The sequence below is a fragment of the Ostrea edulis genome, chromosome 1, assembly GCF_947568905.1.
Source record: "Ostrea edulis chromosome 1, xbOstEdul1.1, whole genome shotgun sequence".
Lineage (NCBI taxonomy): Eukaryota > Metazoa > Mollusca > Bivalvia > Ostreida > Ostreidae > Ostrea > Ostrea edulis.
The window spans coordinates 100,682,932-100,755,020 of record NC_079164.1 but is presented as its reverse complement, the minus strand read 5'-3'; the positions used below and the strand labels follow the sequence as shown (position 1 = coordinate 100,755,020).

Here is a 72,089-nt window from a genome sequence, read left to right as displayed (position 1 = left end):
CACAGTAATAAATTTTATAAACACCAAAGTGACCAAACAAACAAGTCTGTTTGTCATGTTGTAAATTAAACTGTTATCGCTGGGAACTAAAAGCATTTTTGACCAAAAACTTTCACTTTCAAGTCACCAGATTTTGTGTCTTTCTACAGCATTTTTAACTCACCTGAGCAAGTGAGCTTTTCTGATCACCCGTTGTCCGTCTGTCTGTAAACTTTCTTATTTTTAATTCTTCTCCAGAACCACTGGGCCAATTTCAACCAAACTTGGCACAAAGCATCCTTGGGGCAAGGAAATTCAAGTTTGTTTAAATTAAGGGTCACGCCCTTCTCCAAGGGGAGAAAATAGTAAAAATACATTAACAAGTTTTTAAAATCTTCTTCCCCAGAACCTCTGGGCCAATTTCAACCAAACTTGGCACAAAGCATCCTTGGGTGAAGGGGAATCAAGTTTGTTCAAATGAAGGGCCACACCATTTTTAAGGGGAGATAATAACAAAATAGTAAAAATACATTAACAACTTTTTAAAATCTTTTTCTCCAGAACCACAGTGCCAATTTCAACCAAACTTGGCACAAAGCATCCTTGGATGAAGAGGATTCAAGTTTTTTTTTCAATGAAGGGCCACACCCCTTTCCAAAGGGAGATAATAGCAAAATAGTGAATATACATTAACAAATTTTAAAAATCTTCTTCTCCAGACTTTTACATTTACATGAAAGGTTCCTAACATGGTGCAGATTTTAGTTTGTAAAAATCATGGCCCCGGAAGTAGGTTGGGGCCACAATAGGGATCAAAGTTTATACTTGCGAATATATAAGGAAAATCTTGAAATATGGGCCAAGGTAATTCAGGTGAGCAATGTGGCCCTTGGGCCTCTTGTTATTTTAAAGTTAGACGAACCTTGTTCAGCCCATATATATTGTTTGCACTTTGCTTTCACTGTAAAATTTTACTTTGTACTGGTTAACCAAAGATTAATTTTTGTCCTGCATAGAAAGATCATATTTGCAATAAGAAGTTGATAAATAAATGAATGACTCACCTTTTTGCAATACTTTGAATACACAATGAGATATTGTCACAGAAGTGGCCTTTCAGTTACTTTAAGTTACGGAAGAAGTATCATTTTTCTCTTGACATTTTTGGGATTTGGGCACCAACTTTGCATGATTATAATTCCCCCCCTTTTCATGTAGAAAATCCCTATGAAGAACAAGCAGCAGAGACGGGTGTCCAGACAGGCTTACGCCGGACTTCTGTGGAGTAAACAGTTCTATTATTACGTCATTGAGGAGTGGCTGAAGGGAGACAGCAACCAACCCAAGCCACCAGCTGAACGACAGCGAGGCCGAAACTTTGAGTGGATGCACCTGTTCAATATGGACATCATCTCCATGCCGGACAAGTGGGAATATCCCTGGGTAAATGAGTAGAATTTGTGAGTAGGTCAAATGATTACTTGATACCTTGAATAGAAGATAAAGGTCTGAAATGTAAACAAGACATGAAAAATTTATCATATTTATACTGTGTAAGCAAGACATTCAGTTTACATTACAATTCAATGTTACATTACAGTATTGATACATTACAGTATTGTTACATTACAGTATTGATACATTACAGTATTGTTACATTACAGTATTGATACATTACAGTATTGATACATTACAGTATTGTTACATTACAGTATTGTTACATTACAGTATTATTACATTACAGTATTGATACATTACAGTATTGATACATTACAGTATTGTTACATTACAGTATTGATACATTACAGTATTGATACATTACAGTATTTGATACATTACAGTATTGTTACATTACAGTATTGTTACATTACAATTCAATGTTACATTACAGTATTGTTACATTACATTATTGATACATTACAGTATTGATACATTACAGTATTGTTACATTATAGTATTGATACATTACAGTATTTGATACATTACAGTATTGTTACATTACAGTATTGTTACATTACAATTCAATGTTACATTACAGTATTGTTACATAACAGTATTGATACATTACAGTATTGGTACATTACAGTATCGTTACATTACAGTATTGATACATTACAGTATTGTTACATTACAGTATTGATACATTACAGTATTGATACATTACAGTATTGATACATTACAGTATTGATACATTACAGTATTTGATACATTACAGTATTGATACATTACAGTATTGATACATTACAATTCAATGTTACATTACAGTATTGTTACATAACAGTATTGATACATTACAGTATTGTTACATTACAGTATTGTTACATTACAATTCAATGTTACATTACAGTATTGTTACATTACAGTATTGATACATTACAGTATTGTTACATTACAGTAGTGATACATTACAGTATTGATACATTACAGTATTGATACATTACAGTATTTGATACATTACAGTATTGATACATTACAATTCAATGTTACATTACAGTATTGGTACATTACAGTATTGATACATTACAGTATTGATACATTACAGTATTGTTACATTACAGTATTGTTACATTACAGTATTGTTACATTACAGTATTGTTACATTACAGTATTGTTACATTACAGTATTGATACATTACAGTATTGATACATTACAGTATTGATACATTACAGTATTGTTACATTACAGTATTGATATATTACAGTATTGTTACATTACAGTATTGTTACATTACAGTATTGATACATTACAATTCAATGTTACATTACAGTATTGATACATTACAATTCAATGTTACATTACAGTATTGATACATTACAGTATTGTTACATTACAGTATTGTTACATTACAGTATTGATACATTACAGTATTGATACATTACAGTATTGTTACATTACAGTATTGATACATTACAGTATTGTTACATTATAGTATTGATACATTACAGTATTGTTACATTACAGTATTGTTACATTACAGTATTGTTACATTACAGTATTGATACATTACAGTATTGATACATTACAGTATTGTTACATTACAGTATTGTTACATTACAATTCAATGTTACATTACAGTATGCTTCCTGGGATCTGGCGTTTCACATGATTCCGATGGCAGACATTGATGTTCAATTTGCCAAAGATCAACTTCTGCTATTTCTCAGGGAGTGGTACATGCACCCAAATGGACAGGTGAATAATTTATAGAGATAAAAAGTACGGTTGAATACGGGTGTTTATATAGATAAAAAGTACAGGTGAATACTGGTGTTTATATAGATAAAAAGTACGGGTGAATACGGGTGTTTATATAAATAAAAAGAACACGTGAATATGAGTGTTTATATTCAAATAAAAAGAACACGTGAATATGGGTGTTTATATTCAAATAAAAAGGAGACTGAGGTGAATATGGATGTTTATATAGATATCATGTATACATCTTATGTACATGTATATATTTTCATTAAGTATTATCTCTTTTCTATTCCTCATATTATATTTCTGTGAGTATGTTTTATACAGAACCACATTGTGCTAACCCATCTAAATAAAAGAATTTACTTACCATTACAAATTCTATAAATAGTATAATTTGTATTGCCAATGAACACGAGAGTTCAGAATCCATGAGGGCAGTTTCTCGCGATTGTAAGCGAATATTCTTTCTTTTAATTAGGAATCTATAGTAAACATTTAATGCTGAATAATGGGTGTATTTCAAGTATTGGGAAAAGTTTAAAACTCCTGTTTCTATTCATTTCCAGATACCTGCGTACGAGTTCAGTTTTCAGGACGTAAATCCACCTGTTCATGCGTATGCTGTTCTAAGAGTATACAAATCCTCCGGACCGAAAAACAAGCGAGACCTGGCATTTCTGGCCAGGTGTTTCCACAAACTGATACTCAATTTTACATGGTAAATTGCGAGCTTTGGTTCAAGACCAATTTGGGCATTAAAGCGGGGATGGCAATATAACAAATTCACCATTACCGTATATACTCGCCTATAAGTCGGATTTTTGGGAGTCAGTTTTTGGTCCAAAACTATATGTCCGACTTATAGGCGCGTCCTAAGATTGGTATTTTTCTGGGCGGCGTAATGTAGTGTTTTTTAAACAACTCTGACGATTATCATGGACTACCACACAAATTATTATTGTTCACAAATATCTAGACATATTGTATTGTTTATGTATTTTAAAATTATATATAAAGTACAAGTATTTACATATTTTTATTTAGTTAAAAATTATTTACATACCGATACATGTAACTAATACTTTCAATTCAACTAATCTATTGTTTATCGGTAAAATTGAATTACGAACCCGATTTAATATTGAAATATTCATATGTATACCGGCTGAAATATATTTCATAAAAGATTGGATATTGTTAACAGATAATTTAGATCATCATTCTTGATTCTTAAAAACTCTATTGTTGATACAATGAATTATTATACCGGAATCCCACTATAACAGTTTTCGCGAGGCGCGTGCCACTAAGTAAACATGGTGTCCATAATAGATCAAGGGTTGCGTTTAAACCCCAAAGAGAGATATATGGCTTGGATATTGAGCACCTCATAATTATTAATTTCTCAAAATATTTTTTGAAACATAGGTACAAACACTAGAGCATTGACTTGAAATTGTCAACCGATTTTGACAAAACTTTGCACCGACTTATATGCGGGTCAATGGCAAATCCTACAAAATAACCTTAAAAAATACAACCGACTTAAAGGCAATGTATTGAGGGAGCACTGCAGTTACAGGTGACTGATTAAAAACAGGTAGGTGTATCCACAGGTGACTGTTATTGATAACAGGTAAATATATCTACAGGTAACTTGTTACGGACAATAGGTAAAGAGAAATACATGTATATATTGTTGAAATATAGGGTTCCTACCTAAAATACATTTACAAGTAGTTCTATGCAGATAGATATGTCAGTATGTGAGTACCTGTTGTTTTCATTAACATAGGTCACGTGTATTTTTTTTTCTAATTTCAGGTGGATAAATAGAAAAGATTTGGAAGGTCGAAACATTTTCACAGGAGGTTTTCTGGGTTTGGATAATATTGGTATTTTTGACCGCTCAAAACCACTGCCAACAGGTACGTACATCACAAATGATGATCTCCTTTGTAAAGGCAACTTTAGTGTTGTCCGGAACAATGTATTTAGTTCTTAGTTCATATAACTAGGTTGGAAATATTTCTCTTCATCTAGAAATCAGTGAATTAATGACAGTACAATTATTGTAGGTGGATATCTGGTTCAGGCATCAGTGAATGAATGTCTGCGTTCACGAGTGAACTAATGATTACAATTATTGTAGGTGGATATCTGGTTCAGGCGGATGCCACGGCGTGGATGGCGTTCTTCTGCTCCATCATGCTGGAGATTGCTCTCACCCTGGCCAGAAGGGACTGTATTTATGAAGACATGGCCAGCAAGTTCTTTGAACATTTTGTGGCTATTGCTGATGCCATTAACCAGAAGGACGGCATCGGTGAGATTTTGTTCTTGGTCTACCACTCAAGTTTTGTGTCAATGTTTGATCCATTTAAAAAAAATGCCAGGGAAATCTTTTGGTTGTTGTCTTTATTTGATGAACTAGATGTAGATGAAACCCTGCACAAGCATGGGAAATCACAATTAAATAATATTATATAGAGGAAGGACTTTTTAATTTATATTTGTTTATTCATATAAACGGAGTAACTCTTCTGTTAAAGATGTTTATGTAAAACTTTCAGAAGTTTCTAATAAAATTTTAGGTATTTTTTGATCAAATAATTATTGAACACATGCTCATTTATGTGCATTAGTGTTTAAAAATGAGAGTATAAATTTAATAGTAAGTACATGTAATGTGAAGCTGTTTCTAATAAAAATAAAAATTCCATTGCTTAGCCTTATTCTATATAAACATGTACATAAGAATGAAAAGGTAACTCATTCTACAGTCAACATAAAAAGGAAAGATAACTCATGCTACAGCCAAGTTAAAAATTATGCCTGCTTCATCAACATTTTTAATTTTCACTGTAAGTGTAAAGTTTGCTGTAACTGTGTTTTACTATAAATGTGAATTCATTATAAGTATGTTAGCTGTAACCATGTTTTACTGTAAGTGTGAATTCATTATAAGTATGTTATCTGTAACTGTGGTTCACTGTAAGTGTGAATTCATTATAAGTGTGTGTGCTGTAACTATGTTTTACTGTAAGTGTGAATTCATTATAAGTATGTTATCTGTAACTGTGGTTCACTGTAAGTGTGAATTCATTATAAGTGTGTGTGCTGTAACTATGTTTTACTGTAAGTGTGAATTCACTATAAGTATGTTATCTGTAACTGTGGTTCACTGTAAGTGTGAATTCATTATAAGTGTGTTTGCTATAGTCGTGTTTTACTGTATTCTGTTCCAGGATTGTGGAATGAGGAGGACGGGTTTTTCTACGATCACATCCGAGTGAATGGTAAGAGTACAATGCCCCTGAAAATCCTCTCCATGGTGGGTCTGGTGCCACTCTTCTGCTGTCTGGTACTCAAACAAGACGTGTTGAGGAGGCATCCCGGATTTTACAAAAGAACCAGATGGTTTCTAGATAACCGTAAAGATCTATCTCAACATGTAAGGAGGCTTAGTATGCACTGTTGCTTTATTACTACATGACTGTATACTATTCTGAGACTCATACACATCTCCAGAATAGAAAAATTCTCCTTGAGTGTGTTGCACTCCCAGACAATTATTTTCCTTTCTGGGAGTACCAAACCGTACTAGGGGGACTGTCACTTCAAAATTTTGCATCTGAAGCTGCACCTAGATAAGCGGAAATATGTTTTGGCCATCCTTTGGGAGCAGGGCTAGGGTTGTTGTTAAACCTCCACCTGCTGATTTTTTTCGTCACGTCTAATCCGTCTCGTCATGTCTAATCCGTCTCGTCATGTATAATGTAAAGTCACTCAGTGAGAGAACTAAGACAATCCTTGCTTTATCAGAGTTTTCTTATACTGGAATCAGGTTGTTCATCCATCTTCCCATCCATAATCCAGAGATCCATGAATATTGTTATAGATATCATTTATAAGTATGATAATCCAGATATCAATAAATCGCATTGTAGATATTGTTTATAAGTGTAAATATCCAGATATCCATGAATATTGTTAAAGATATCATTTATAAGTATGATAATCCAGATATCAATGAATCGCATTGTAAATATTGTTTATAAGTGTGATAATCCAGATATTAATAAACCTTGTTATAGATATCCTGTATAAGTGTAATAATGCAAATATCAGTTAATCTTGTTGTAGATGTCCTTTTTAAGTGTGATAATCCAGATATCTGTGAATCTTGTCGATATCCTTATAAGTGTGAATATCCAGATATCAATGAATCTTGTTATAGATATCCTTCATGGATGTGATAATCCAGATATCAACAAACCTTGTTACATCATTTACAGTGTGATAATCCAGCTCTCATTGAATCTCGTTGTAGATATCCTTCATGTGTGATAATCCAGACACCGATGAACCTGCCTTGCTTTTGTCTCTAGTTAAGAAAGAGCAGCTCCAGAGAGTTCTGACTCATCTGCTGGACGAGAACAAATTTCTATCGCCATACGGCATCAGATCTCTGTCTAAGGTACCATGCATATTTATTCACAGTTACTTTCTTTGTTTGAAAATGTCAGTCAAAACATCTAGATTATTGAATGTACTTAAATCTATTTTGTTTGTAACAGCACCATAGAAAAGAACCGTTCATTCTGCAGAGTGGGGGGAATGCCTACAGTGTAAAGTACGAACCCGGGGAATCGGAGAGTAACATGTTTGGTGGAAACAGCAACTGGAGAGGGCCTATCTGGTTACCAAGTACGTTCTCCTAAGTTTTATTGTTACCAAGTACATTCTCCTAAATTCTAAGGTTACCAAGTATGTTCTCCTAAGTTTCATTGTTAACAAGTACATTCTCCCAAATTCTATTGTTACCAAATACGTTCTCCTAAATTCTATTGTTACCAAGAATGTTTTCCTAAGTTTTATTGTTACCAAGTACATTCTCCCAAATTCTATTGTTACCAAATACGTTCTCCTAAATTCTATTGTTACCAAGAATGTTTTCCTAAGTTCTATTGTTACCAAGTACGTTCTCCTAAATTCTAGGGTTACCAAGTACGTTCTCCTAAATTCAAAGTTACCAAGTCCATTCTCATAAATTCTAAGTTACCAAGTACGTTTTCCTAAATCCTATTGTTACCAAGTACATTCTCCTAATTTCTATTGTTACCAAGTATGTTCTCCTAAATTCTAAGGTTACCAAGTACGTTCTCCTAAATTCTAAGGTTACCAAATAGCAGGTTTTTCCTGAGGGTCTAAAATTTGGGGATTTGCTGGCTCAAAGGTATGCTAATAATTTTAGTGAAATAAAATTTGGCAGACGAGGAAGAGGTGTCTTGCAAATACTGAAATCACAATTGGTTGCATATTTGGCAAATGAAATTTTGGCGGAAAGCTATCTAACCGCTAAATTAAGCAAAAGTTGTCACCCCGCAGAATAAATCTGCTGTATGATACGTTCTTCTAAATTCTAAGGTTACCAAGTACATTCTTCTAAATTCTAACTGCTAGAATTTAACTAGAATAGACTGTTTAGACGAGTGTGATGTTTTCCTAAATTCTATTAGAACTTAACTAGAATAGAGTGTTTAATTAGTCGAGTGTGATGTTTTCCTAAATTCTACTAGAATAGACTGTTTAGACGAGTGTGATGTTTTCCTAAATTCTACTAGAACTTAACTAGAATAGACTGTTTAGACGAGTGTGATGTTTTCCTAAATTCTATTAGAACTTAACTAGGATAGACTGTTTAGACGAGTGTGATGTTTTCCTAAATTCTATGAGAACTTAACTAGGATAGACTGTCATGGAGAGGGTGATGTTTTCCTAAATTCTATTAGAACTTAACTAGGATAGACTGTCATGGTGAGGGTGATGCTACTAGAACTTAACTAGGATAGACTGTCATGGAGAGGGTGATGCTACTAGAACTTAACTAGGATAGACTGTCATGGAGAGGGTGATGAAGTACATGTAGCTGTCTACGGTGATGGTGCTTTCCTAGCATTAAACGTCTGTGGCATGGAGGCCTGTGTATTGTATTGTCAGGGAATGTTCTGCTCTCTTGTGTTCACAATTGAACACAAGTTTGTTCCCTTATACTATAAAGCCTTGTGAGAGATGCTATGTTTTACACTGTACAGTCCCATGAGAGATGCTATGTTTTTACGCTGTACAGTCTTGTGAGAGATATGTTTTACACTGTACACTGCTGTGAGAGATGATATGTTTTATACTGTACAGTCCTGTGAGAGATGATATGTTTTTTTATTATATACCCATCAATGTATCGTTCTTTGATACTGTGGATTTCACAGCATGTGATCTGGTTTTCCGGATCACCACACTGTGGTTTTCTGATTCCGTATCAGTATCCTCTGAAACTGATGCCGCCACAATGCATCAACGCAACATTATTTGTGGAAAATATTGACCGCGTCACAAACAAAACTGTGTACACAAAACATAATTTCATGGTATGTATGTGTTTTTGATAATTTGGATTACATTTATTATCTTATAAATGTGGATTTAAAATGCATAAGGGGGTATATAATAAATTTATCATTACTACAGTAACTTGATCCGAAGAGTTGGATCACGTCTCGTTGACAGGTGCGGATCATCAGATTAAACTCGATGCTTTGCGTCTCGTGTGATCTGATGATCCGCGCCTGTCAACTCGACGTGATCTGACTCTTCGGATCAAGTTACTGTAGTAATAATATATATACACTGTATAGTCCTGTGAGAGATGATATGTTTTATACTGTACAGTCCTGTGAGAGATATGTTTTACACTGTACAGTCCTGTGACAGATGATGTTATTACAGTGTACATTATATGAATGTTTAAACATACTACATTACGAACCTTTATTTCAGTGAACTATCTTCTCATAGAGAACCTAAGGAGATATGATTACTTCTTTGGAGATTCCTTCAAGGTTGAGTGCCCCACCGGGTCAGGGAAATGGATGAGACTAACTGACGTGGCACATGAACTCTCGATTAGGTTGTCCAAACTGTTCTACCCGGACCCTAGAGGTGTGAGGCCTTGTCATGGTCAGTATCTCACAATACTGTTACTTCTCGAAAGCAAGTTTGGTTCCGCATCAGTAGTTCTGCATCTGCAGTTAATGAATCGAATAGCCATGTTTTGAGTTTGTCCAGAAAACTGTTCTGAAGGGGGTCCCATGATCCAAAAATTAAGAAGGAAATAGAAATTGTTATCACTTGTTCCTTCAAGATATGATCGTAGTACTGTTTTTTCAGGTGATGAGGAGAAATATGCCAGTGATCCTGATTTCAAAGATTTAGTGTTGTTTTATGAATATTTCCATGGCGACACAGGAAGAGGATGTGGTGCAAGGTAAAGATTGATATGAAATGAAAACAAATGTTTCTGTTAAAATGTTCAATTTCTTGAGACGTAATAAATTGTTCTTGATTTCAGTCATCAAACAGGATGGACAGCCCTTGTTGCAAATCTTCAGAAATACGTAGCAATCCGTGAAAAGTGGATCAGCTCAATACAGATGATGAAGCTACGAAAAGTCTCCAATACTGGCATTCCATTGGACATTGATGTGATGTTAGACTTCAGTTCAGAGGGCGAACTATCCTCATAACTGCTGGACCTCGGCTCATAGGGCAAGCTATTCTCATACCTTGGACCTCAGCTCATAGGGCAAGCTATTCTCATACCTTGGACCTCAGCTTAGAGGGCAAGATATTATCATAACCACTGGACCTCTGCTTCAAGGGCAACTTATTCTCATAACTGCTGGAACTCAGCTTAGAGGGCAAACTATTCTCATAACCTCTGGACCTCAACTTAGAGGGCAAGCTATTCTCATAGCCTCTGGACCTCAACTTAGAGGGCAAGCTATTCTCATAACCTCTGGACCTCAATTTAGAGGGCAAGCTATTCTCATACATGTAGCCTCTGGACCTCAACTTAGAGGGCAAACTATTCTCATAACCGCTGGACCTTGACTGCAAGGGCAACTTATTTTCATAATCGCTAGACCTCAGCTGAGAGGGCAGGCTATTTTCATACCTTGAACCTCGGTTTCTCCTCTAGATTCTGCCTATCCATCTGATGGCAGTAAACTACCCTCATAACATATTGATCATGACTCAAAACACCCCTAGATAACTCCAAGGATGATGTGTTTTCATTATCATAGTTGTGATTGGTAGAGGCAAAAGTCACCTCAAAGTCACACCAACATTGAAATGCTCTCCCAACATTATTCATGAAGATGAAGTGTCTGTGATGCCTCATTTCTTCTGGCTGTCCCAGGTTATATTTCAAACAATCATATTAAACCACATGCATTATAATGTTAACTCATGACTAAACCTGGGACTTATCAGAATTAAATTTATCAGCCACTTGTAATTGAATAATGGAGAATCATCTGGTTAATTGTGGATTATGTTTGATGATAACAGAAATCAAAATAGCACTACGTAAATACCAGATTTTGATTCACAGCACTGGGTATTATTCATTGTATTATCAGCAATAGAATACAGTCTTACAGCCACTAGTATAGGGCAATAGGATGCTCCATTTCTGTAACACTTCCTCATGTTAATGGAGGCTATGAAGTAACTCTTCCTCGTGTTAATGGAGGCTGTGAAGTAACTCTTCCTCGTGTTAATGGAGGCTGTGAAGTAACTCTTCCTCGTGTTAATGGAGACTGAAGTAACTCTTCCTCGTGTTAATGGAGGCTGTGAAGTAACTCTTCCTCGTGTTAATGGAGACTGTGAAGTAACTCTTCTTCCTCATGTTAATGGAGGCTGTCAAGTAACTCTTCCTCGTGTTAATGGAGACTGTGAAGTAACTCTTCTTCCTCATGTTAATGGAGGCTGTCAAGTAACTCTTCCTCGTGTTAATGGAGGCTATGAAGTAACTCTTCCTCGTGTTAATGGAGGCTGTGAAGTAACTCTTCCTCGTGTTAATGGAGGCTGTGAAGTAACTCTTCCTCGTGTTAATGGAGGCTGTGAAGTAACTCTTCCTCGTGTTAATGGAGACTGTGAAGTAACTCGAGGACGGACATACAGACAGACAGACAGACAGGAGTACCGTGTGCTAATCTTCTTTACGTTCTTTAGGTACAGTGTTCATGGTTTTGAAATATTTTTGTATTTTGAATATTTATTCATCTATGCAAGTCTAAAAGTATTATATTTTTTCAATTATCAGTATGACTTGATATGAAATACATGTTTATACATGTAGAACCGTATTGAACCTCCTGCCCAGTACCACCGTTACTGCCAGTGTGTATAATCCCTACATTTTATACTTCTATATACTCCTCTAATCTCACCTAATTTGTCCAGATACTTTTCCAGTGCTGTTGTTGGTTTTTGTATTATTTGTTTTACATCTGTATGTTTACATCTCTTTATCTATCTTTTTGTACAAGGTTAAAATCTTTTTCTCCAAACTTACTTGTAAGATACTTGCATGAAGATCTTGGTTACTATCAGTTTCAAGGTAAAATACAGAAATTCAAAGTCATTAGAAGGGGAATTCTGAAATTCCTTTTGTACAAGATTCAACCTCTGGTTCCTGTCTTATTTTTATAAAAATTTTGAGAGTTTTTAACGTGAAGATATACAGTCTGAACGATATTAGGTTTATATAACTACAAACTGACAGCTATAAGTGCTTGTGTAGTTATGTTTTGATAAAACTGTCATAAATTTTATCTTGCACAAAGACCTTGGTTCCAAGGTCAAATGCAAAAGGTTAAGAACAATGGAGAAGGAAATTTCTTGATATCTTTAAGTGCAAGACTGATTTTATTTGGTCTCCGATTTTATTGTTGCTTCCTTGGATGTAAAGTTAGTCAAAGATCTATGGTTCCATTAGGTTTTTAGGGTTAACTGTTAAAAGTCATTGGAAGAGAATGACTAAAGTTGATGTGTTTGTGCGATGTGAAATTTGTGTGACAGTTACAGGTATACATTGCTGTCTTACTCTTAAGATCTGAAAACTCATTGATATTGTAGGTCAAAAGTAAGGTTACTAGAATCACTTCTGAGAATTTTTCTTTTTCAATACAGCTATATTAAGGTTTAGATACAGTTGAACCTTTCATGGGTCTATGAAGTAGCATTAAAACCTATGACTTTTCAACACTATACACGACCATTCCTCACGATAAATTAAAGACTAGACTTTTTGACATCATAGACAGTTGCTTCTTCAACAAAAACGGAAATATTCATATCTAGTGATCAGTCATTCAAAAACTTACTTTGTTAAACACCACTCTGATTCCACGCACAAGTACTCTGAAGTTGAAATAAAAAATATGCTAGAGTTCCTCATTGACAATATCTTCGTGGTCTTTGGTGATCAGGTCTTCCAACAGTCTGTTGGAATTCCCATGGGCACGAATTGTGCTCCTTTGTTAGCTGACCTGTTTTTATATTCATATGAAGCAGAATTTATTCAAAAACTTCTACATGAGAAGAAAAAATCTCTCGCTGTGACCTTCAATTCGACTTTTAGATATATCGATGACGTTTTGTCTATTAACAATGATAGCTTTCATTCATATGTCGATTTGATATACCCCTGTGAGCTCGAAATAAAGGACACCACAGAGTCGTCCACTTCTGCTTCATACTTAGATATTTTATTGAAAGTAGACATTAACGGCAAACTAACAACTCAACTGTATGACAAACGGGATGATTTCAGCTTCTCCATCGTCAACTTCCCACATTTATGTAGCAATATTCCATTATCACTTGCATATGGTGTTTATATATCTCAACTGATTCGATATGCAAGAGCTTGTTCTGCGTATTGTCAGTTTTTAAATCGAGGTAAGCTACTGACAAACAAGTTGACGGTACAGGGATTTCAACAGTCTCGATTGAAGTCAGCTTTTCGCAAATTCTATGGTCGTTATAACATACAGTTCGTCAATACAACCTCGCATTGGGTCAAATGCTGTCTGACGTGTTTCATACCGATTGTTAAGCCGTTCTTGTCACACTGATTTTGACTGCGGATAACTCCGTTTACCTGATCAGGATATGGGGCTCACGGCGGGTGTGACCGGTCAACAGGGGATGCTTACTCCTCCTAGGCACCTGATCCCACCTCTGGTGTGTCCAGGGGTCCGTGTTTGCCCAACTATCTATTTTGTATTGCCTGTATGAGTTATGAGATTGATCACTGTTCGTTATCTTCACCTTGCATTAGTGTAAATACTGTATAATGAATTGGGTTTATTAGAACAAATATGATATAGTGTATTAGGTTTAGGAGGACAAATGTGGTATTTGGCTTATTAGGACAAATAATATATAAGATTTATTAGGACAAATGTGGTATATTATATCAGATTTATTAGGACAAATATGGTATTATCTGTCAGTATAGAAGTATTTATGTTATTCACTCCGAGTTGATATATGCATATATGTTAATGTATTGGATTATCTACAGATTGTACAAAGTTTTACGAATTCATGTTTTTGATATTTTATTGTTGTGAAAAGTTCAACATTTGAGACATTTTGATTATCTGTTTTTATTTGATTGTGCTACGTTGTATCACCATACTCTTAACTGGTTGATTATGTACTCAATACTCATTTAATGCTCATACTTTGATTTTTAGATGTATGTTTTTTGCACTTTGTTTTTGTGTTCATTATTCTATACTCGTTGTCAGTAAATTACAAAGGTTACATTGCATTACAGGAAGTTGTTCGTAACCTCTCCAAAAACTGAGTTATGTAACTGAATGTAACATTTACGTACTGCTCCCATGATTGGAGATTGAGTGTGAACAAGAAAGAATGCATATGTTTTACTATATTAATTCATCACAATAAAGATTAACCAGCAAAGTCAGTGGCAGTTCATTTGATTTGTGCTTTTGAATCTGAGAAACATTTATTGAGACTCTTTGTAAAGTTTCAATACAAATTTCCACGTCTGTGAGTTGGTGATCTTTATCTTTTGACATCAGGAACTTGTTGTGATAAAACATCTTGCACATCAAAACAAAAGTGGCTATCACCTATCCTTCTGTGTTTAGTAAACCAGAAGTGATAAAAGAGAATTAGATAGGTTACATGAGGAATATGTTTGGTTCCAGCTGACATCGTCTGTAACAACACTGTCTTTGTAAGACTCCTTATTATAACTGTATTTTCAACCACTTTGCACAAATTCCACATTTTGTAATCATACTTATACTCAAAGTTCCCTTTGAAAAGATGAAATTCTTTAAAATGAAGCTTCAGTTTTTAACACGGTTATTATATCCCAGTTGATGGGATGCATGTATGAATTACTCTACCTATACAGGATTCCTAAACCACATAAAAACCCTTACAAACAAAAATACACTGCTGGATCCAATAAGTGTTCTAACAAGCCCCTATCTTTGCTCCTAGCGAAACTATTAACAGCTGTGAAGGAGAAAATTCAAACGTATTGTGCCACTACATATACCATAAGTGATGTAAATCGAATGTGGATTCTAAAAACTTCTAAAGAAATTTAATTAAATTGAAAGTAACAAAACTTGTTTCAAATCAACATCAAAACGTATAACTTTTCATTACTTTACACAACCACTCCTCAGGATAAATTAAAGACTAGACTTTTTGACATCATAGACAGTTGCTTCTTCAATTAAAATGGAAAAAGAAAATATTTATATCTTGTGATGACAGCCATTCAAACTAGATCGCCCCTAATAAGCGCATGCGCTTAAGCTCTTTTAAATTACTTTGATAAACACAATTCTGATTATGCGCACAGGTATGCTGAAGTTGATATTTTAAAAATGCTGGTGTTTCTCATGGACGATATCTTCATAGTCTTTGGTGATCAAGTCTTCCAACTTGTTCAGATTCTTTATTTCCTTAAGCTACACAGTTCGTCGGTTATAAATACAAAATATTTACAAATATATGCCAATACAGGTGCCACTTAAGAAATAATTTCAACAAAAATGGATATCATCATATTACGATAACAAAATGTATAATAATGACATGGAAAACTTTTTATATACAAACTTTGGCTAGGACTGCTTAAAACAAGTTTGGTCTTCACAACAGTCCGTTGGAATTCTCATGGACACGAATTGTGCTCCTTTATTAGATTACCTGTTTTGATATTCTTACGAAGCAGAATTTAATCAAAAGCTTCTACATGAGAAGATAAAATATCTTGCTGTGGCCTTCAACTCGACATTTCGATGAATGGTGAAGATAACGAACAGTGATCAATCTCACAACTCCTATAAGTAATACAAAATAGAGAGTTGGGCAAACACGGACCCTTGGAAACACCAGAGGTGGGATCAGGTGCTTAGGAGTAAGCATCTCCTGTCGACCGGTCACAGCCCTATATCTTTATCAGGTAAACGGAGTTATCTGTAGTCAAAATCAGTGTGCCAAGCGTGCCTAACAATCGGTATAAAACACGCCGGACAGCATTTGACCCAATGATAGGTTGTATTGGCAAACTAGATCACTATAACGATCATAGAATTTGCGAAATGCTGACTTTAAACGAGTTAAAACCCCTCTATCATCAACTTCTTTGTCAGTAGACTGCCTCGATTTATTGATTGATTGTATATTGTTTAACGTCCCTCTCCAGAATATTTCATTCAAATGGAGACGTCACCACTGCCAGTGAAGGGCTGCAAAATTTAGGCATATGCTTGGCGCTTACGGCCTTTGAGCAGGGAGGGATCTTTATCGTGCCACACCTGTTTTGACACAGGGCATCGGTTTTTGCGGTCTCATCCGAAGGACCGCCCCACTTAGTCGCCTCTTACGACAAGCAAGGGGTACTGAGGACCTATTCCCCAAGGGATTGCCTCGATTTAAAAACTGACCATACACAGAACAAGCTCTTGCGTAACGAATCAGTTGACAGATATAAACACCATATGCAGGTGATAATGGAATATTGCTACATAAATATGGAAAGAAGTTGACGATGGAGAAGCTGCAATCATCCCGTTTGTCATAAAGTTGAGTTGTTAGTTAGACATTAATATCTATTTTTAATAAAATATCCAAGTATGAAGCAGAAGTGGACGACTCTGTGTTGTCTTTTATTTCGAGTTCACTGGGATACATCGAATCGACATATGAATGAAAGTTATTATTGTTGATAGATAATACGTCGTCGATATACATATATCTATAAATGTCGAATTGAAGGCCACAGCAAGAGATTTTTTTCTTCTCACGTAGAAGTTTTTGAATAAATTCTACTTCATAGGGATATAAAAACAGGTCAGCTAACAAAAGAGCACACTTCGAGCCCATTGGAATACCAACGGACTGTTGGAAGACCTGATCACCAACGACTACGAAGATATTGCCAATGAGGAACTTCAGCATATTTTTTTTTATTTCAACTTCGGAGTACTTGTGCGTGGAATCAAAGTTGTTTAACAAAGTAATTCTTTGGATGACTGATCACTAGATATGAATATTTCTGTTTTCCATTTTTGTTGAAGAAGCAACTGTCTATGATGTCTAAAAGTCTAGTATTTAATTTATTGTGAGGAATAGTCATGTAAAGTGTTGAAAAACCATACGTTTTGATGTTGATTAGAGAAAAGTTTTGCAACTTCAAAATTACGAAAAGTTTTCTAGAATTATTTGAATCCACATTTGATTTTCACCACTTCTGGTATATGTAGTGGCACAGTACGTTTGAAATTTCTCCTTCACAGCTGTTAATATTTTCGTGAGGAACAAAGATAGGGGCTTGGTAGAACACTTACTAGATTCAGCAATGTATCTTTGTAAGGTTTTTTACGAGGTCTAAGAGTCCAATATGGGTACAGTAACTCATATTCATTCGACCCATTCACTGGGATATTAAATGTGTGTACGGTAGTACGATTACCAAATGTGGAATTAATGCAAAGTTCGTTGAAAATACAATTATGATAATAATTATAATAATGAACTTTACAAACAAATACAATGTTGTTACAAACTTCCTCATGAATCCTATATAATTCTTTTATCACTTCTGGTTTACTAAACACGGGATATATGGTACGTACTTTTATTTTAATGTGTCTAATGCAGGATTTTAATATTCCTCTTATCCTTTTTATCTATTCTGACAATGTATCAAGTTATCCTTTTTCATATTTAGCCCATCGTCTGGCATAATCTTAGACATGATTCATAATAGAGATAAAGTTCTGTCGCCAATTGAAAGACCGAGGTTCTCTGTATTTGGGACCTTTTAGAATATATCGACGCCGCTTAATTTATTAACAATCAATAATTATTTTCATTCATATGTCAAATCTATATATTCTAGTGAACTCAAAATAAAAGACACCACAGTTTTTCACATCTGCTTTATACTTAGATATTTTATTGAAAGTAGACATTAACGGCAAACTGTCAACTCAACTCAACTCAGCTTCTCCATTGTCAACTTCCCATATTTATGTAGCAATGTTTCATTATCACCTGCATATGGTGTTTATATATCTCAACTGATTCGATATGCAAGAGCTTGTTCTGCGTATAGTCAGTTTTTGAATCAAGGCAAGCTACTGACAAACAAGCTGATGGTACAGGAGTTTCAACAGTCTCGATTGAAGTCAGCATTTCGCAAATTCTATGGTCGTAATAACGATCTAGTTCGTCAATACAACCTATCATTGGGTCAAATAGTGTCTGGAGTGTTTCATACCGATTGTTAGGCCGTTTTTGGCACACTGATTTTGACTACGGATTACTCCGTTTACCTTATCAGGATATAGGGCTCGCGGCAGGTGTGACCGGTCGATAGGGGATGCTTACTCCTCCTAGGCACCTGATCCCAACTCTGGTGTGTCCAGGGATCCGTGTTTGCCCAACTATCTATTTTGTATTGCTTATAGGAGTTATGAGATTGATCACTGTTCGTTATCTTCATCTTTATAGGAGTTATGAGATTGATCACTGTTCGTTATCTTCACCTTTATAAGAGTTATGAGATTGATCACTGTTCGTTATCTTCACCTTTATAGGAGTTATGAGATTGATCGCTGTTCGCTATCTTCACCTTTATAGGAGTAATGAGATGATCACTGTTCGTTATCTTCACCTTTATAGGAGTAATGAGATGATCACTGTTCGTTATCTTCACCTTTATAGGAGTAATGAGATGATCACTGTTCGTTATCTTCACCTTTATAGGAGTTATGAGATTGATCGCTGTTCGTTATCTTCACCTTTATAGGAGTTATGAGATTGATCGCTGTTCGTTATCTTCACCTTTATAGGAGTTACGAGATTGATCGCTGTTCGTTATCTTCACCTTTATAGGAGTTATGATATTGATCACTGTTCGTTATCTTCACCTTTATAGGAGTTTTGAGATTGATCACTGTTCGTTATCTTTACCTTTATAAGAGTTATGAGATTGATCACTGTTCGTTATCTTTACCTTTATAAGAGTTTTGAGATTGATCACTGTTCGTTATCTTTACCTTTATAGGAGTTATGAGATTGATCACTGTTCGTTATCTTTACCTTTATAAGAGTTATGAGATTGATCACTGTTCGTTATCTTTACCTTTATAGGAGTTATGAGATTGATCACTGTTCGCTATCTTCACCTTTATAGGAGTTATGAGATTGATCACTGTTCGTTATCTTTACCTTTATAGGAGTTATGAGATTGATCACTGTTCGCTATCTTCACCTTTATAGGAGTTATGAGATTGATCACTGTTCGCTATCTTCACCTTTATAGGAGTTATGAGATTGATCACTGTTCGATATCTTCACCTTTTATAATATACATGTAGTGACCACAGATGTTAAACTCCAAACTAACATCTCAACTTTATGACAAATAGGACGACCTCAACTTCTCTATCGTCAACTTCCTATATTTATGCAGCATTTATTCCCTTATCAACTGCATATATGTCTCTCAACTCATTCGATAAATAATAACTTCTGCATATGGTCAGTTTTTAAATCAAGGCAGGCTGCTGACAAGCTGATGTTACAGGGGTTTCAACAGTTTCGTTTAAAGTCGGCATTTTGAAATTTTATGGTCGTTATAACGATCTAATTTACCAATACAACCTGTCGTTGAGTAAAATGCTATCTGACATGTTCAATAGAGGCCGTGTTTTGCACACTGATTTTGACTACGGATTACTCCCTTTGTCTGATCGAGATTTAGGGTTCACGGCGGGTGTGACCGGTCGACAGGGGATGCTTACACCCCTTAGACACCTGATCCCACCTCTGGTATGTTCAGGGATCCGTTTTTGCCTTATTATTAATTGTGTGTTCTTTATAGGAGTAATGAGATTTATCACTGTTCGTTATCTCACCTTTTCATGTAAAAGTTCATTGCCGAACCTTAAATAGTATTTGAAATATGATCTAGAAACCATTTTTATCACTTGTGACCTTCACCTCTGACTTCAAAAGAATAGGGATGATTTTTTTTGTGATGGACACTCTTTATTTGAATTTTAATTGATAAAGCTCGAATAGTATTTTCATATTATCTGTATACTACTTTTTTTTTTACTGTGATATAGGACCTTGACCTGTTGACATTAAAACGGTAAGAGGGTGGGGTTATCCTTAATAAATCATGAACTGGTCTCATGACAGATTCATGACTAAAGCTCAAACAGTTGAATTTAGATATCAAAGACTATTTCTTGTCAAATGTAAAATAGTGACCTTGACTTGTTGACTACAAAGATAATAGAGATTATCTTTATCTAAGATCTTTTCAAGTGAAGTTTCATTTCTAAAACTCTCGCGATACTTTAGATGTCCTCTGTACACCAAGAGACAGACGGACCCTTTATATTTTCTGCTTTGAATAACACAAAAAGCAACTTCAGACTAAAGCAAAAAGCTAGCAACTACAGACTAAAGCATTTTTACCAAAAACCAACTACAGATTAAAGCAAAAATCAACCACAGACTAAAACAAAAACCAACTGCAGATTAAAACAAAAATCAACCACAGACTAAAACAAAAACCAACTACAGATTAAAGCAAAAATCAACCACAGACTAAAAAAAAACAACTACAGACTAAAAAAGCAAACGCAACCTTTTTTTTGGGGGGGGGGGGGGTGGGGGCAAAATTTTCATCTAAAGCTGTTTGCTCTTTTAAAAACAAATTTGGTCCCGCCACTGCAGTTTCTCTAACAATAAGATACTATGGATCATTATGATTGATTGTTGAGTGAAAGTTTTTATCATAGTAAATAACGTTTTCACCACAGTTAACTAAAGTTAATTATAGTAAACTAAATGCAATTACAGTAAACTACAATCAATAACATCATTAGCTAATCATTTTAAACTTGAGTAAATTACAATTGATAATAGTAGAATAAAGTTTATTACAGTAAACAAATTATCATTGAAAACTTAAGTTAATCATAGTAAACTACAATCAATTATGGTAAATTACTGTCGATTCATAGTCAACTGCAGTCAATAAAAGTAAATCATAATAAAATATAGTTAATTACAGTAAACTACAATTAATTATAGTATTCTGAAGTTAGTTATCACAAACTACAGTTAATTATTGTATACTACAGTTAATTTCAGTAATCAAACCTATAGTAAATTATAGTAAGCTATAGTAAATTATAGTAAGCTATAGTCAATTATAGTAAGCTATAGTAAATTATAGTAAGCTATAGTCAATTATAGTAAGCTATAGTCAATTATAGTAGGTTACATTTCACATTAAAATATTTGGCTGAAGTTCCTCAAATTTTCACACCTTGCATAGCACTAGCCCACTGCTGCAGGTTGAAATAATTTTAATTTAAACATATAAAACAACACAAAGGAGTAACAGAATTAATCGTCAAGTTCAGACCTGAACTGTTTTTATCATTGTTAGATTGGTTTACTTTCAAAGTCTAATTCAAAGTATGGCTAAGATCAAATGAAAAAGTGTCGCATCATAATCCAATAAATGGATACAAAATGAAAAATCTTTATCGGAATTTTAGTCCAATCTGCACCAAAAATCCCACCTCCTGTATCCACCGATAATTGGTCAAGTTTGATATCTACAACATTTGAATATCTTTCACATAGTTAATATACTATCATCACTAAGTGTGGATACATAGGAGACCCGGGGTCCAAAAGCCCCACCCCACACTCGGGTAGTAATACCAAAGACAAACAAATTATTTTCGTTTACTTTGGTAAAATACTAAATGCAAGGCCTCAGTAAAGGATAGCCCAAAATTATCAGACATCCCTTGAATGCAGTTTTAAAAATGGCCTGAATGACCCTCTCCTTTCCTAGCCATTCAGTGAGTATTAATTCCTTTATACACTACGTGCTGTTAGACACAATTAATCATCCATATCGGGCGTTCATGTTCAAAAGTTGCTAGTGTGAATTCGTTCAATTACTTATCTCAGGTTTTTTTTATTCAGCTTTTTGTTGGTTTGTTGGTGTATTTTTGTTACTGGCAACAACTCGGCATTCCGTCTGACAGCCAAATAGTCAATTAGAATTACGTGTGGTGCAAGTTAGAAACCGACAAGAATGGATATTCCGCTGATACTGGCCAAAAAACTGTATGCTTCAAAGAAATACTCCACTTTTTTCATCTTCCGCTTGTGGATCGGATATGGATTTGACGCCGCGGAATTCACGGCCGTCATGATCCGTTACGGCTTTGTTTACGTCAGCGTGGAATGGACGTATGTGTTGTACGTGTATCTAGGTCTCTTGGCGCTTGTGGCCTTCATCATAACGATCGTCTTCAGAATGAATCAAATCGTTTCGGACAGAAAGGTCCATTCCTGTTTGGCGTATTTTAAACTGACCTCCACCATAAACGCCGCGCTCATCTTTTTTCAGCTGTACCTTCAAGGACAGAGAGATGAAGTCGCCATTTTCCTGCTGGTGGTGACAGGGATTGATATGAGTCTGGATTTTATAGAAATGGCCGCCGGGTGCGCTGCCCTCGGAGTTAATATGGTCTACCCTATGGACAACAGAAATAAGAATTAAAGCGGGGGAGGATCCAGCTTCCTCGCACGTTTACACTAAAAGTGCTTCTATTCATAGAATGGTGTGCAAATGGAAATTAACAAACGTAGACTGGCTTTAATGACTTGAAAAACTGCAAACAAAAGCTTGTAGAATTTAATACCGTTGTGAATCTCAATCAGAACACTAATCATATATGATTTATAACTAATTTATTGTGTGTGGGAGTGAGGCATTCCACAACTTTAGTGATTGATATTACTTTATTGCAGTATTGATATATTTTATAAATCTTGTAAAGCTTCGGATAACACTAGTCTTATCGGTTTTGTGTTGAATGTCCTCTACTGGAACCTTTATTTAACACTTCCTAGTTCTATATTTATCCCCCACACCACACAAATCAATGAGATTGGTACACAATTGCACAATGAACCTCACACAGAGACTATTGATATAACAGAAAACAGAACGGGTACTGGGAAGTACTGTCATCTGTAGGTTCGTCTGTGGAATCATCAATATCGTACATGTAATACCGTATTGAATAATATGGATGTGTTTTTTTAATCTTGAGCATAAAGTTTGTTTGTTTTGCTGTTTTCCGCCACACTCAACAATTTTTCAGTTACATGTATCTGGTGGCGCCCAGTTTTGTTTTGTTGTTTTTTGGTGGAAGGGAGATGAGCATAAAGTCTTGTATATCCAATTTAATATTATAAAATGGAAATTTGTTAATATATACTCGTATATACATTTACGATATAATTGTAACGAAGATTTCACAGTAAGTCAGAATTTGAAACACTGCTTAATATATACACAGGGACGTAGACTCAGGGGGAATAGGGTTTTAAATTTTACTTTTAAATGTGTGATAGAATTTCTAAAACTCTTAAGAACCACGGGGACACAATTTGTCTAGTATATAAACATCCTCCAGTACGGTGAATTCAAATTGCTCCTGTCTGAGGCGGGTCCATAAAAAAATCAAAAGCTGATTGCGACCAAGGTACGCACCTTTTCCGCCAAGAAAGGGGAGGTTGAAGAGCCAGAAAATAGCAGAAAATGATCCTCCACTAGGTCACTCCACGACCCCATAGGTCAGGGCGAAACTCCAACGGAGGATCACAGTTTTACATAAGGATTCGGACTGTGCAATTGGACGTGTAAATTCTTTAGAAATCTTTTTGATAACCAAATGGGTACCATTTGTCCAGTCGACCTGCGGTTTATTTAAAGCAAGACTTAATATACTAGCGGAAAAAAGAAACCGCATTATTTAATATACGAAAAAATAATAACAATGAACAAATTTTATTTTTTGTAATACTGTTAACAAATGTATTCGTTACAACATTTCATAATCCATTGATGTTAACGTCAAATAACGTCAATTTCAGCACACTCGAAAGACACTGGTATTCGAAAGTGAATTAACAAAGTTAATAACGCGTGTGACCACCATTTGCATTTACGCATGCTTGACAAGGGCGCCTCATTGATGCCACTAAAGTGTTCAGAAATGCTTGAGGGATGTTGTTCCAGATGTTGGTTACAGCCTGGCCTAAATCAGGCAATGTCACTGGCTGATTTGGTAAACGGCGTAGACATCATTCCATTTCATCCCAGACGTGCTCGACCGGCGATAAATCGAGAAAAACAACTGGCCAAGACAAGGCATCGACATTCTGTTGAACAAAAAGTGCAACATATGGTCTTGTGTTGTCTTGCTGCAGAGTGATGCGATTTTGCTGTCTCTGTGTGAAGGGTATCACATGGCGCTGAATAATTTCGTCTCGATAGCGTACGCCGGCGAGATTTCCATTGACAGTTTGTAGAGGGGTCCTTCCACGTGCTGTTATTCCACCCCACACCATAACGCTACCTCCACCGAATTGTCGACGTTGAACAACACAAGCGTCCTGGTACCGCTCCCCAACGCGACGATACCCTCTACAACGGCCGTCACTGCTATCCAAATGAAATCTGGATTCATCAGTGAACACAATATTAGCCCAGTCCTGTATTCTGAATCGCAGATGTCGTCTGTACCACGCTAGTCTAGCGATGCAATGACGTTGAACCAGTATTGGGTGCACCGCTGGACGTCTTGGTCAGATGTTGTGCTCGCGCAGACGATTACACACAGTTCTTGGACTCATTGGTCGAAGTCCAGGAATATACGAGCAGTCAAACTTGCTGTCTGGAAACGATTTCTCAGGTGTACAAGTCTAATGTGGTTGTCATGTCGACGTGACGTCACACGAGGACGCCCAGAACGTGGTCTATCCCGAGTGTTACCAGATTGTTGGAAACGTCTCCATAACTCCAAAGTGTCTTGCTACGATATTTTGTGCCATTTCAGCTTGAAACATCCCAACAGCACGATTAAGTTGGTTTTCGCTGAGTCGTGGCATGACAGAAGGGTAAAGTACTAAAGTTTGTCAAAACTAAAGTGCTTTCCTTAACGAATAGTGTCCAAACAAACCTTTTATACTTCTTAATTCAAACAGTATTGGCCAGTAAAATTCGTGCGTACGAACACAATAAACAACATGTGTTCACTAACCATGAAAAAGTCCGTGCATCTGAGTCGGTTACTATCCGACAGTGTTCAAAAACTTTATCGATTGTTTAGATTTTATAAATATAAACGATAAATATAGAAAAATTATACTAAATTTTATAATGCAGAGTTTCTTTTCCCCGCTAGTATATATTCAGTAGATATGAACAAGGTGACCAAGGTGAATTTTGCTGGTCCTCGGCCTCTTGTTCAATTTTTTGTTTTCTTTCTATACATAAATAGATTTTCATATGAATTTGAAATGTCGTCCAGAAATAAAGTCCACTGAAACAGCAGAGATTTATAACTAACAAAATACATGAGTTCATGTACACCGTGGCCAAATGTCATTTGGATGCAACAATTCCTACGCAGGATACAATCGTGTTTTTAACGCACCAAGTACAACCAACCCTTACCATCTGCTTACGGCAATTTACTACGGAGAGTTTAGATGTCCGTGAGGAGGGGTTACAAAGTGGCCCATATTTTTCTTTTTACAGATAATGCTTAAGAATTATATACGTATATTGAAAGTAGACAACTGACAACTCAACTGTATGACAAACGGGATGATTTCAGCTTCTCCGTCGTCAACTTCCCATATTTATGTAGCAATATTCCATTATCACTTGCATATGGTGTTTATATCTCTCAACTGATTCGATACGCAAGAGCTTGTTCTGCGTATTGTCAGTTTTTAAATCGAGGCAAGCTACTAACAAACAAGTTGATAGTACAGGGGTTTCAACAGTCTCGATTGAAGTCAGCATTTCGCAAATTATATGGTCATTATAACGATCTCGTTCGTCAATACAACCTATCATTGGGTCAAATGCTGCCTGACGTGTTTCATACCGATTGTTAGGACGTTCTTGGCATACTGATTTTGAATACGGATAACTCCGTTTACCTGATCGGGATGTAGGGCTCACAGTGGGTGTGACCGGTCGACAGGAGATGCTTACTCCTCCTAGGCACCTGATCCCACCTCTGGTGTGTCCAGGGGTCCGTGTTTGTCCAACTATCTATTTTGTATTGATTTTATGAGTTATGAGATTGATCACTATTCATTATCTTCGCCTTTCATATAGTCTATCAGGTGATTCAATGAATTATGGTTTGAATGATATATAGCAATCGGTCAGATCCCCTACCACTTGCTCAAACACTTAACACAGTTAGAAAATTTCGTGTGAATTGGTCGCAGTCGTTCGTTTCTTCATTTTTCTTAGAAAACACAAAACCCACCAAAAATTCAATTACATCAGTGAAAAGATAAAATTATTGCAAATGTATACTATAAACGTAAGGATGAAAACTTTGCAATGAAGACGATTATTAATGATAATTGAAATATAACGCTGGATACAACCATTCCATGAAAGTATAACGTACGATACAACCATTTCTAATACATTGACAATTTGCAACGATGCATGTTTTTAATGTCCTTTGTAATGACATCTGGCGTTTTCATTGTTTTTGAAATTTGAATATTGTCATAACTTCATTGATTTTTACAAGAAATACGACGTAAATTATACTGAATTGTTCCACAGGGAAGAAAGATTTCAAGAGGGTTTTAGGACTGCATTCCATGTCACCATTTTCAATAGCATGAAAGCTCGTTCTGTTATTACCACGTGAATTGATTCTTCTATCAGTGGGTTCCCATGATGATTCTGGTTAGAATAGGTCCTCAGTATCCCTTGCTTGTCGTTAGAGGCGACTAAATGGGGCGGTCCTTCGGATGAGACCGCAAAAACCGAGGTCCCGTGTCACAGCAAGTGTGGCACGATCAAGACCCCTCCTTGCTCAAAGGCCGTAAGTGCCGAGCATAGGGCTAAATTTTACAGCCCTTCACCGACAGTGTTGACGTCTCCATATAAGTGAAATATTCTCGAGAGGGACGTAAAACAATATTCAATCAATCAATCTTCCTTATATGACTTAAAACAGAGACCGTGTTGCGGCAGGCATTGGCACGATAAACAGGCCCCACTGCTATGACCCTGAGCGCTAAGCAAGCAAAATAGGTGTGTTGTCTAGATTACGTTCATTTTTGTCAACCGAATTATTACTGAAAATTTTTAATACAATTGTTTTTCCTCATTTTAACTACTGTTGTACTGTTTGGGGCAATATAAAAAACAAGGATGGTCTTTACAAATTATGCAAACTTCAAAAGCGAGTTGCTAGAGTGATTTTAAATAGAATTTTTTATACACCTACAACAGAAATGATGCAGCAACTTAGATGGATGCCTCTGTCAGACTATTATGTATATAGAACGATCATTCTTGTCTTCAAATATTTACATGGTCTAACCCCCGATTATTTAGATGTTTTTCAGTATGTTCATGAAGTCAAAGTAATTCATTATATATCTAGACAACACAAGAATACAACGATATCAGGCCTCAACCATCGCAACTTTTTGTGCGCTGTAAATCGAAAGTTTTTATAAGGGGTGGATCTGTAGCTCTCTGCTCTGTCCCAATATTGTCCCAGAGAGCGACAAATCTGCAGCTAATATATACATGTACGTACATATATAAAACATCCACAACAATAAGCACTCGGGACCGACTTTTAGGGGTCATTTCAAAATAAATGACATCATTATCCGGATTAACAGATCAATCAACCCTTCTAATGAACATGAAATCACACGATACTACAAGTTTGCCAAATGACATCAACTTTAGTAAGAATTGCAAATAATAAAGTAAAATTGAGTAAATAATCTAAATCCTTACTGAAATTCATTAAAATATTGCACATTATGAATATGAAATTTTTTTCGAGTTGGGTGTATATTGCTTTTTCTAAAATTTAATGTCGGGGAAATAGCTTAATTGAGCATAAGCAGTTCTTTTTCACATACCCAGTAATATATGACCTCTGGCATCTTTCTACACCTATAAACATTAAACGATTGTGATTTCAGACATGGTACTGACATCTTTGTAGCAGTTTTCAGCTGGGAAGTGTGGAGATTATTTGTAGTTCCTAAAATATAATTCAACAACGCTGCCTTCTCTGACTTTGTCTAGGATTTTCGCATAATTGGCAGGAATGGCTTACTGGGTGCTTTTTTTTAATTCTATAACTATTGATACACTACGAATTTTGCCATAAATGACATAAACCTTAGTAAATATTGAAACTAGAAAACTGACACGGTCAGCAAGGGCCCCGTCGAAGGTTATTAGAGGAAAGTGACATCTGTATTAGATATAGCAATGTTTGGGGTGGTATATATGTCAGAATTAATAATATATAAAGATACATCGGAATGCCAATTTGTGAAAAAGGCATCATGAAGCATATTTATGAGAGACTTATGCAATTTAAATTACTTCTGTTTGACACACACTCATGACATCCACTCAAACACAACAGAGTGCAACAAAATCCCATTCTAATAGAGGATTGAAAATGGATAACTGGTACAAAATATGGTACATCCTATTCGAAAAGGATTATGAATTTGATATATTGATGTCTTGGAAAAGGATATTCTGACATCGGGGCTCTAAGCGTTTTCAAACACATTGTCATTTGATAAAAGTGTTCTACATTTTTAAAAATAGAGATTAATATGTCTTTACATACATAAGTGAGAAACGTTCCATTATTCCTAGCCGAGACATACCATGTATGCGCAAAAAATCATGAGCAAATATCAAAATACTCACGTAGAAAATGTGGACCTTACCGTCAACAAGCGCAGTGAAACATTTTCGCCGACGAAAGCTCGGTAACAGTCATGAATAAGGTACACTCATTCTGTATCTATTTTGTGACTTTCTTTATTAAAAGGAACAGTTCTCTAATGTATAATGTGCAATTACTACATAATTCAATAACTTGAAGAATGAAGGCGTTTCACTTTGCAACCGGATATAAGAAATTTTATTTCGCATTCCGATCCCGATCGAAAGTTGTTGACTGGGAATGACGTGTTTTAATTCAATATACATGTAACATCAAGCATTTTTTATATCACATTAAAAAAACCCAAATATATGCACATACACAATGTTGTAGAGTTATTTCTTGTAAATTTTCTATATATCAATACAATGCATATCATAATTCAAATTGAATTATCTCCCTTAGACAGTGGTAAATAAATACGGTCATAATAAGAAAGATGATGACATTCAAACAGACAGACAAAGTGACATGACTTCAAAATCTATATTTTATCTTATTGTAAAGTATTTCTGTACAAAATTTGAAAACTGTACAATGAAAACTGTTTGAGTTATCGTGTCACAAAGAAAGTGTTCATAATAACAAAGATAATGACACACATACAGACAGACAGACAAAGTGACATGACCCCAAAATTTATAGGTGTCTTCCTCTTATTGTAAAGTATTTCTGTACAAAATTTGAAAACTGTACAATGAAAACTGTTTGAGTTATTGTGTCACAAAGAAAGTGTTCATAATGACAAAGATCATGCCGTACAGACAGACAGACAAAGTGAAATGACCCCAAAATCTATAGGCTTCTTCCTCTTATTGTACATTATTTCTGTACAAAATTTGAAAACTGTACGATAAAAACTGTTTGAGTTATCGTGTCACAAAGAAAGTGTTGACGGACGGACAGACGGACGGACGGACAATGTGATTACTATAGGGCTTCCCGCATTTCATGCGGGGCCCTAATTATGCTTTACATACATACATGCATATATATATATATATATACTATGTTCGCTGGGGATTTCAACTGAACGAAGAATTTATTCATTGTTGTGGTAATAACAGAACGAGCTTAGTCCCTGTGATTTACATGCTATTGAAAATGGTGACATGAAATGCAGTCCTTAAACCTCTTGAAAATTTTCTCCCCTTTGGAACAGTTATAATTTATATCGTATGGAACCCCATTAGTGCAAACCTAGACTAAATAAAAAACGAAATTATTAAATAAAAAACGAAAGTCTTAGATAAAACACGAAAATATTAAATAAATATTAAAAAACCAAAATTAAACAAAAAACGAAATTACTAATAAAAAAAACAAAACTAACGAAATTACATAATAAAAAACGAAATAGCTAGATAAAAACCAAAACTAAATAAAAAACGAAATTATTAAACAAAAAACGAAATTATTATATAAAAAACGAAATTATTTTATAAAAAAGGAAATCATTATACAAAAAAACGAAATTATTATATAAATAACGAAATTATTAAATAAACAACGAAATTAATTAATAAGAAAAGGAACGTACTGTACTGATGTGAACTGATAAGTCATTAATTCTACATGACACAGCAAAGTATTCATCGCTTGGCTTAACAAAGGTCACCAGTTTTAGCAGCCACACTGGTACACACCGTACCACACCGAGTGTAAAGTCAAGTGATTGTTGAGGTACCTACTGATGGGATCCATATATTTTCTTACTTATACTCGGTCATCTAGCCTATGATATCACATTACTCTACACAAACATGCAATTTGAGGCAGTAGAAACATACTACTGTATATCGAACAAATCTATTTATGCAATAAATACATCATTCACTGGCGATCTGAGCCTTCTCTTCAGATTGATATTGGGAAATAATACTTTTAAATTTAATTCAAAAGTTTATAAACAGATACTTGGATTGCGATATCCGACTACATCAGATAACCAAGGAAATTACAAACAAATTTTCAGTTAAACATTGTACCACGTGCGTTACCATGACGATGGCTTTATTTTATTATGTTTTATGGTGAAGAAAAGAAATCCATGATTTATTCACTATAGCAAATTCTACTCATCAACTGCTTAACTTATGAGATTGATCACTGTTCGTTATCTTCACCTTTCATTCACATGTCAAATATCTGTGAATGAAATGCATTTCTTAGGCAGTACGGTGTATAAAGGAGAGTGATTTGAGGCAACTCACATTCTAGATTTGGAAACGTACATCAAACCTACAAATTGGAATGAAAAAGTGCACACAATCCTTCAGTTTATAAGGGATTTATAAAAGGTGAAACTTTTTGCCATATGAGAAACACAAGTGTACTTCAAGATAGTAATTGCTAGAAATCACTGGTAAATTATCTTAGAATGTAAATTACTATCCGCTCTACGGAAAGAATTTTGGGTTCCTAGATATTGTCATGTACCAAATACACTGAAATGTAGAGAGTTAATGGCAACATGAAACCATAAAACAGTTTTTAAAAAACAACTATGTATATCCATGAGTTAGTCTGCTGTCCTTCTTAACATGTTTATATATCAAACTACCTTCACCTTTATTTTGTGCTAATGCACATACATGTGTATTTATTAGTTATATACTTGTACCCTTGACAATGTTGTTTAAATACTCTCATATATTTATGTACCGCGTGTATCATTGTATGAATGATTTGAGTGAATAAATTCATAGAATTGAAGAAATTCCTCTAAACCCTCTAAAGATAAAGAGGGGCTATAGTGAAAATGAGAACAATCAAAACAGTACGAGTGATACTTGATAACTATGATCGAGCCACCTCTGTTATCAGGTGTAAATAAAAGCAAAAAAAACCGGGTATATCCCTTGTTTTTATCACCAAATACAACCCATAAAGCAAAAGCGTTTTTACTGGCACATCCTCCAGAGAGACAAAGACGTTTTCTCTGTTCTACATTGTACCTATCGTGTGGTTCATATACCAACGCAATAAAACTTTAGGGGATATGCTCACACCCTCATTTCAGAGTAATCAAACTGCATGATAATTGTGATCTGATGTTTAATCTATCGATCAATCAAATCAATTAGCTCAATATTATAATCTCGTATCACACCGCCGAGAAACTTAATTAGTGTAGAGTGATTGTTGAGGTACGTGGCTGGTGGGAGTCATATATATTCTTACTAGATTTATGGGGGCTAGTGTTGAAGTAATTTTGGAGAAATCCTGTAATCCGATACACGAGGTCTGGGACCTTTCAGCGAACATAGTAGATAAACGTGTAGTGAATGGATAAGTTGGCTGCTTTGTAATGTCATTAGATTTCTGTAAAACTCCATTGGCGATGATGAAATCGCAGTAAATCAAAGAATTAGGAGCCATGTTTCCTTCCTTCAAAAGCTCTACTGACACACACATTATATTTTCAAAAACTGTTCTTAATGATTTCGTTTTTTATTTGATATTTTCGTTTTTAATTTAGTTTTCGTTTTTTATTTAATAATTTTGTTTTTAATTATTAATTTCGTTTTTTATTCAATAATTTCGTTTTTTTTTTAATTTAGTTTTGTTTGCACTAATGGGCTTCCGTAATATCGTATATCTTGTGATAAATAACGAAGTTCAATATTAATTTTAAAATCATAATGAAAACGCCAGATGGCATCACAAAAGACATTAAAATCATGCATTGTCAATATGTTAGTTAAATGCGAAGTTTTCGTTCTGACGTTTATGGTATACATTTGTAATGATGCTGTCTTTTCACTGATGTAATTGAATTTTAGGTGGGTTTTTTTTTTTCTAGAAAAAAATCCGAAGATAACGAATGACTGCGATCAAATTACACGAAATTTTCTGTGTTGAAGTGTTTGAGCAAGTGGTAAGGGATCTGACTGAATGCTACATATCATTCGAACTAGAATTCATTTCGTCACCTGATAGGCTTTATAATTCTTATGCATTATCTGTATAAAGAAAACCATGGGCCACTTTCTAACCCCGCCTCATGGACATTTACACTCTCCATAGTAAATTGCCGTAAGGGATGGTTGTACTCTGCGTTAAAAGCACACTTATTGTATCCTGCGTGGAAATGGTTGTATACAAATGACGTTTGGGCTCGGTGATGTAAATAAGTTTGATTGGAACACGAAAAAAAAATTAGCCACGGACATTCTATTTATATGAAACTTTAGGCTCATTTTCGCAGCAACAGGAAATTACAAGTGACTTGCAGAAACCATTCCCAGCAACCTCAGGTAAGTTCACTTCCTCCTGGACTGTCTTCTCAGAGTAAATTACGATGATTATATAGTTTGACAAATGACAACTTTTATTATGGTTTCTTCCAATTCCATCTACGAGCCGTACCGCGATACACTCTTTATTAACAGATAAGAAATATTTACGAAAATCGAAATGAAAATCGGGTGAAAGTCGCAGTAAAAAGGTTTACTTACAAATTTAATTCAAATTGTTCCGAGGCAACAGAATGTCATTTCACATAGATGCAGTGAGCGGGGCATTAATGAGATTACGATACAGCTTTAACATCGGAGCCGTACTATTTTTATGGGGTTTTTTGTCGGGTCTCTTTAATTTTTGACTGATAATTATCATCATTGCGTGAGAGCTGTACTTACACTAAACGGGATGAAAATTGTCATCTAAAAATTAATATCAATAATTTATATACATTGAACTCTTCCTTATTGCCAAAATTTATCACAAAAGGTAAGAAAAAGTCACCCAATCGTCGATTGCATTTACCTCTAGATAAGGCGGGGCTACTTGTGGGGGACTTAAAGCATTCATAGACATTATAAAAACCCATCTACACAGAAACCATGGGCCAAAGACTCCGATACTACTGCGCAGACATGGACGTTCCGCTAGTCCTCGTGAAGAAGTTTTACTCTGGCAAAAAGTTCCCCACCTTCTTTCTCTTCAGAATGTGGATCGGTTACGGATTTGATGCCGGGGAAGTCGCCGCTGTGATGGTGAATCCGGGATTCGTCTATTCGAACGCCACCTGGACGTACGTGTTCTATTTTTATCTGGCGTTCGTCGTCATCATTGCCTTCATCCTGACGGCGTCCTTCAAACTGAGCGAGGAAGTTTCGGACAGCAGACTACACTCGTGCTTCGCTTTCTTCAAGTTGACATCGACGATTACTGCCGGTTTTATTTTCTTCCAGCTTTTTCTCCAGGACGACCGAGAACCTCTCACCATTTTTATCATGGTGGTCACTGGCGCCGACATGAGTTTAGATTTCATAGAGATGGCGGCTGGCTGCGCGTCTCTTGGATTTAACACGGTGTACCCTTTCGAGATGAACAAGTCACATGCATCAACTGATTTGGAACATGTACAATCTTCGTCTACAAATAATGCACCGAGGAAATGAAATATCCGAGTAAATTGTTCGTGTGACCGTTATTTTATTAGTTTTGACTTTGATGATATTAAATAATCTAGAATAACTATGGATTTTAACGCTCTTGTAGATGGTGTCAGTCTCAATGCATAGATGTACTCGAAACAAGTTTGAATTAATCGGACTCGGATAAACTGGAACTAAATGAACTTTGAGAAGCTTGAAATATGCTTATTTACCGTATTTTCAAACTGTTTTATAACACGGATTTCATGAAATACAAGTAATAAATATGTTATGTACATGATAAATGGTAATGTTTTATCTGGAATGCTTTCAACTAATGTCTTGATTATTAGTTACCAGACATTTTGAGATACCTGTTACAGTTGTTTTCATTTCGGTGGCGGATTTAAATGGGCGGACCCCTTCTTATAACCAATGCAATTCTTTGTTGTTATTTATCAATTTTATTATGTATAAAGTATAGCTAAAATAACCCATATAATGAGATTGATCACTGTTCGTTATCTTCACCTTTCATAAGTAACTTAAAAAGTCTCAAAAACCCTAGAGCTTCCGGGGCTTCGCCCCTGGAATGGGGGCCTTAAAGGCAGCCCCAGACTCCCAGCCTGTTGTCCCCCTTAAAAATCCTGGATCCGCCACTGCATATTATAAAGGCGCGAGTGAACATCTTAACTTACTTAAGAAATGAAGATTCATGTATTACTACACTGCAAAAGACGAAGTTTGAAAAACAAATAAACACCAAATTGCAACAGATGTTAAACACATTCAATATTTAAACACCAGGGGCCAGTTTCACAAAACTATCTTACGACTAAGATCTGCCTTCAGACCTATATTTGTCATAAGATGATATAGCTATTTCACAAAAACTGTCATCTCTTAAAATAATCTTAAGATTGTTATAAATCTTAAGGCATCCAGCTACTTGTCTTAAGTCCATACTGAACATGGTGGTGGTCTATGTTTTGCTAGGACATAGGTAGCTTATCCGGAGGACACGTGGTTTCAGGGACAGAAACAATCTATTAGACTACATGGAGGATGTGGACACGTATACCGCGAGTACTTCAGTTACAACTGGTGACATCTCAAAATCTCTCTGATTCTTTATTTCCGTGAGCCACAGGCTCATTGGATATACATAAATACAATTATACAAACAAACAAAAATGACATTCTGCAGATTGAGTAGACAACAAATGTTACAACGATATATAATTTGAATTAAACAAATAGTATCACACCATATGGGAATTTCGCAGCTTAATTGCATACTGTAGAAATTTTCCAAAATTAATCTGTTCTTTTAGTATTTTTAACAACGAGTAGTTTTAACCAGTTGGAAAACACTGGAGTTTGTATGATAAAATTTCTTAACATATTTGTTTCTCAAGTCATCATATAGATGGCATTTTAAAATAAAGTCGAACTCATCTTCTACATCATTTAGCTCTCAAATAATACATAACCGTCGTTCTCTGACTAATTAGAATGTCTACCAACTTCAACATTCAATTTATGAGATGGAAGTTTTAAATGATTAGTTATCTTTGAATGTTTACAGTCCAACAATCATTACAGGAAACTCATTCGTCATAGATGCTTTTTAGTTAATTTGCTTGTTTTAATCTAAACCTGTACTTGAATATTCGAAGTTTCACTTTGATCGCTAAAGGAACTCTACCAAGTTCGCAGTAAACTAACTCACAACAGGTTTTATTATTTACACCTAAAAGCTTTTTACAAAAACCTATATGCAATTTCAACATCTGCATGGGGCTTTGTGAAATCTCCATATTTCTAAACCGTATAATAAAACAGTATTGACATAAGTATAAAAAAAAATGTAACATTGTGTTTCTGTATTAAAGGAATGTTTTTTTTCTTCAAATTATTAGAAACCGAAAATAGCGCCTTTCTCCCTTGTTTTGCGGCATCCCAATATGAGTTAAAAATTCCCAAACAAACAACTGCGGCATGTAATCTTTGTGATGAGCTCAATATTCCCACAGCCAATGTTTTCCTACTTTTGGTGTTTAGGTATGTCCATTTGTTCTCCATTTTCCTCCGACAGGACATAATGTGTTGAATTCACTGCACTGCCCCCAAATTTTCTTCTCTTTATTGTATTCAGTTTGTTATTTTGTTGGATAAAACAAGTGCGACGTTGCGAACTTGTAACGAACGCATCAATTCTATTATTGTCGTTTTTCTTTATGAAAGGTGAAGATAACAAACAGTGATCAATCTAATAACTCCTACAAGCAATACAAAATAGATAGTTGGACAAACACGGACCCCTGGACACGCCAGAGGTGGGATCAGGTGCCTAGGAGGAGAAAGCATCCCCTGTCGACCGGTCACACCCGCCGTGAGCCCTATATCCTGATCAAGTAAACGGAGTTATCAGTGTGCTGAGAACGGCCTAACAATCGGTATGAAAAATGTCAGACAGCGTTTGACCCAATGGTAGGTTGTATTGACGAACTAGATCGTTATAACGACCATAGAATTTGCAAAATGTTGACTTCAATCGAGACTGTTGATACCCCTGTACCATCAGCTTGTTTGTCAGTAGCTTGCCTCGATTTAAAAACTTACCCATACGCAGAACAAGCTCTTGCGTATCGAAGCAGTTGAGGTATATAAACACTATATGCAGGTGATAATGGAATATTGATACAAAGATATGGAAAGTTGACGATGAAGAAGCTGAAATCATCCCGTTTGTCATACAGTTGAGTTGTCAGATTGCCGTTAATGTCTACTTTCAATAAAATATCTAAGTATGAAGCAGAAGTGGACGATTCTGTGGTGTCCTTTATTTCGAGCTCACTGGGATATATCAAATCGATATATGAATGAAAGTTATTATCGTTAATAGATAAAACGTCATTGATATATCTAAATGTCGAATTGAAGGCCATAGCGAGAGATTTTTTTTCTTCTCACGTAGAAGTATTTGAATAAATTCTGCTTCGCATGAATATGGAAACAGGTCAGCTAACAAAGGAGTACAATTCGTGCCCATGGGAATTCCAACAGACTGTTGGAAGACCTGATCACCAAAGACCACGAAGATATTGTCAATGAGGAACTCTAGAATATACTTTATTTCAACTTCAGAGTACTTGTGCGTGGAATCAGAGTGGTGTTTAACAAAGTAAGTTTTTGAATGACTGATCACTAGATATGAATATTTACGTTTTCCGTTTTTGCTAAAGAAGCAACTGTCTATGATGTCAAAAAGTCTAGTCTTTAATTTATCGTGAGGAATTGTCGTGTATAGTGTTGAAAAGTCATAGGTTTTAATGTTATTGAATTGGGAAAAATTCTGCGATTTCAAGTTTACTAGAAGTTCTTTAGAATTTTTTAGAATCCACATTTGATTAACACCATTTCTGGCATACGTAGTCCCAAAGTAAGTTTGAAGTTTCTCTTTCACAGCTGCTAGTATTTTCGTGAGGATGATGCTGGATCCATCAATGTATGTTTGTAAGGGTTTTTATGTAGTTTAGGAATCCAGTATGTGTATGGATGTGAATATATAGCGATTGAAAATCCTCTCCACAAGAATGACAGAGTTATGATTAGTTATTTTAGTATGCAAGGATCTCAAGGTAGTGTAAATTAAAGTTTCTTCAAATCATGACCCAATGAGGTAGTGTGGGGTAACAATAGGGGATCAATGTTTTACACGGGAACAAAATCTCAAGGACAACAGGACCATGATTGGTCATATTGAAATTCGAACATCCCCCAGCTAGTAAAGATTCATTAAGTTTGTTTATTAATGATTTATGATAGCTCTAAGAAGATGGGTGACTTTATAGAGCCAAGAACCCACAGAAGGAGAAATATCAAAGTTAAAATTGAAACTCTCCAGAAAAAGAAAAAGAAGTAGGTACAATTTCTACTGTCATCTGGCCCAGAAAATAGATGATTTCAGCAGGGGTCCCAAAATCTGACATTCAAATAAGGAATATATAAGCAAATCAAAACTACGTTTAATTTGATCCGAAATTGCTTTGTGTTGTATGACAGGAGCGTGAAGTTGGCATAAAATTGCCAAAAATGCCAAAATCAATGAAAAATTTCATAAATTCAGGGTGTTTTCCTTTCAGAAAACATACAGCCCATACGTCGAGCAAATTCATATTCAAATACATTTTTCGTCTTCTCTTAATACTCAATATATATTAATTGCATTTTGCTCGACGGATGGGCACACCTTTTCCTAAGCAATAATCTGGATCAAATTTAACAGTTATCAAACTTTTTTTTACAAACTTATTCATGACGTAATAATGCAAAAAATTAGAAATAACTTTGATTTAAATTGAGGTAGTATACTTGGCATGTATTTAACTTATTCAAAACACATTATTAAGCTCGATTCAAGACACTTTTAAATCGGAGAATTTTTTTGGGCCTTCTTATGTACACAATTGTACCTTGTTCTTTGCATTCTAGTTAAAACAATCAATCTTTAGTTTCCAGAAATGATATTTCGATGTGCCCATTGCAAAGGAGCATTGGGGGGGGGGGGGTAATTTAAAATCACGTATACACGAAAAACGCACAAAATAACAGTAAATTTGACTTTTTCAAGTAGATTTTCATATGGAGTGGGCCAGGTCTCCATAGTGAACTGAGTAAAATATCTTATTACATGTTCAGGTGTAAAATGTTTTGTAAATAATGGTATGGAGATTTGACTCACTCTATGAAAAAATCTTCTTGTGTATAACTTTTGTCGTATTATCAAGAATTTTTTTTATGTCCACGACGGGTGACATTACATAGCCTGAAATTCAAATATTTTTCATGGGATGAGTAGCGGAAATCTAACTGAAGTTTTGGACAAGCCCAGATTGCATATCTGTGGTTCGAATACCAATTTTTCCTACCTATTATTTTTTCTGATGAATTATTAGACTTAATTACATTTGTATTTGTCTCTTGCATTTTATGCTAAGTTTTACTCATAGCATGCAGTCTTAATGACGATCACAAGTAATTGATTCCAACATGCATCTAGTGAATAAATGTAAACAGGTATGGAGCCTCCTGTGAAGTATGGATGTTGTTTATGTAAAGACAACTTAAAGGAAAGTTAAAGAGAATAATTTCAACGATGCTTAAGAAGTTACTTGAAGAGATCATGACAAAAGCCAAATATGCAACCAGTGTAGACTGTCTAAAAGACACAGTGAACTACAGTTCATTACAAAAACAAAAGCAAATCAAGTGTCTGTTTCTGTCTCATTTGTATTTGCTGGGAAATCTAACAGTAATTGTACGTTCTGTAACTGTAAAACCGGCCTCAGAGTTGTACCAAAAGAGGTGAGAACTGATGCCTTTATTATATTCGGTATGTTAGTAGCAGTAAGTTGTAAATGCTGTTCAAAACATTAGTTGGGGGAAAACTGAATTCAAATCAAAGCATTAATACTGCACCATACAGAAAACGCCATTCCACATTTGATTTAAACCACAAAACATGTGAAGTTTCTCATTCACATCAGTTAATATATCAATGGAAATGCGGAACTCGTACTGTCGGATGTTGCGAGCATATATGCAGTGTCATTTGGAACCATGGGTATTGCAGGCATCAGTGTAATTATGTGTGTGTTAAACACCGCTTAATGTCTGATACACATGATGCTGCCTGTGAAATAAATTCTGATGATGATTTTGATTAAATATCCTTCTTTGGTGTATGATCTATATATTTGTTTTTAATTCTAAATATTTTGGACATCGTTTTATATGGTACTGTATCTATTGTAACTACAGGTACCATCAACGCGGACTTTAAACTCCCGATTCGCGACAGGTGCCCAATCATGAATAGGCTTATTGTTCGCCAGTTCACTCATCTTCTGTATAAAAAGAAATCATTCATTGAGCCAATGAATGAGAGTTGAGAGAGAGAGAGAGAGAGAGAGAGAGAGAGAGAGAGAGAGAGAGCAGTTGTAGACTATTTGTCAGCTACTGTTAGGGATACCACCATAATATGATTACAGAAACTCTGCAGACGGTCCTGAGATATTTCCTAAGTATATCAAAATTATATACAACAGCCTGATCCCTTGACTAGGTAAATATCAATGACCATAGGTGAGTTCCGCCCATATCTTGTGATCCGTGAAGAAACGGAGAGAGATTTTTGGGGTCTTTACAGGATCATGTTGCTTCGTTTCGAAGATATCTTGGCTCATAAAAGTGGAAGAAAGATGATTTTTTTTATTAGTTTGCAAAGGCGAAGATAACCAACAGTGATCAATCTCATAAGCAATACAAAATACGTATTTGGGCAAACACGGACCCCTGGACACACCAGAGGTGGGGTCAGGTGCCTAGGAGGAGTAAACATCCCATGTCAACCGGTCACACCCGCTGTGAGCCCTATATCCTAATCAGATAAACGGAGTTACCAATAGATGTTAAAGGCAAACTAACAATTCAACTTTATAACAACGGTGTGACTTCAGCTTTTGCATCGTCAACTTTCCATATTGATTTAGCATTATTCCATTATCACCTGCACATATTGTTAAAGGGACTGATTCACGATTTTCCCCAAAAGTTTGTTTTTCACTTTTGATGATCAGAATCTACTTGTCTAATGTGTTTAAAAGATTTCACACAAAAATTAAGGTTATAAATTATCACAGAAGCTCATTTTAGAGAGTTCATTTTTTTTTGTAAACAAAGATTGTGGTATGTTTTTGTTTACGAAATTTTCAAAAGAAAGGGTTATCGATCTAAGTTTATTATATCTTTCACATTTCAAGCATTCTTCAGGTAAAATGTGTCATCTAAAAGTTAAAATTTGTGACTATGCAAAATTTAGATGCTTTATGTTACAAAATTAACATTTCACTGGTGTGTTTGTATACATGAAAAGACTCGAGTCTTTGTTTACATAACACAGATTTAAGGCTAAAATACTGCTTTTATTTTTGCATTCAGGTGAAAATGTTGGCTGTCAACATTAAATGAGTTATATTCTTAATGTTTCACATAAAAAATAAAAAATATTTTGTTCAAAAATCGTGAACCAGTCCCTTTAATGTCCCTCACCGGTAAACGGAGTTATCCGTAGTCAAAATCAGTGTGCCAAGAACGGCCTATCAATCGGTATGAAACATGTCAGACAGCATTTGACCCAATGATAGGTTGTATTGACAAACTAGATCGTTATAACGACCATAAAATTTGCGAAATGCTGACATCAATCGAGACTGTTGAAACCCCTCTACCACCAATTTGTTTGTCAATAGATTGCTTTGATTTAAAAACTGACCCATACGCAGAACAAGCTCTTGCGTATCGAATCAGTTGATAGATATAAACACCATATGCAGGTGATAATAGAATATTGTTTTGCAACCGATGCCATACTTGATTGAGATATAGGGTCGATGGACGCTATGACCGGTCGACAAGGATACTTACTCTTAGGCACTTTATCCCACTTCTGGTATATCCAGTGGCCCGTGCTTGCTCAATTCTTTATTTGTATTCGTTATCGGAGTTTTGCGATTGATCACTGTTCGTTATCTTCACCTTTTCATTCAAGGTTTACGTCAATCTTGATAGCTTACTCGCTACAAGTGTGTTGCGAACTACGTGAGCATATCAGATGATCTAATTTGAAGGTAGAGGCCTGTTTTATGAATTATGTCGGGTTTTTTTCATGTTTTCTAATCATTCATTACTAAAAGTCCACATGAAATCCATCGTGAAATTACAATAAACTTCTCTCAATAGTTGAATTATGGATATGCAGATTCACTTTAATGACAAAGCACCAATCAAATGCACTTTATACCCATATGAACACACAATCTATTGACAGCAAATCTATTAAAAATGATAATTTTTATTCATATGTCGCTTCGATATATCCCAGTGAACCCGAACAAAATACACCACAGAGTCTTCCACATCTTCATACGTAGATATTTTATTGCACATGAAAGGTGAAGATAACGAACAGTGATCAATCTCATAACTCCTATAAGCAATACAAAGTAGATAGCTGGGCAAACAAGGACCCCTGGACACACCAGAGAAGGGATCAGGTGCCTGTCGACCGGTCACACCCGCCGTGAGCCCTATATCTTGATCAGGTAAACGGATTATCCAATAGATGTTAACGACAAACTAACAATTCAACTTTATAACAACGGGATAACTTCAGCTTTTGCATCGTCAACTTTCCATATTGATTCAGCATTATTCCATTATCACCTGCACATGTTGTTAATGTCCCTCACCGTTGATACTCTGGAGCATGTTCTGTGTATGATAAATCTTTAAATTGAGGCTTACTACCTACAAATAAGTTCTTTTTACGGGGGTTTCAAGTCTCGTTTAAAGTCAGCATTTTCGCAACTTGATTGATCAGTATAGTGATTAAAATTACAAATACGACCTGTGAATAAGTGGAATGCTGTTCGGCGTATTTTATACCAATTGTTAGGCTGTTCTTTACATGCTGATTATGACTACGGATTACTTCTTTTGCTTGATTATGATATGGGTTTGACGACAGGTGTAAATGGTCAACAGAGTATGCTTATTCCTCGCATCTCCTCCCACAATCGGTGTGTCCAGGGGCGCGCATTTTCCCTTCCATGAATTCTGTATTCTTTATAACGTTGATAAAGCTGATCACTTTTGTTGTTTTCACTTTGTCATTATACACACGAAACTTAACCTTAAAAATAGCCTACTAGCTAAAGAAATCAAATACCCATGTAGTAAAATTCGAGATTGCAAGGCTAACCTTTTATCAAATTAACTTTTGGATTTCACCATGAACACCGCTTGCTGCACAAGAGGAAGACGTTGTCTCACGCTTGACAATCAGATAGCTCTCTCACTGACCAAACCGGTTATACTAAAAATAGGCATATTGACCAATACTCACACTACGGAACTACACTAGTGACTACAACATGACTATTTACAAACAAAAACATCAATTCACTGAAAATGAAATGGAACGCCATCATACATACTATGAAAAGTAATACAGATATTAAACGGTATAAATGACAAAATACAATGTTTAATAAGCTGTTCAACACAAAGAAATAAACAGCCACACATGTAATGTATTTTTAAAAAACCACGTTATATACATATCACCAATACATTTGTAATTCACACAGTGTTGATAGCTGACTTAAGACAGAGTTAATAGGTACTGGATTTTCTTGACTTTACCAGTCCAATGCTCTGCTATTAAGAGGTTGTCGCTGGTGTCCAAACACAAACCCCATGGAGCGTGTAAATCACAGTTCTGAATGTAACGTAGAAACTGTCCGTACTGATCCAGGACGTGGATGCGGTGGTTGAAACAGTCTGCTGTCAGGATGTGACTCTGGCTGTCTGTAGTGATGCCGACTGGAGTAAATGATTGCTTGGTATTAGAAGGGTGACCAGTGTATCTAAATCGGAGTTTTCCTGACTGATTGACCACCACTAATTCTCTAGCATCAGAATCGGCTACACAGATATCCATATTCCTGTTCTCACTGATGTTTGTATTGTTACTATGTCGACCAGCGAAATAGAGAGGTCGACCCTGATCATCAAACTGAATGGTGTGTGTTTGTTTGGAGCCGGAGAAACGGACAACTTTGAATTGTGTGTAATCATCACTGTACATGGTAACCAGGAGGTCATCAGATGAGGTACTGCAGAGATTACGAGGTCTCCATCCCTTTAGTCTGATTATGGTCTGTATCTGTTTATTCGTTACTATATCTACAGTTCTTGATCCAGTGTCAGTATAAACAAGATGTCCATCCCGTGTCACAGATATGTCCCCTGGCATGTTCTCTGACTTGGTTTGGATTGATTTCAGTAGTTTGCCGTGGAGGTTGTGGAGTTTCATTATTTCATTTATTCCACATGTCCATACGTCTTCATCACTGAGACAGATAATACTGTATATATTATACTTAGTGTCTATGGTGGCGATGAGTCGCGGTTCATCAAGCATTGGCTTCACTGGATATGAAGATGCAATTTCTGATGTCTTCATTGTGTAGTCTCCCAGTTGAGTGGCAGCTACTGCCAGTTTCTTGTAAACTGTTTCCAATTTGGCTTTCATGGTTTGATCAAAGGTGGCATGCGTACGTTCATCATGTCGGGAAGAAACTATGGTTATCTGTGATTTTTCAAAATCTCCTTGCAAATATTTTGTTTTAGAGCTGAATTTTTGCAGAACATTTGATGTGTCGTGATCTTTGTGTTGATCAGAAATGCCGGTACCACCAAGAGGAATATCACATATTTCGCTGCAAAGTTCACAGTGCTTTTTGCTATGCATTTTATATTTTGGATTGTTAGGAATAGACTTCCTGAGTAAATAGGGTACTACATTGTGTCTTTTAGGGGAATCTGAGAGATGTTTGGCGACACAATTATCACAAAGATTTATATTACAAAATTCACAATGGTTCTGCAGGGGGATAGTTTCACAGGAGTCACACAGTAGGACGTCCTGGGCACAGCGCCGGGGGTCCATTTCGATGTCTGGTTACATGTTTCGTTGACACTGTTAGTAAAAATGAAAGTGAAAATAACGAACAGTAATCGATCTCATAAGCAATACAAAATAGATGGGCAAACACAGACCCCTGGATATACCGAAGAAAATGATGAACATTGGTTTTTCCTCATCAATTTATTTACATGCCAAATATCCGATGCATATCCCGTGGTAGATTAAAGTAAATGAATTGACACATGATTTGCGAAGATGATAACCTATGCAAATTTGATCTTCAATAAACATGTCAATAAACTCGGATCCATGGGTACACAAGATATTGAGTTAAGTGCTTAGAAGAGTAAGAATCTTATGTTGACCTGTCACGTCTGTAAACTCCCTATTGTGATCAGGTACACGAAGTAATCCGTAGTGTGTGTGTGTGTGTGTGTGTGGATCTTTAATACTTTAACATTCAAATATTTGAATGTTATTAGTCAGGTCGACTCCGGAGACGTAATGTAAATATTTCTCCTAGTTCTCCGCCTGGTTACCATCTTATTTAACGCTTTTTAGCTCACCTGAGCCGAAGGCTCAGGTGAGCTTTTCTGATCTGTCCTCGTCGGCGCCGTCGTCGGCGTTGTAAACTTTTCACATTTTCATCTTCTTCTCAATAACCACTGGGCCAATTATAACCAACTTGGCCAAAAGCAGCCTTGGGTGCTTTCAAGTTTGTTCAAATTAAGGGTCATGCCCCCTTCAACGGGAAGATAATCGCAAAAATAGGGTGGGGTCATTTAAAAATCTTCTTCTCAAGAACCACTGGGCCAGATGAGCTGACATTCTCATGAAAGCTTCCTGACATAATGCAGATTCAAGTTTGTTCAAATCATAGCCCCCGGGGGTAGGTTGGAGACACAATAGGGGATCAAAGTTTTACATACAAATATATAGGTAAAATCTTTAAAAATCTTCTCAAGAACCAATGAGCCAGAAGAGCTGAGATTTACATGAAAGCTTCCTGACATAGTGCAGATTCAAGCTTGTAAAAATCATGGCCTCCAGGGGTAGGTTGGGGCCATAATACGGACTAAGGTTTTACATGCAAATATATATGGAAAGTCTTCAGATTTGGGCCAAGGTAATTCAGGTGAGAGATGTGGCCCATGGGCCTCTTGTATTGACAAGACACAAAGTTCGCCTGGTTTCTATGGTAGAAGTAACATCTTGTTTCTGAACTTTTTATGAATGACGGTTTGTTTGTTTTGTATGGTTATTTTTACAATTTCGTAACAAGTTTACTGAAACGTTGTACTAAATATTTTGAATAATTTCTAAACATGGAATGAGTTATTTATATATCATTTGCAATAATAAGGACGTCATCAGATTGTGTCTTAATGTTTCACATTAAACACGAAATATATAAATTTAAAATGACCCTTCCTTATTCTGGAATGCATTTTGCAAAAGTTTGCACATGGATTGTTGAATATGTTTGTTTGACTGGCAAAATTATTGCATCATTGTAGCAGGGTTTAATCTGCTGCTGTATGACTCTGGTCTCAATATTTTGTTGGACACAGTGATGAAATCCAAAGACACACTTTACAATGTATACTATAGATATAACCCAAAAATCAAGGATTAGACAATTTTTAAATCTGTCTTTTAAAAATGCACAAGTCAAGTGTCTACAAAGCTTTTGAATGACACTAACAGTGCTTAAAACTGGCGGTAAAACTATAGAGAACTCTCAGAAACCCAAACAAATACAACTTTTTTTGACGATTAAACACATTCATTCATTTCTTTTAGTCAGGATTTTTTTTTACATGTTACCCTACATCCCAAACTGATCAGATTCAACTTGACAATTACTGACCAACAAAAAAAAAAACCTCCATACAAAATGACCACACACAGACCCATGACCACTCCCCCCCCCCCCCCGGGAGGGGATATAGATTGTTAAGTGTACCTTTGTGTAGTGTTTAAAGGGTGGATCTAAGATATATTATGAAATAATGTAAAAAGATATATATGTCAACAATTGTTCAAATGAAAATGATTTTTGAAAACTATTAATCTAACTTAGCACTATTACACAATCGTGAATTCAGTTATCTCAGTTCTAATCTCAATAAGGTATGCATCATTTTCAAATCATGTAGACACACATTTTCTTTCTAGTGACATGAAAGTTGATGATCATCTTAAAACAATTATATCTCATCAATAATTCTGATCACTTAGAAAAAATCACATATCCATCTGTTTGGGGTCATTGCTGAGTATACATAATTTTAACCTTACCTGTACATCCAACATGGTCTTCCTGATATTTTGTCGTTTAGTTGTCTCGAATTTCCCCTATACTCCCTAATCATGTGATCCAATACCTGTAACGTGGTGATATCAACCTTAGGTCTAGTTCATCAATACAACTTTCAGTGGGTCAAATTCTGTCTGACGTGTTTCATATCAGTTGTTACACCGTTTTTTACACACTGATTTTGACATTGGATTTCTCTATTTACCTGATCGAGATATAGAGCTCACGGCGGATGTGACCGGTCGATAAAAAATGCTTATTACTACTAGGCACCTGTTCCCCCTCTAGCATGTTTCCATGTACATGAACTTCTAAAAATAATTTGTCTACTGGATTCCGTCATGCAGGGCTTCAAGTGCGATCGGTGCCCATTGATGAAAAATACTCTACTTATCGACCGAAAACTTTGATACATTTAATAATAAATCTAAGAAAGTTTCCGAGCTACACTCCTTCTACCCTAAAGATAAGTTTTAGTATCGTATATTGTGAAGCAGAGAAGTAAATCGCATGATAACAGGAAGTCAGGATTCTAGGACCTTTAACCAGAAGACAATTAAAACGGGGGTCCCATATCATGACAGGCGTTGGCACGTTAAAAACACCTCTCACTGCTACGGCCCTCGGCGTAAGTCTAAATTCACTTACAGCTGTTGACTTCTCAACCTGGGTGAAATATCATCGACGGAACGTCCGTTTAAAGAAAATTGAATTGTATCAATATTCCATTGCATACTCTAGAACTCCTCATTTTGCCTTTAAAGGTATTCCTGTTTGCCATATCTGATTTAGAATACATCATGCTTCAGGTTTAGACACATTTGATATCCCAGTCAATGGGTCGAATGAATGAGTTGCCATTCCTATACTGGATTCCTAAACTAAGTATAATCCCTTACAAACAAAGATACATTGCTGGATCCAGTAAGTGCTCTACCAAGTTCCCATCTTTGCTCCTGACAAAAATATTAACAGCTGTGAAGGAGAAACTTCAAACTTACTGTGCGACTACATATGTCAGAAGTGGTGTAAATCAAATGCGGATACTAAAAATTTCTAAAGATCTTTTTAGTAAACTTGAAATCGCCAAACTTTTCCCAAATCAATAACATCAAAACCTATGATTTTTCAACACTATGCACGACCATTCCTCACGATAAATTGGAGAATAGACTTTCTGACATCATAGACAGTTGCTTCTTCAACAAAAATGGAAAAAGGAAATATTCATATCTAGTGATCAATCATCCAAAAACTTACTTTGTTAAACACCACTCTGATTCCCCGCACAAGTACTCTGAAGTTGAAATAAAAAATATGCTAGAGTTCCTCATTGACAATATCTTCGTGGTCTTTGGTGATCAAGTTTTCCAACTGTCTGTTGTAATTACCCATGGGTACGAATTGTGTTCCTTTGCTAGCTGGCCTATTTCTATATTCATATGAAGCAGAATTTATACAAAAACTTCTACGCGAGAAGAAAAAATCTTGCTGTGGCATTCAATTCGACATTTAGATATATCGACGACGTTTTGTCTATTAACATTAATAATTTTCATTCATATGTCGATTCGATATATCTCTGTGAGCTCGAAATAAAAGACACCACAGAGTCGCCCACTTCTGCTTCATCCTTAGATATTTTATTGAAAGTAGACAACAATGGCAAACTGACAACTCAACTGTATGACAAACGGGATGATTTCAACTTATCCATCATCAACTTCCCATATCTATGTAGCAATATTCCCTTATCACCTGCATATGGTGTTTATATCTCTGAACTGACTCAATACGCAAGAGTTTGTTCTGCGTATAGTCAGTTTTTAAAATCGAGGCAAGCTACTGACAAACAAGTTGATGGTACAGGGGTATCAACAGTCTCGATTGAAGTCAACATTTCGCAAATTATATGGTCGTTATAACGATATAGTTCGTCAATACAACCTATCATTGGGACAAATGCTGTCTGACGTGTTTCATACTGATTGTTAGGCCGTTCTTGGCACACTGATTTTGACTACGGATACACGTGTGTAACTCCGTTTACCTGATCAGGATATAGGGCTCACGGCGGTTGTGACCGGTCGACAGGGGATGGTTACTCCTCCTAGGCACCTGATCCCACCTCTGGTGTGTCCAGGGGTTCGTGTTTGCCCAACTATCTATTTTGTATTGCTTATAGGAGTTATAAGATTGATCACTGTTCGTTATCTTTGCCTTTCATGTTAAGGGATTCTAGAGTTTTGCAAGAGATGTACAAGTTTAAAAACAATATGTAATTTGTTTAATTTGCAGAATATGGACTTACCGTAATTTTCCTGTTTTCATTTGATCGGGGTGGGTTAGGGATTTAATTGGTGTTCGTTTGGGAGAATTTTGTAACAATATCCTGTTACATTTATTACTTTTTGAATTTTTTAAAAATAATAATTGTAAAAGGATGCTGTTAAGAAAGTATCCCCCAAAACACAAATTAAATCCCTAACCAACCCCCCAAATTACTTCAAAAGTTCACTTTCTACAAATAAACAAATTGCATATTCTTTTAAGACTGCTGGTATTGCCTCATCTTCGCTAGCCAAGGGTTTACGATCCACTCTGCTTCACTACAAACCCTTGGCAGATTTAGTGCGATGTTCGTAGCCTCAACTTTCATCTTAAGATTGGACACATAGAAAGTTCCTTGCTCAATCTGGGAACGTGTTACGTTAGATCACGTGCAAAACAAAGGAATGTGTAAATACCTACAACTGTCACTCGGCCGTGTATAAAATACATATTCAAACCAATGATGTCACGTGTGTACTTCAGACTCGTTTCTGTGTAAAGAAGTGAATTTTATTTACTACAGTACCGTGCCATAAGTTTAATATCGAACATCTCTTGTAATTCGTTGTTTTATGTTCTATCTATCCCAGATTTAGACAGTTGCGTCAGAGCTATTTTCCTCAATTTGGAATTCACCTTACAGGCGTGGGGTTATTTTTAGACGTAGACTCAACGACTACATGTATTTCATGGGTTCACCACATGTTTATTTTCTAAATGATATCCTCACTGATTTCTTTTTCAAGTATGCAATTAAGAGATAGTTAGATTTATTATTAATATTTTGAATGATTTGCATGCCACGTTGCATTACTCTCTGAGCGCAGCCATTTCTAAACAACTTTTAAACAGTAGCTGAAACACGCATTTTCATTGGATAAGCATGATGTAATCCAAACAGGGTTGTTTTTTCCATTCGCTAGAGGGCGCCACTCAAAGCTACGAAAATTGCTCTAAAGCAGCCAAGGGTTATAGAAAAGCGGAGTGGATCGTAAACCTTTGGCTAGCGAAGATGGTGTTGCCTTTGATGGCATTTCTGAAACCCACTGGGAAAACTTGTTCAGATATTGTGTTGTGTTGGACGACTTCATATAGTATACCATTGTAAATCAATAAGTTCAAATCCCTTTAAAAATTAAATTTCGATTATTGACAAAATATGAAATCGGAAGTGCTTTGCCAGCCATCTTGAAAATGATAACTATGTTGTAAAAAGCATTTTCAGAATTACCCCCCCCCCCCCAAACCTTTATTGTTTAGAAACACACTTTATAGCTACACATTTCAAATACGTCTGTAATTAACATGGTGACATTGTATTTAAAGCTATTTTGATCGATATTGGATTTTCACTTTAGGACTATGATAAACAAAGAGGTTGTCTCGTATAGACTGTCTAAATCACAGTTTTTAATGTAACGGAGGAACATTCCATCCTGATCTAGGATGTGGATACAGTCATTGTCACAGTCTGCTGACAGGATGTGACTCTGGCTGTCTGTAGTGACACCGACTGGATCAAATGATTCCTTGGGGTAAAAGGGATGACCAGTGTATCTAAATCGGAGTTTTCATCATCACTACTGCTTTAGCTTTAGAGTCAGCCACACAGATATCCAGGTTCCTATTCTCGCTGATGTATTTAATGTCACCAGATGAATAAAGAGGACCACGCTGATCATTAAACTGAATGGTTTGTGTCTCTATGGAACCAGAGTACCGCACAACTTTGAATTGTTTTTTATCATCACTGATCATGGTAACCAGGAGATCATCAGAGGACGTACTGCAGACATTGAGAGGTACCCACCCCTGTAGTCTGGTCACGGTCTCCATCTGTTTATTCCTCACTAGGTTTACAGTTTTATTATAGTCAGTATAAACAAGATTCCCGTCCCGTGTCACTATTATGTCCCGTGGTTTGTTCCCTGACTTGCTTTGTATTGATGTCACTAGTTCACCCTGGAGGTTGAAGAGTTTCATGATTTTGTCCTCCCCACATGCCCAAACTTGTTCCTCCCTGAGACAGCTAACAATGAATAAATCTGGATACCCAGTGTCTATGGTGGTGGTAAGTCGCGGGTCATAAAGCAGTGGTTTGACAGTAGGAGACGATACAGCTTTTGGTGACTTCATTGGTTTGACTGGAAGAGACGATACAGCTTTTCGTGACTTCATTGGTTTGACTGGAGGAGACGATACATTGGTTTGACGGAAGGAGACGATACAGCTTCTGGTGACTTCATTGGTTTGACTGGAGGAGACGATACAGCTTCTGGTGACTTCATTGTGTAGCCTTGTTCTTTTGTAATATATAATGATGAGAAAGACCTGAACAATTGGTGACGCTGTTCTGTATTTATTGTTGGAGGAGAGAAGCTTGGGAATATAACTTTGACTTTAGGAGGCAATTGTCGGAACTCACCATTTCTCGATTTCTAGGTAGAGGCTAGGGATACCTCATCGGAGTTCAGTATTTTCCCCAGGTCCTGAATCATATGTCTGAGTTCTGTAATCCGGGGATATATTCTGGTCTCGAGTTCTTCCAAATCTTTTTTATGCTTTGTTTTTTGGATTGAAGTTTTTTCAGAACTTCTGAGAAATCGTGGTCTTTGTGGTTACCAGAGGAGACGCGGGTAGAACAGACAGGAATGTCACATTTCTCACAGAAAAGTTCGCAGTGCTTGTCGGCATGCTTTGGACATTTTGGATTATTAGGAATAGACTTTCTTTGTAAATAGGGTATGATATTGTGTCTTTTAGAGGAATGGTTCTTGGCACATTTAGCGCAAAGATTTATACAACAAAGTTCACAATGACTCTGTAGTGGGTCATTTTCACAGGATTCACTCACTAGGACGTCTTGGGCACTGCGCCGGATGTCCATTTACGGTGTCTGGGTCAGACGAAGAGGTCACACTGTCTGTAAAACAAAGCTAGATTTAATTTTACAGTATTGTTTTTCCAATGTCGACCGGACATTGAATATAAACTTTCCACAGAAATATTCACAAGCCGAGACTCTTATTCCCTTGTAACTCACAGTTTAGACACTGATATTTTGTGAGGTTTATATCGAGCGAAGCTGCGTCTGGGAAGCAAGGGTCTAAAAGTACCAAGTATGTAAAACAAAAAAACAAAAAACAAAAAAACAAAAATGAGAAAATTGGGAAATGAATATATAATCTCTACATACGTTCAAAGAAAATTTTATGATCCATATGGGCGCCTCCAGTTTGATTTGTTCATTAGTAGCTTTTGCAGTTATTCGTGTTTTAATTTTGAATCCCAAAAATACAAGACTGACGTGTAATTTCATTCAGTTAGTTAAGATTAAATGGTATTATCATTATTGTTACAGTTTTTAGCCATTCATCAAATAGAAAAACAGTAATACGACTACATAGATGATCGATTTCATGAGTTTCTTTAAAAGGTATATGCTGCCTTCATTGATTTGAAAAAGGCGTTTGACACCGGTGGCGGATTCAAAGGGGGCGCAGCCAGCCCGCCTCCCTAATTTTTTTCAAATTTAAGGTAAATCGAGGTATCTTGTTTAGAAAAATGTACTAAACGATAAAAGAAGCAAAAATTTCTACCACTCCCGAAGAAATAAATAACAAAATCTTTTGATTTCTTGAATTAATTTATTGGGAGAATTTTTTTTCTTTCCAAAAACCCTTAAAATTTGCGTCATTTTATCAATTTCACCGTTTTAAAAATGATAGAAAATAGTACAACTGTCTAAATACGAGACATATTTCAAGCCCTATAAAATCTGTAAAATCCAAGAGCTTTCGGGGGTTTCGTCCCCACCAGGGCTTCTCCCCGGACCCACTGGGGGCCTGAAGGCGACCCCCAGCCTCATAAAGTGGCACCCCCGTAACCGCAATTTCTGGATCCGCCCTGGACACTGTATGGAGAAGTGGCTTATAAAAGAATTCCTAATCGTCTTTATAACATTTTTTCTTCAATGTACACAGGAACTTCGTTCAAAATAAAATTTCCACATCTTCCAAACCCGAGCGTGGGGTCAAACAAGGCGATGTTCCCAGCCCTTCACTATTTAACTTCTACATCGATCATCCATTACAAGTCTTAAATGATAATTCAACACATCCAGTATGTATCAGAGACACGTCATTAAATATGCAGATGATATAGTTTTTTTTTCAGAAAGTAAATCATGCCTGCAACGGCCTTAACATATTATCAGACTACTAAAAGGAGAGGAATTAAAAGACAGAATATGTATTCTGTGTTCTTTAGATTGTGTTCCGGGGGGGTTGGGAGTTAAAGGGGCGGCCCTTCGGATGAGACCGAAAAAATCGAGGCCCCGTGTCACAGCAGGTGTGGCACGATAAAGATCCCTCCCTGTTCAAAGGCCATAAGCGCCGAGTATATAGGCCTAAATTTTGCAGCCCTTCACCTGCAATGGTGACGTCTCCATATGAGTGAAAAATTCTCGAGAGGGACGTTAAACACTATACAATCAATCACTTTTAATAGATTGTGTAGAAGATGAGTCACGTTTTACTATCTTGTACTGCATACTTAATCAGAACAGATTTTTTTTTACTACTGTTGTACCCCACATTGTGTACGTCAACTTAGATTGTATTATTTTTTATTAACGAATTTTCCTCGGCAAACCACCCAGTTTATACATTCCGCTTATATTTACAGACATTCTTTGATTTACAGAAAACACTATGCGTTATTATTGTCTTTGTATTGCTATTATTTCTTTATCACCGCGACATATAGGTCCGATGGATCGGGTGTTTTGAATTCGCATTTAATCATGCGAAATGATGTATGTTAATATAATTACTGACTTACTTAACATTTTGCCATTTATTTCTCCGAGAGTGGAAGAAATCGCTTCTTTTATCGTTTACATTTTTCTTAACAAAAGACCACGATTTACCTCAATTTTGAAAATTTTAGGGGAGGGGGGCGCCAGGTGCGCCCCCTTAAATCCGCCACTGATACACTCATGATTTTAAAATTTCAAACTGATGAATATTTTTATGAATTGATTATCACTTCTTTAACTGTCTCATATAAATAGTATCTCATTTTGTGCCAGAATCAATGTTGCCGAGTTTCATATTAACTCTTCTCATTTTCATCGATTTTTCGTCCAAAACAAGGCATTACGCCTCATAAAAAAATGCATTCATTTGAAATTTTGGTATGGATAAAGTAGTTTGTGAATGTTAACACCGTTCCCGATAAATCTCTTTCATATGTGAAGATAAATGATAATTCCCGGTTTTCGGTGATTTTTTTTTTATCAAAATGTACGATTTTGCCCCCCAAATATAATGTACACGTTTCCCCTTTGTTTCGTTCTCTCGATTTTTTATATACGCTAAAGCATCCCTTGACTCACCGTTTGAAAACAAAAACATTTCTGTTGCAATTAGTTTGAGGTTACGCTATATTTTTGGCTAGAATGACTGGACTATACTGTGTACATGTATCTTGGAAATTACATGAAATACTTCTAAAAATATATTGGTATTCAATTCAAACGGTAAATCTTATCAAAATGAATTTCATTTTTGGACACACCTTTGGAAACTGTTAAACAATACATATATATTGGAATTACTATGAAGTTCAATGGAAATTTTGATATTGCTATTTTATCTCTTGCTTACAAAGTCAGAAAAGCTCTGTGTAAGATTAAAAGAGTAAGGGCTTCAACAATCCCTGCAAATGTCTTGAAATTTTTTTTTTGATATCATGGTTGTTCCCATTATTCTGTATGGAAGTGAAATTTGGGGACTTCAAACATTAATTATAAAGAATCGGAATCTTAAGAAAAAGTTCATTTTAAATTTATGAAATAAATTCTAGGAGTTCATTGTAAAGTTTCCAATGATGCATGTCGAGCAGAGCTCAATGTAATCTTGCAAAATTTTCTTTCATCATAAATAAAGATAGTGATGTAAAACCTTGTATAAACTCTATTAAACAAAAACTTACTGATCAATTTTTCCAAATGCAAATATCCATAATTCTGACAAATTAACACTTTTCAGTAAATTATATAACATGAATAAACGACCAGACTATGTTGAAACATTAACAAATACATTTGATAGGTCAATGATCTGCAAAATTAGAATGAGTGCCCATGCGCTTGCAGTAGAAAAGGGTAGATATTCAAACATCCCAAGGTGCAATCGTTTTTTAAATGCCTGCAAAACCAAATTCATTGAAAATGAAGAACGTTTTTTATTACATTGTACAGCATATACAGAGATACGAGCTGAATTGTTGAAAGAACTGAAATCTCATATCAAAGATATAAATTTAATTGATACATGTATAAATGTTAAACTTCAAATATTGCTTAGTGGACATTTACGAAATAAATATACAAACTGCTTCAGTAAAAACACCAACCCGACAATTATGTTTATTAATAGAGTATGATTCAAAATAGTTTTATATCGGTTTGTAAAGCATCCTTTTTATTCAACGTGTGTGTGCGGGGGGGGGGGGGGGGGGGTGTGTGTGCTCGAAGAGACGTGTAAGTTTCACAACTGAGCTACAAATTGTAGTTGTATACGGACGCCGTATGGCATATGAAACGTTGCAATATTTGAACTTTTCCATTCTTCAAATTCAATACACACTCGGATCAACTGACCTTCACCTTGTAACAACATATATCGATGATACAATGTAACTTCTACCAACTGGTAGATTTACACCAAAAAAAATTAAAGATACAAAATAATTGAACTTTTAATTATACAAATAATAGAATATTGTATTTCTTAACTTTAAATTGAATTATAAAATTATTTCCTTATTGAACTCGTAACATCTTGAGTGCGTCAGTAGGCTATAACGCCGTGCTCCCACTTCGTACTTCCTAGAGGCGTGCAGATCACAATTCAAAAAGAGAAATAAGATTGCTTTATCAAAATAAAATAATGTGATTTCCACTTTAAATTTGATTATTTTCATTGATTGGTGTGTGTGTGTGTGTTGTCTTTTTCTTTCTTTCCGAAATGCACCCGTGACAATAGCTTGGCCTAGGGCCTAGTTGTCAACAATTTAACGTATCATAATTTGTCTAATCCAAAAATAAATAATGATAGCACTTTTTATTTTAGAAAAACAGCGCCAATTACAGATGTATAAAGGAATAACATTACCAAACAGTTTGTAGATAGCGACCCATATAAACATTATTTCCTCACAATATTGCAGATTTCATACACGCTTTACTCGCTATATTTGGGTATTTACATCGTTATATATGTGTACTGGTGGCGAAAACATATAAAACTCGGAAAATTTGTCAACATCGATTTAAATGTTGTCCATGGTAAATAGATTAGGCCCCTAAAAGTTGAGTTTTTAATAATATCTCGCAGTACTTTCACAATCCGAAGGGCGCATGTGACGTCACTGTACCACGTGACTACCTACCTAATTAACTAGACTTTTTGAAATCGAGGCTTAAATTTAAGTCTGTATTGTGGTTAATTATCGCAAAATTTCGGCGAACGAACTATTAGAATTAATTACTATAAGCATAAAGACGAAATGCATGTAATTTTGTATACTTTGAAAACATGAGATGTGTCCTTTAAGATTAATCCAATGAATAGTTGTAACAAACAAAACTCGATGTAAACAATAGGTGGGGACCCAAGGGCCTAAGTCCCCTGAATTCTGACTAAATTAAATGTGCATGTTTTTCTGGACAGTTCTATATTTGAAAAATAGATCATGGGGGGAGGGGAGATTCGCCATTGCAAGCTACGTATTTTAAAAATAACTAGTCCTGCATGCACCTGGTTGCGGTAGTTCAGTGATATACCGATTGGTTTGTGAGCGGAAGGTCGTGAGTTTAAGCCCCGCTCCTACCATTGCCGCATCAAACCTAAGACATAAACTGGGGTAGTGATTACTCCTTTGCCAAGCGCTCGGCACTTAAAAGTGAGAATCGCGGGTCTTTCTGATATGACCTTAAAAACAGATATCCTGTGTTGCGGCAGGTGTTGGCACGTTAAAGAACCATCACTGCTACGGCCCTGTGCGCTAAGCACGTCTACATCTGTGGTACATGAGTGAACAATTCTCAAAGCAACGTTAACTAATGAAATCCTTCGTAATAAATCAAAATAAACAATCCCTGGGATACCATAAAAATGAAAAATTATACAATATAATTAAGAAATAAGGTATCATTTAAAAATATTTATCGGGATATAAATACGGGTTGGTCACGTGATCAAATTCCATAAAGCCCGAATTACCTTATTACTTATATTTACATTTTTGGTCGGTAACATTGCTGAATTGTACACGTTTCCATACATTTCAAATTGTTGACGTCCACAACGAAGCGTCATAGATGTTCAAAATGACGACAACACAAAACAAAGTTCTATAAAATGAAGAACCGTTTTAATTATTAAGACGCTAGAAAGCAAGTATATCAACATATACTTACATTAACTCGGGAGCATATAATGGAAAACTCTTCCATATGTGTAATTTTAGGGGGTGGGGGAATGCGCAATGTTACACTTAGAGTTGTGATGCGCTTTCACTTTTGAAAAGTGAAGACGTTGAAGACCGACTTTGAAAGATATTCTGTGGATATTACGGAGTTAACAGAAGACTGAGACGGAGGAACATGAAGAACAGGGCGGCAGTCGTCAGGTGTAGGCAAATCATTTATAGACAGGACAGAGGACACAGCTCAGATGAATCTCCGGAAAGAACTGAACATCGCAGAGAATGTGGAACTGCACGTCCTGATCTAGGATGTGGATACGGTGATTGTTACCGTCTGCTATCAGGATGTGACTCTGGCTGTCTGTAGTGATGCCACGTGGATAAAATCGTTCCTTGCCATCTGAGGGATGACCAGTATATCTAAATCGGAGTTTTCCTGACTGATTGACCACCACAACCACTGTCATGATCGTGTGCAGGATTGGAGGTCCAATCCGGCACGTTTATCGTGGAAACGACCATAGTCCAATCCTGTACATTAGCAAATGTTCAAGTCAAGATATATATCTAACCAAGGCAGTTTAAGGGACAAATCGCACACACTGGTTCAAGTTTTCATTAAAAGGTATGTGCAGAGTCTATTTTACCTAAAGTATCTTTCTTAAAATGCATGAAAACATGATTAGAAACATCTTCGCCCGCTTCGAATTCTATCGAGGCAACATCGTCAACTTCGATCAATGAATTTAGAGTTGTACGTGTACATGAGTAAGAATTCCAACAACCAATCAACTTAATGATGCCTCCCTGCCCAGGCAGTGTTTTAAATTCATAAATTCGTCGTCTAATAAGTCGGTAAAATGAGGAGTTTTAAGAGCCTACCTTTGTTTGGAAATGCCGTCTGCCATCTTGTTTTGTCCAATCCTGCACACGATCATGACAGTGACAACAGCTCTAGCTTTATTGTCAGCCACACAGATATCCAGGTTCCTGTTCTCATTGATGAAACCAGGAAATGAAAAGACAGGTCGACCCTGATCATCAAACTGAATGGTTTGTGTCTCTGTGAAGTCAGAGTAACGCACAACTTTGGATTGCTTGTAGTCATCACTGAACATGATAACCAGGAGATCATCAGTAAATGTACTGCAAACATAGAAAGGTCTCCACCCCTGTAGTGGGATCACGGTATGTATCTGTTTATTCTTCACTAGGTTTACAGTATTAGTGTCAGTATAAACAAGATATCAGTCCCGTGTCACTCTATATCCCTGGTCGGTATTCTGCCTCGGTTTGGATTGATATCAGTAGTTTACTGTGGAGGTTAAGAAGATGCATGATTTTGTTTTCCCCACGTATCCAGACTTGTTCTTCACTGAGACAGCTAACACTGCGTGGTCTATACCCAGTGTTTATAGTGGCGGTGAGTCGCGGTTCATCAAGCGGTGGTTTGACTGGAGGAGAGGATACAGCTTCTGGTGACATCATTGTGTCGCCTTGTTCTTTTGTAATAGATAATGATGAGAAAGAACCGAACAACTGATATAGCTGTTCTGTATTTACTGTTGGAGGAGAGAAGCTTCGTAATGTAACTTTGACTTTAGGAGGTAAATGTCGGAACTCGCCATTCGTAGATTTGTAGGTAGAGCCTAGGGAAAAATCATTGGAGTTCTGAATTTTCCTCAGGCCCTGAATTAATTATCTGTTTGAGTTCTGTAATTCTGTATGTGATTTCATCAGATTAATTTTCTAGAACTGTCAAACTGTAAAGAAAAGATCATGAAAACATTAATTTTTCGTTCTAATTTTACATACAATTTGCATAAAATGATTAAAGCATAATCTCTGCAAGCCAAGAGTTCGACCGGCGTACTCGGAGTTTAGACACTGGGCTATCGAATAAGGTACATTACTAACACACGCGGGTGAGAATTTGAAGTTTATATTGATTTAGATACATTGTAAATTTATCATATAGTTCAAATTGATAAAGGGCAAAGTACAAGGTTTCCCCCATAGACTTCTGTAATACCGGTGAAACTTTTAAACCCCACCCCCTTTTTATACCCCAAAATATACATTTTCCCCACATATTGCGATAATTGAATGCTTAGAATCATCTACGATCATACGTCTAATATAGCATGAAATATTGCGAATTCGCACCTAACCGAGATCCGTTAAGATAAAGAAGAAGGGGGGAAAATAACAAGAGGCCTACAGGCCTTATCGGTCACCTGAGTACTAGTTAAGAGTATCACTACTCCCAAGGGCTATGGAATCTAGAGAGAGAAAAAATCCTGTTCTGAATATCTAAGCTAAATTCTAATGTTCAGTAACAGTATAAAACAAAATGTGTTATTAAACTTCAATGCCCTCAAAAGTGCATACACTGATGAAAGGCTTTACATAATATAATATGTGTATTAACATGGCGTCGGTGGCCTAGTGGTTAGGTTGTCAGACTCTCGACGGAAAGGTCGTAGGTTCAAGTCCTGGCCGCGGCAGGGCCGACGTTGAGTCCTTGGGAAAGACACTTGACATGAATACCCTCACTCCACCCAAGTGAAAATGGGGTACCTGGCTATAGACAGTGAAAGATATTGTTAGAATGTTAGTGCTTTAGCGCCTGCAACGGCAGCTTGCACTGTATGCTTCCCAGGAAGCTGAGAAAGTTCTAGATTGATATAGGGTCTGCCGCGGTAATAATCTATTGTAAAGTGCTTTGAGCAGCATACGCTGGAAAAAGCGCTATATACCTGTAAAATCAATCATTATTATTATTATTATAAAAGATATGACTAATTTGGACCCATCATAGAGTCAAAACTCAGGGTTGTGAAATTCACCATTTTTTTTTACAATCTTTTCTGCTATTCCTATGTATACATTTAGATTTTATACAGTATCAGCAAACCTAAATAAGTCCTTTAAATCGTTATTATAATTTTGACACCACCCTGAAACCAAACTCATACTCCAAGCATCATGGAATTTAAAAATTTGGTAAAGGACTACCTACTCCTTCTAAATCTCCATTTAGTTTCAATCTAGTATCAATAACACTAAAGAAGATGTTAGTTTAATGTTTACATATAAACACTACATTAAGTTTGGTCTCACCCTGGGGTCAGAACCAGGGGATCATGAAAATTACAATTTTGGTAGAGGCCATCCTGTTCTACATCGCTATGCATTTTGTTTTTCTTTCACTTATGCGGTTCTAGAGGATTTTTTTTTAAATTGTCAATTTTTAGTAGTTTTTGCCCTGTCCCTAAGGCCCCAGGGGTGCAAGAGTCCTGAAATTTACAATTTATGTCCCATGTTCCAAAGATGCTTTATACCAAACTTGAAAAGAATTGGAATAGTAGTTATCAAGAAGAAGTTAAAAATTTCTATTGTTCACACATTAACTGACCATTACCAAAACCCTTATCATTATAATGGGATCATTAAATTTACAATTTTGGTGAAGGACTACCTTTTCTTTCTTAATATCCATTTAGTTTCAATTTAGTATCAATAGCACTAAAGAAGATGTTATTTATATGTTTTAGACATAAACACTATATAGTAAGTTGGGCCCCGCCCTGGAGTCAAAACCCCTCACCCGTGGATCATGAAATTTACAAATTGTTAGAGGTTTTTCTGCTCTACATCACTATGCATTTAGTTTTTCTTACACATGAGCGGTTGTAGAGAAGAGGATTTTTGAAAATTGGACAGTTTTTGCCCCGCCCCTAGAGCCCCAGGGCTGTAGGAGTCCTAAAATTTACAATTTACGTCCCCCTTGTTCCAAAGATGCTTCATATCAAATTTGAAAATAATTGAATTAGTAGTTATCAAGAAGTTAAAAATGGTCAATTGTTATAAATGCACGACGGACGATGACGTACGACAACTGAGCAAAACAATAAGTCTCAAAAACTTTTTTGGAAGACTTGATAAAGAAAATTCTTGGGAACTAAATTTCATACGGTTTCATTTTATCGAAATTAAAATACATGTTATTAATGGTAAACAGAAGACTCTGACCTTGGATCTGAAAATATGTGATGAATAATGAATGTTTGGGGTCATCTAAGTACATTATAAGAATGAGGACTCGGTAGATAAGTCTGCACTCTAAATATTGTTTATCTAATTAGTACAATACATACAGTACAAAATCATTCAGATACTAAAAGATATGGTTAACAATCAGAGACAACTACACACTCATAAACACACTTTTATTGTGTAAATACACATGTTAGTTACAAACATGCTTGTAATTAACACTGTGTGTGTCTGTAATTAACACAGTGTTTAAATATGTAATCAGCAGAGTAGATTTATGTAATTTACAGTGTATAGAGATGTAATGTACACTTTAAGTTACACTGTATTTATAGATTATTTAAAACAGTGCGACATTTAACTCTGGACACGACAAAAGTCCGGAGTTTCGCCAACCCTTTTATTAAGGATACAAATAAACCCTTTACAAAAAAAGATGGGATTTTATGTCCACAAGACATGCACCAACATTTACACTTGTAACTATTGTAGTTTTTAAGATATTTCACCTGAAATAAAAAAAATCCCATGGATTTTAGTGGGATTTTTAATCCCACTTGGGGGATTTTCACTCCCACCAAAAATCCCATGGGAGAAAAAATATAATTTCTCCCATAGGATATTAACTCCCATATTTAAACTTAATATGGGATACAATGCCCCATAGGAGGAAATGTCCCATAATGAACATGAAATGGCAGTAAATATCCTATTTGAGCATGAATGGGAATAAATATCCCAAATAAAACACAGGATGGGGACTTTTATCCCATGAATAAAGTAATAAAACAGAAAATTGTATCTTAAAGAGTGTTGTTTGTCATGATTCTTAAGAATGTACTTGCAAGCTAAGGAATGGTATTAACTTTATATCTAGTAATTACACTCCTAAATTATGTAGACCTATACTTGTGTTAATGGATAAATGTCTAAACAACATGAGAAATTAAATTATATTAGAGCTCTACATTACTAAACTCTTTCCCATGCAATTTTAATTGAATACATATAACCCTATCACAAAAATATCAGTATAAAATTGAACGGTATTAAATTATGCAGCTAGAACACTAACTTATTTACATGCAGCTGTTCACATTCACTATTTACAACCCTTTACAGGTCGTCAGGTGTGAATATTCACAGGAACCGGTATTTTTGTCTGTAATAATAATAGTAGGCCCTATGGTACCATGTTTCTTTATTTCCGTGAGCCATGCGGCTCATTGGACTTAATTACATACAATACAGTTTTAAATATAATAACATACAGTATATGGAGAGTGCATAAACTTAAATAACATTCCAAAGTGATATTGTTTAACATGCAATCATATGCATGCATATATTCATACATTATAATACTGATTAACAAAAAGTACATTAAGTAGTATATAATAGTCTATTGTACTAATTAGCAACACTTTCCTTACGTAATTTTGTGGCATATTTAAGATATTTACCTAAATTACTCAGTTCTGTAACGTTATTTACACTCAGCAATTTTATAAGTTTATATACACTTGTTTTTACATAGTAGAATTGTTTAATATATCTTTTTCTTATTTCGTAATATAAAGGACATCTTAGAATGAAATGAAATTCATCTTCGATATCATTTAAACTACACTGTTTGCAAATTCTCATATTTCTGGGAACATTATTATGTCTACCAGTTTCTATACATAATGAATGTGATGACGTTCTGTATCGGGTAATAAGTTGCTTACTGTACGTGTCTTTTGTTAAATAATACTGTATACAAAAATTGTCAACAAGATGCCCATACAGCATACACTTTGATGAATTTTCAAAACTACACATAATTTTTTGCCTGTATATATCTATTATTCTGTGCTCAATAATTCTATAAATATCTTGATTCCTTCTGTTGTTCCATAAGTAATTTAAGCCTAGATTTGACAGTTCTTCTTTAATATTAGTTAACCAATTATTATTATAAGTGGACATATCTTCGTAACAAGCCTTTAAAATACAATTGTCTGTGTTCTTTAGCTTTATCCAATATTTAAAAAGTTTTAATTTTCTCTTAACACATAAAGAAATCTTCCTAATTCACAATAGACCATGTTGTTACATGTTTTTCTATTTACACCCAAGACATTCTTGCAAAAATTGATATGAACTTTTTCAACATCTGGGGCTTTATGAAATCCCCATATTTCGGATCCATATGCTAGTACACTACCAACATACATGTCAAAAACCGAACATTTTGTTTCTACATTAAAACAATGATTTTTAAGACTATTATTAATTGCAAACAATGCTTTTCTACCTTGTTCTGCTACGCGTTTTTGTGTTTTCAAAAATTTACCATTGTAACACATAAGTATACCTAAATAATTAAACTCATTTACAATATCCATAAGAACGTCATTATAATACCATTTTTCGTTGTCCTTAACTTTACTGCCATTTCTAAATATCATTATTTTTGTTTTCTGTACATTAACATTCAAATCCCATTCCTTCGTGTAATTAGATAAAGTATTTAACATTTTCTGTAAACCATCAATGCTTTCAGACAACAAAACCATATCATCAGCGTACATAAGAAGAAAAATATTAATTAGATGTATTTCAATACTTGGACAATTTTCTCTCAAAAAATTATTTTCAATATCGTTAACATACAATGAGAAGAGTATAGGTGATAACACTTCACCTTTCATAAGACCCACTTCATTACAAAAGTATTCACTTAAAAATCCGTCGTACTTTACACAGGACTTCACACTATTATAAAGAGACTGTACAATTTTAACAAATTTGCCTTGTATTCCAAGATGTAACAATTTATACCACAGTTTCGTTCTATTTACAGAATCAAACGCTTTTTGGTAGTCTACAAAGCAACAATATATTTTTTTCTTTTTATTTAATGTTCTATTGATAAGAGATTGTAAAACAAATATTGCATCCACAGTAGAAAGTCCTGATCTAAATCCATACTGTGCGTCTGTTACAATGTTATGGTCTTTCTCCCAATCTAATAATCTGCTATTTAATATACTCGTAAAAAGTTTTCCAAAACAACTTACTAGAGAAATACCTTTGTAATTGTTAGTGTCATTGACATCACCTTTTTTGAATACTGGTACAATACAGCCCCGAGACCATGTCTCAGGATATAAACCCTTGTCAAATATTTTGTTAAATAAAGTATACAAGAGAGGCAATAAAATTTCTTTACACCTGATAAAAACTTCATTCAGTATATAATCTTCACTGCAGCTTTTGTTTAGTTTCAATTTCCTAATAGCATTTTCAATACCATTACATGTAATTTCTCTATCTAATTCAGCATAACCTGTATCTACAGAGACATGTTCAACACCATTAACATTATGTTCATGTACATCATCAGTTACCGTTTGATCACTGGCGGAAGCAAGATTTCTAAAATGAGTACAAAAATCGGAAGTTGACAAATTATTATTTACACTTTTACTCTTTCTCTTTGAGAATAACTTATAGAAATGCTTGGGGTTATTTTTTTTTTTTCAAATATTGCAACATATCACCTTCATGTCTTTTATATTGACGAATGTAGGACAGAAAGTCACAGGACAAAAAGACCATGGACAAAAAGTCACAATAAGAAATTTTAAGAAAGTAGGACAAAATGTCACAGGACAAAAAGTCACAGTTTATAAGAAAATAAAAAGTATTGATTTTTTTAAATATATTTTAAAACATCGTTCTTTTTGTAAAGTTTAAGAAAATATATATGCAAATTTTATATTTTCTACGAGATTTTGATAATCATAAAACTGCCTGTGTCCTCCTGCAAACTGACTTGTCCCCGTGCGAGCATCACACGGCCCTGGCCTAACTGGGGAGCACTCCGGTGTCAACTTCCTGACCTCCCCCTGTATAGGCCCTACACTAAACTGTGGCTGGCGGGTCTTGGCTCCCCGCCCCCTTGGTTCTGATGAACACGGTTGTGCGTCTTGACCGTCCCAAGGCTTGACCTTGGTCCCCTGGCCCTGGTTTGCCTCAGTTTCCCCCCGCCATTCCCGCTTAAAATGTCCCATGGCCCCACATTTGAAGCAGACTGCTGGCTTTCGGTTGCCGTTCGATGATGGCGATAAAGGTCTCCGAGAGAGGGTCCGCCCTCGGATTTCCTTCTCCAACTCCTCAAGGTGCTGGCGCATTTCCTTAAGCTCCTTGTCAAGATTGGGAACTTCAACCTGAGCTACCTGCCTCACATCCCTCATGGGCTTGGATGACTTCATCTGCCGTGAATGCTGATAGTACTGCATTCGGTCGACTGCTTCCTCAACTGTCTTGGGCTGGCCGTCCAGGGCATATAGTCCTGTGTCCCTGTCCTCAGCACCATAGCACAGCCGTGGGATGGCATAGACATGTACATCCGACACAGACGGGAAAGCCTGGGTGGCCAGGGTAAGCACCCTGTCAGCCCAATGTCGCAATGACTCGCCCACATCCTGTGATGCTGACTGAAAGTTCAATTGATGCGTGAAACCTGGTGCAGGTGACCCAAAACGTTTCTCAAACCGCCCAATGATGTCAGCCAAAGAGAGACCGCGGTCTGTTTCCATCAACAGGGTGTAGTAGTCACTGACTGTCCCCTCCAAGGAAAAGCAGAACTGGTCGTGTTGTTCCATCTCAGTCCACTGTTGGCTGCGGGCCAGGCGAATGAACTTGTGCAGGAAGGACTTCCAGCTAGAATTTCCATCATACAGCAAATCTTGTACTGGGGTGCGTTTCTACTGAAGCCCATCGACTGCTCCCCTCTACAAGAGTACTGGGGGACCTGGTACGTGGTGCGAGACGCTGGAGCTAGTCCCTGGACAGAATGCCCAGAGAATGGTGTGTGTCGTTCTGGTTCACCTAACTGGGGTTGAATGTGCACTACGCTACCCCTCTCATCCCCCAACCCACAAGCCGTGGTGCCAGGGTAGGGCATAGGTGTGCTAGCGTAACCGCCAGACATGTGAGATATCAAAGGCTGGGTGTGGGGGGGGGGTATTCCCCCCAACCCAAGGGTCTTGCACATGGGATGGGTAGGCATGCGGGACTGGGGACCCTGTAAGCAGATCATAGCCCTGTCTGGGCTGTGGGGACTGGTAATTACCGTAGGTAATCCCTGGCTCCGAAAATGGGGCAACTGGGGAATACGGTCCAGGAGTGGGGTGCTGCAAGCGTGAACCCAAGCCCATCTGGGGCAAACCCTGACTAAGCTGGCCTAGGGCCTGATCATCAACCCATGAATGAGGGGGTGGGGCTGACATTGACACTGGAGTGTAGGAATGCAGAGTAGGGGTATGATATTCCGGGAGACTCCCAGAGCTGGGTTCATGACCACTCCCCTTGACTGGAGTAGGCCTCACCGGGACATTAGGAATAACTGAGCCCCCACCAGGGGACAAGAAATCCTTCTCCCACCTATCCCAATCGCTAAACCCTGGGGTGTCATGTCCAGACCCATTCTTGGGCGAATCTAATCCCATTAAATTCCCCGGGAAGTCACACCTACGTTGCATATCCCAATCTAAGCTATAGCCTTCATCAGAGCCAAACTGCGTACCACTAAACCTGCCACCCTCCATAGAGAAAAATTGCGTGCCACTATGCCTGTCACCCTCTCTAGAGCCAAACTGCGTGCCACTAAACCTGTCGCCCTCTCTAGAGCCAAACTGCGTGCCATTAAGCCTGTCACCCTCTCTAGAGCCAAACTGCGTGCCACTAAGCCTATCGCCCTCTCTAGAGCCAAACTGCGTGCCACTAAGTCTGTCGCCCTCTCTAGAGCCAAACTGCGCGCCACTAAGCCTGTCACCCTCTCTTGAGCCAAACTGCGTGCCACTAAGCCTCACTCCCCCACCTGTGGCATCCCTTAACCTACATCCCCCTCCCTCAAACAGGAAGCCAAGGACGGCGTGAAATAACGTTCGCCACCGCCTGAGGATACCTGGGAGTACGCGGGTACATTCCGCGTGACCACAGGTGTGTCCGGGTGAGGGTGTAAGCCCAACCCACGTAACGCCTCATCTATAGACATATCCATCTCACAAGTAAATAATCCACGAAAAATGTATCAAAAATGCAGTCAAGTAATGTCTAAATTGATTCAGTAATTAATAAAAATCCCCGTTAATCACTAAAATCGAAATCTATTCCCGAGTAGAAAAAAGAAAAATCCCAAATCTGACACTACCCGCCAATATGGCGACCTAACAACGTGACTGGGGAAAGCAAAAGCAAAAAAAATAAAAATGCAATATTATTTAACCCACCCAGTTAAGTCCGCGGCCTCGAGTTGGGCGCCAATAAAGTATCTATAGTATTTATTACTGTGTATCTACATAAAACATGGGTCCCGCGGACTTAACTGCTCTGCCTGTTGTCAGTCTCTAAGCTTCCAGTAGGTCTTGTTTTATGTCTGGCATGTACCATAACCGCGGGAAATCTCCTCGTGCTGCCGGATGTTGATCCTCTGCAATCCGGGAATAAACAGGTCGTGCTGGGGAAGGCTCCCCAGATACTACAATGAATACGATTGTAGAAGGGAGGGAAAGATGGACCGAACCATGCATTTTGTAAAATGATTCTTGTGTTGTTAAATCATCGAGAATCTTATTTGAGATGTCTGATTCGGTTCACTAAACAACTTAGCATCACCTAGCCGAGTTCATCTTTCACCGTAAGCACTTAACACTAATTTTAGACATATTCTACAAGTTGTAAGCTAGGCCTATTCCGTAATTCAACAACATATCACAGGAACTGGTAATTTAATCTGTAGTAATAATACTGCTACCCTTTATAAAACCACAAGGATGGTGGGTGACGATAATTTTAAGAACTATTTTGAAACGACGTTTTGAGTGAAGTATCAGTCCTTGTAGGTTTTTCCCCCCAATAGCAGCTGATTAGGGGATGGTACGGTATATGGTATATACCCACACTATTATTAATACAGACAAAATTACCGGTTCCTGTGAACATATTTTAACACCTGACGACATATGAAGGGTTGTGAATAGTGAATGTGAGCAACTGCATGTGAATGCACGGGCACTGGAAGTTGATGTAAATAGATAGTATGTGCATGTATATATATTTATACATGCATATACTATATATTTACATTAACTCATAGTGCCCGTGTGTGAATGAGTATTTCATAGTGTTCTTGTCTGCTTGTTGCAATAATATAGTCCCATCCAATTTTATACGGATATTTTTGTGATAGGGTTATATGTATACAATTAAAATTGCATGGGGAAAAGTTTAGTAATGCAGAGCTCTAATATCCTTTATTATCTCTCATGGTTTTTAGACATTTATTCACAAACACATAGGCCTACACATAAGAGTTTATAATTACTATATATATTTAAAAATTAATGTCCTTCCTTGGCTTTTAAGTACATTTTAAGAATCATGACAAACAACACTTTTTAAGATACAATTTTCTGTTTTATTGTTATATTCATGGAATAAAAATCCCATCCTGTGTTTTATTTGGGATATCAATTGCCATTCATGCTCAAATAGGATATTTACTGCCATTTCATGTTCATTATGGGACATTTCCTCCTATGGGGCATTGTATCCCATATTAAGTTTAAATATGGGAGTTAAAATCCTATGGGAGAAATTATATTTTTTCTCCCATGGGATTTTTGGTGGTAGTGAAAATCCCCCAAGTGGGATTAAAAATCCCACCAAAATCCCATGGGATTTTTTGATTTCAGGTGAAATATCTTAAAAACTACAATAGGTACAAGTGTAAATGTTGGTACATGTCTTGTGAACATAAAATCCCATCTTTTTTTGTAAAGGGTTTATTTGTATCCTTAATAAAAGGGTTGGCGAAACTCCGGACTTTTGTCGTGTCCAGAGTTAAATGTCGCACTGTTGATCATATTGGATTTTCTTCACTTTAGAACCGAACGAGGTGTTCTCAGCCACAAAGAGGTTGTCTTTGATGTCCACACATAAACCATAAGGATCGAGTAAATTCTTGATGTAATGAGGGAACTGTCCGTCCTGATCTAGGATGTGGATACTGTCATTGTTCCAGTCTGCTGTCAGGATGTGACTCTGGCTGTCTGTCGTGATGCCGCGTGGACTATATGATTTCTCGGTAGATGGATGACCAGGGTATCTAAATCGGAGTTTTCCTGACTGATTGACCACCACTACTGCACCTGACCGAATATCAGCCACACAGATATCCAGGTTCCTGTTCTCACTGATGTAGCGAACAGATGAAAAGAGAGGACGACCCTGATCATCAAACTGAATGGTTTGTGTCTCTGTTAAGTCAGAATAACGGACGCCTTTGGATTGTATTTCATCATCACTGTTCATGGTGACCAGGAGATCACCAGAGAAGGTACAGCAGACACCGCGAGGTCTCCACCCCTGTAGTGTGATCACGGTCTGTATCTGTTTATTCTTAACTAAGTTTATAGTTCTTTTATTAGGGTCAGTATAAACAAGATCTCCGTCCCGTGTCACTGCTATGTCCCGCGGTTTGTTCCCTGACATGGTTTGTATTGATGTCAGTAGTTTACCCCGGAGGTTGAGGAGTTTCATTATTTTGTTCTCCCCACGTGTCCAGACTCGTTCTTCACTGAGACAGCTAACACTGTATAGATAGTCATAATCGGTGTCTATGGTGGCGATGAGTCGCGGTTCATCAAGCAGTGGTTGGACTAGAGGAGATGATACAGCTTTTGGTGTATTCATTGTGTCGCCTTGTTCTGTTGTAATAGATAACGATGAGAAAGAACCGAACAATTGATGGAGCTGTTCTGTATTTATTGTTGGAGAATAGAAGCTTGGTAATGTAACTTTGACTTTAGGAGGTAATTGTCGGAACTCTCCATTCCTAGATTTCTAGATAGAGGTTAGGGAGACGTCATTGGAGTTCAGAATTTTCCTCAGGTCCTGAATTAATTATCTGTTTGAGTTCTGTAATTCTGTGTGTGATTTCATCTGTCGGTAAAAAAGGGTTAGGGTTACGGTTTTATATGTTGCTTCTGCTCTTTTTATCTATGCAGCTTTTGTGTGTGTGTGGTTTGTGTTGTTGGGTTTTTTCCCCATTTGTTTTTATTTTTGCATGGCTTAGTATAATATATTTGTCTCTTGCCTTGCAGATATGAAAATAAAGATTAATTTTGAATTTTAAATTATATTGATTTAATTCTTCATACTATTTTTTACGATCATGTTTTGGTTTTTTCAAGATATTTTATGTTGCGAGTTTTGAATTAGCTGCTGCTTTTTATGAGACAAATATTGTGTTTTATCCTTCATCTAAAATGTATGCCTTTTTACCTGTATATTCTTACATTTCAAAGGGGGATGACTGGCGATATAGTGAGACTCCCCCGGGAGAAGCCTCACTGTGTAGCCAGACGTCCGTGTGGGAAGACTCACTATATAGCCAGTCATCCGGGGG

General features: G+C 36.3%; 3 protein-coding genes and 1 pseudogene across 3 annotated transcripts in view; 1 reads left to right on the top strand and 3 right to left on the bottom strand.

The window, feature by feature from the left end:
* LOC125669929 (uncharacterized) overlaps nucleotides 1–15,032 on the top strand; it is a 24,379-nt gene extending 9,347 nt beyond the window's left edge. Inside the window, exons 9-19 of the mRNA XM_048904790.2 lie at nucleotides 1,198–1,422; nucleotides 3,056–3,172; nucleotides 3,748–3,899; nucleotides 5,006–5,109; nucleotides 5,334–5,507; nucleotides 6,430–6,635; nucleotides 7,515–7,661; nucleotides 7,762–7,891; nucleotides 10,022–10,201; nucleotides 10,412–10,508; nucleotides 10,593–15,032. Of these exons, the coding sequence (XP_048760747.2) occupies nucleotides 1,198–1,422; nucleotides 3,056–3,172; nucleotides 3,748–3,899; nucleotides 5,006–5,109; nucleotides 5,334–5,507; nucleotides 6,430–6,635; nucleotides 7,515–7,661; nucleotides 7,762–7,891; nucleotides 10,022–10,201; nucleotides 10,412–10,508; nucleotides 10,593–10,767 (1,707 nt within the window). The 3' untranslated portion in view covers nucleotides 10,768–15,032. The remainder of the gene's footprint in view (nucleotides 1–1,197; nucleotides 1,423–3,055; nucleotides 3,173–3,747; nucleotides 3,900–5,005; nucleotides 5,110–5,333; nucleotides 5,508–6,429; nucleotides 6,636–7,514; nucleotides 7,662–7,761; nucleotides 7,892–10,021; nucleotides 10,202–10,411; nucleotides 10,509–10,592) is intronic.
* Nucleotides 15,033–43,958: 28,926 nt separating this feature from the next.
* Nucleotides 43,959–47,788, bottom strand: LOC130047003 (uncharacterized). The gene is made up of 2 exons (XM_056141070.1): nucleotides 47,722–47,788; nucleotides 43,959–45,471 (listed from the first exon to the last, which is right to left on the bottom strand). The coding sequence occupies exon 2, from the start codon at nucleotides 45,439–45,441 to the stop codon at nucleotides 44,092–44,094; it is 1,350 nt and encodes a 449-aa protein (XP_055997045.1). The 5' UTR covers nucleotides 45,442–45,471; nucleotides 47,722–47,788; the 3' UTR covers nucleotides 43,959–44,091.
* A 3,632-nt stretch (nucleotides 47,789–51,420) lies between these two features.
* On the bottom strand, nucleotides 51,421–52,958 carry LOC125664829 (uncharacterized; annotated as a pseudogene).
* A 5,911-nt stretch (nucleotides 52,959–58,869) lies between these two features.
* LOC130047001 (uncharacterized) lies at nucleotides 58,870–59,685 on the bottom strand (the record flags this gene model as incomplete). The annotated part of the gene is made up of 2 exons (XM_056141065.1): nucleotides 59,519–59,685; nucleotides 58,870–59,026 (listed from the first exon to the last, which is right to left on the bottom strand). Coding segments are annotated over exons 1-2 (324 nt in total), but the record flags the coding sequence as incomplete, so codon positions are not given.
* Nucleotides 59,686–72,089: the final 12,404 nt, after the last annotated feature.

Excerpts from the sequence above, each read along its gene's own strand:
- LOC130047003 (XM_056141070.1), bottom strand. The coding sequence starts at position 45,441 with ATGGACCCCCGGCGCTGTGCCCAGGACGTCCTACTGTGTGACTCCTGT.